A 72,089-nucleotide genomic window follows, 5' to 3' on the forward strand; every position below is an offset into this window, starting at 1 on the left:
TTCACTTGGCTTAAATTGGGACTTAAAAGCAAGAGACATTGTTTAATCTGCTAAACTCACACAGGCAAGTGCCTTCTATGGTTTTATGTACATAGTTACATGCAACCCTAGATAGATAAGATTAGATAGGACACTATCAGAGCCAGACTCGCTAATGCGTCACTAACAAATGAAGACAGAAGTTGGCTGTCTATTAAAGTAAAACAAAATTACTAAACAGGAAATGGATGAATGGCTGGAATAAATCAATATCTAATAAGGCTTTAAATCTAATCAGTTTTTTATTTATATCCCAGAGTTGAATAAACTAATCTCCGTCTCCTGAACATTTCCTAGAACTTGGTCCCTCTCCATGATGCTAGCACACGCACTGGTTCAAACTCAGCCCAGGTGTGAGCAGGAACAACCTTCACTGGCTTCAGTGAAGTTACAAAATATCCATGCCTGGGAGGAATTGGCATTCTGACTCTGCTGTGCCATTGCTGTCAGAAAGTGTTCTGTGACAGGTAGGAAATTTGCATTTCCATTAGTGAGGCCTTTGTCAAATGAGATTCCTAAAGGCAACAGAAGAATGTGGGAGAGGTGTGGGAGAGAAATGCATTGTATTACAAAAAAGGGGAATTTATTGTACAGTTCAGTGAAACATAAGAGTGGAGATAAAAACAGCAGGAAAAAATTTACGCTCCGGAGAGTCATACAATGAAGGGATGATTATTTATGCAAGCTCTTGTCACAGGCCAGCCTAGAAAAGAAAAGCCTTGACATAATTTTGCTGGCTGGTAATTCATCAAGGGCTCGATTCCGCCACCCTCGTCATGATGAGTACTTGCACAATCTCATTGAGACCAATGGGGCTGCTCATGAACTAAGGGCATCAGAATCAGACCCTGAGTTTGGGCTTGATCCATCCTCCTCCTCTCAACAGAGGACATTCTGAAGAATCAGATCACTTTATTTAGGTGCCTTAATACAGATACAATTTAAAACATATACCCATTTAAAAATGTTTGACCCAAATCATCTACATTAATGAAGGGATATTTTAAAAAGCATTAATCTGGTTCCTGTTGTTTTATAATCTGTCACCCTTACTCATGATGAGATCAATGAATTATCAAGAAAACCCTGAAGGGGATTACTCACCAAGTAAGATATTACTTGGTATGAGTAAGACATAAAGCTGGCCCTAAATGCAGTCTGATCAGCCCCTGAAGGTTGATAAAGTTTATCTGCTGTTTGTGACTGGCCTTGAGTTTTTAGGATGTCAGGTTACTTCTCTGTTTACGGTACTGGATTTTATTATGACCAAGAGTCAAGTCTAATTACTTTTCTGTGTACTATTTCAAGCTGTGCATACACTAGTTCAAATGATGAAAGAGACTGATAAATATATTAAATAAAATTAACATGTTTGACGTGGAGAGTGCCTTAAGAAATCTGTAAATAATTAAAGGTCTGGATGAATTTCCTGCTTTTATTTTATTTTTGCCTCTAGTAACCTCCCTGTTTCAAAAGAAGAATACATACTTTAAACCCATGGATTACATTGTTCTTTAACATCAAGTCATTCCAGCTGATGGTCTGTTCCCCCACCCTTTCCCAACATCTGCAGGTACCCTGTTTCTGTGGTGTTACCCACCTTCTCATATTTCTTCCTTTGGGTACTTGTAATAAATCAGTGCTTTAATTAGGGCTGCAGGCCAATCCCTATCCTGATTATTTGTTTTAGTTTGTATATACATTTATTTGTACACCACCAATAGTTTGCCAAGTTCTTTACATTTAGGTATGGAGACAAGGTCCTAGCCCAAAAGAGCTTGCAGTCCAAATGTGCCATCTATGGGCATTCACTATGAACTATAAAGACACACACAGTTCACCAATGGAGCCAATGCCAGCCAACACAAATAACTCTCATCTGAAAAAAATTGCATTCCCAGACCTCAGGCTGGTTTCTCAGGAAAAGTCCAAGGGTTGGAATTACGAGAGCACCTCACGCCTCGTCTATACACAAAAGGTGTACTGCTTTAACTACACTGGAATAATGAAAGCAGTACAACCTTCCTAGTGTGAATGCAGTTATACCAATACAGTTTATTCCTGTACAGGAAAGAGAAGCTATGCCAGTATAAAGCATCTCTATGCCAGCATAATTGCATCCACATTCGGGGTTGTACTGATCTAACTATTTCAGTTTAAAAAAAAAAATCACATCTTTATCCAAAGTAGTTATACTGCTACAAAAACTGGCATGTAGGCCAGCCCTTAGGAGTGCAAGTCCCACTGACTTTGGAGCACAAGACTTTCGTGAGACTAAGGCATTTATGTGCTTTTGCAAATCCCACCAAGTAAATACAAAAGCTTTGCAACTCATCCAGAAGTGCAGAAAACTCTGACTCTGTCAGACAAAATAGAGAATGAATTCCAGAAGGGAGGGTTTGAATGGTAAACAACTTGCTCTAGACATGCAAATCCAGGGCCTGTCACCTCAAACATTGAAAGAGATTTCAGTGGCTGGGGTTAAAGGTGGGGGAGGGGGAGAGAGAGAGCGAGCGCGAGCAGGAGAGCACACTGGGGTAGCCTCTTATTTAAAAATACCAGTTTCTTACCTTTCATGACACTTCAGTAAAGCAGTAGGATTTTTGAAGATTCACCAAAGTGTTTCCTTTCTGGGTTGGCTTTTTCTTCTTACTTTCTCCTGCCTCACTAACTTTATTGTTGGCAAAGTTTTGCAGCATTTCAGTCTCTCTTTCCCCCCTTTTCACAGAGCAATAAATATTATTCAATTCAACAAATGCATACAAATGGTTTCCATTAAAATTTTAATCTACTCTCAAATTGAAAGAAAAGCTTAATATAAATCTTTTTTAAATTACCAGAACATAAATTCAGACAGGGATATCTCCACCTAGGCTGAGCTGAAGAGTTCACAGTCTGCTGTCCTCGCTCATAAATTAATTGAGGTCTCCTGGTGCTGTAAATGAACAGTGCACCCAGGAAAAGATCATATCTGTCAAGATTGCAGATTGGTTCTATCAGAGTTTGCAAAAGTCACAGCTTACAATACCTTCATTATGTCGATGAGAATGGCTTCCCAACTGGAAAGAAATGCGTGTTTTGTTCAGTTGGGCCAAGATTTACAGAAAGCAATTTTCCTCCGTGCTTGAGATATGACAACCCTTCTAAAAAATGTCATTTCACAACTTCTTTCATTCGCTCACCTTTTTACTGACAAATGTATATTCTTTCAGCTCCATGTGTATGCAGCAACTGTGACATTTAATGGCCAAGTAAGGTTAATCATAGGTGAGTGCATATACCTTACGGATATTGCAGGCTACACTGCTTTCACTGCCATGTCCAACTTGAAATAAGAGCAGCTTTGGGCAATCTGAGCACATGCCTAGCAACCCAGGTTCCACTGCAAATTTAGAATTAAAAAGGGTTTTCCTAAGGTTTTCATCTCCGGCTGGAGCATTCACAAACTCCCCTCAGAAACTCAAAGCCAAGGAAGATATGTGGCCCTTAAATACTTTTGTTTCTGCCCCTTTGACTTTGCAGCACTACTGATTAGATGCAGAAGAAGCTAAGTGAATGACAGAGCATCAGGCTTAGCTTTTTCTTTTCTTATTAGGCATGTCTACACTGCAATTAGACACCTGTGGCTGGCCCATGCCAGCTGACTCAGGCTCTGTGGGGCTAGGCTGCTTCACTGTAGACCAGCAGTGTAGGGTAGTGTAGACTTCTGGGCCCCGGCTGAAGCCCTGGCTCTGTGACCCTGGGTCCTAGACATATACTGTAGGCAAAGCTACAGGTATCACCACTAGCCACCCCTAATCATTTGTGAAAGATTCAAGTCACAATTGAGTCTGAGCCGCTCCAAAGCCATTTTTTGAGGCTGGAATTGGGAGCAGCCTAACATCCATCATGGACTTATGCCTGAAACACTGAATGGGAAGCTCTGACTGGTAGAGTAGGCAAAAAAAAAAAAAAAAAAAGCTGGGGAATTCTGCCAGAAACTGTAACACCACCTGCAGAACCATTGTGGTGAGGTTTGCACATACAAGACTAGGGAGCGGTTAGAGGGGCAGATAACAGAAGTGGTACAATGTCATAGTTGTTTCATGTAAATGTGTGTACAGAGCTTTTAAGAATGTAGATTATTTACCTGCTAAACATTAATGAGCCTATTAATCCCTCTTTAAGTGCTTGTCTTTGGTACATTATCCTAACATTTACCATCCATGATACAGAGGTTGCTGCCAAGCATGAATGCCAGCATGCTCCAAATCTGTATGAAATGTATATTGGAAATTCATTATTTACTTGACATACTCAGCAATGCTATTGAAAAGTGATTTGAGTATTTTATAAAACAGTTAAAATGCATCAAAGCTCTGACCATCATGATGCTCCCTTGAGACATTTTTCATCACCACGTCATGATACTGCATTGTGACTCAGCAGCACCATGCTGTGAGACTCACAAAATTGCATTTTAACACAGGTCAGATATTTACAAATGTAAACCCTAGCACTGGTCCTAGTACTACATTTTAGAAAGAGTTTAAAAGGGTATTTTAAACATACAGTTGTTCAGTTCTGGGCTCATACTTAAAGCGCCTAACTTCAGCCAGCAGTAAGTTTTTAATACAGCAGAGTTACAAACCCTTGAAAATAGGGGAGTACAGTGGAAACACTGATAACATTAATTGTAGCAGTGATGAGGCACCATTGTATGAAACAAGATATTTTATGCAAATACCTCTGCAAACCTAACCAAAATTATACAGTTGCTTAGGCAAGTATTGTAGCAGTTTGTAGGAATCTATCTGTACCACTGCTCTCTGTTAGACACAAGGAGAAAACCCTCAAATGTTTGTTAATTTTAAGCATGTTGCCCTGTGATGAATCAGACTTTAAAGATGGAGAAAACTGACCTACATTGGGTCATCCAGACCATCTCTTTATCAATATGGGGTTGCTGCCTAACACTATATTTAAGGAAAAAAACAAAAACAATGGTCACAACTCCCTTTCATTTTAGTATCATCGTGAATTTCATTAACCTTCTATTTACTCTCTCTTACAGATAATTAATGAGCATGCTAAATAAGACTGGACCTCATACAGATCCTTGAGAAATCCAACCTTGTTTCAGGATGTAAATCAATCACTAGCTGCCTGCAGTTAGAGAAAAATGTTTCTGATAATTTTATTACATAATTATTCATTACACCTGCACCTGAAGCTGCCCACCACTGGAAACAGGACACTTGACTAGATAGATCATTAGTATGCTTAGCACACCTGATTAGGTGGGACAATTCTTGTTCCCAGAAAACTCACCTAAAGTAGACCTGGCCTATGGAGTGGATAAAAGTCCCAACAGTACGAATAGCTAGTGGCAATTCCCCTTTACTTCAAGCAATGCCTGTGTTTTTGGAGGAGAAAGTCACTGAGGCTTTGTCTACACTTCTGCTTTTGTCGGTAAGGGAACGTGGAAAAAAGAAAACCCCACACCCCTGAGCAACATAAGTTTAGCCGACAAAAGTGCTGGCGTGGACTCTGCTGTCAGCACGAGAAACTCTCCTGCTGGCAAAGAGCAGCAACACGGGAGACCTTTCAGCTGTACAGCTTGTGCCACTGTAAGATCCAGTGTAGACATAGCTTGAGTCTTCTTTTCCATGTTTTGAGCTGGTGGTTGAGCATCCAATGGGTCTCTCTCTAATCACAGCCATTTATTTTCTTGATCACCTTCCCATTATTTTTAAAGGTTTTTTTCCAGTTGAGACTGGTTATTAAATTTATTCTGATGAGAGAAATACCACTCTTAATAGGGTCTAGCTATAAATGTAACTGACAGCTTGGACCATGCACACATTACCAGGGGGATTATGCATTCCAAGGGTAGTTAGAAGGTAGCAGTGGAAGAGGTTCTCCAGGTTTCCAAAACGGTGAAGAAAGTTATAAAAATAAATGTATTCGGCATGGAATAAAATGTGTTCCAGATATGCCCTTTGTCAAGAGATGGGACTTGTAAATATACAGTGGGAATTTGCCATCTACAAGAGAGGCTGTAACAACCTATGCTTCCACTCAGGGTTACACTGACAATATATAAGCCAGAAATATCAGATAGGAAGCCCATCTGGAGCAATGAATCTTCAGTCTTGACTGAGCAGACATGAAAACTGAAATATCATCCCAGTTCAGTAGAGGGTGATGCTTTAAACTCTGCATTAAAATGTGCGGGCAAAAGGTCAGATAGCAAGTATTGTACCTGCCCATATCAATTCAGATTTATTCAGTAACTGGGAAATGCATTCACCTCTGATGTGCAGAGGGAGGTGACTTCACTTAGCACAATGATGGCTCAGAAGGCTAATTCTCTATTTAGTTTGATAAACTATTTTGCTGAGCAAGCAGTTTCCCCTCTTGCTGGTGGGTAATGAGCTTGCATGCATGGATCTGTGCTGACATTAGGTCTTTCAACTAGTCTTGAAAGCCGCTTCTGCTTTGAACAGGATGCAAACTACTGACATGTTGGGTGTGGGAGGGGTTACAGTACTAGTATAGCCAGTTAATCAGGGCTGTGCATTTAAATCATCAACACTGAAGTTAATGGGAATTACTCTATTGTACGTAACTGACACTTGTCTCAGCTGTGAGTACAATCCCCCTTCTCAAGTTGAGCCCCGAGAGAGAGATTTAGGACTGCAGTGTATTTACTGACTTGGCAGGGATGGAAGGCTTAGAAACAATGTGGCACATATTGCCTATGTCCAATCTTTGACAAACAACTCACCTGTCCCTGACTAGGAGCCGGATGGGGGAGGCCATGGAGCTCTGTGCACTGCCCCTGCCCCAAGCACCAGCTCCACACTCCCATTGGGCAGGAACGGGCCAATGGGAGCTGGTGAGGCAGTGCCTGTGGGCAAGAAAAGCGCACAGAGCCTACTAGCGCTGGACCTGCTGGCGTGCGTGCAAAGCAGTGTCAGGACAGGCAGGCAGCCTGTCTTAGCCCTGCTGCACCACTGACTGGGAGCCGTGCGAGGTAAGCCCGTGCCCCAACCCCCTACCTTGAGCCCCCCCCCAACCCAGAGCCCCCTCCTGCATCCCAAAGCCCTCATCCCTGTCCCAGAGCCCATACCCCCTCCAGCACCCTAACCCCTGTCTCAGCCCTGAGCCCCCCAAAACCTGGAGCCCCCTCCTGTACTCCAAAGACCTCATCCCTGGCTCCAGCCCAGAGCCCACAGCCCCATCCAGAGCCCTCACCCCCTCCCCATGCCCCAGCCCAGTGAAAGTGAGTGAGGGTAGCGGAGAATGAGCTATCAAGGGAGGGGAAATGTAGTGAATGGGGGGCAGGGCCTCGGGAATGAGGGCTTTGGGATGCAGGAGGGGGCTCTGGGTTGGGGGTGGGAGGGGACACAAGGTGTTCTGTTTTGTGTGATTAGGAAATTGGCAACCCTAGTATTGTTGGAAGGACCAGGCCTACTGAAGTCTCAGAAGACTGAGCTAAAGCTGTGATGAACTTGTAACCACAAGGAATCCCACTTAGGTAGGGTGTAACACGGTAGTCCACTCACTGCTTGGCGGCACTTCCTTGTGCCTCACCTAGGGAATTATCTCACCACTGTCCATGCCCTGTCCTTCTGTCAGTCAGTCCAGTTGTCTCAGTTACTCATTCTGCAGCCCTTCTCGCAGTAGTCAGAAGCTTCAGCACCTCTCCTTCATGGCCTAGCTCTCCAGCCAAGTTACGATCGTACTCCCCTTCTGGAGTCTCAGCAGCATCTCTTTCTACAAAATCTCAGGCAGTCTGCACATTCACTGCGCTGATTGTGCCACTCCTACAGTAGCTCTTAGGGGAACCTGAGTCCATCCCCCCCGGTTCCAGTCCAGGTATCCTCAAACCAGCAGTACAGGTCTGTATGCTCTCAGACTTTGCAGCTCCTTTCCTGGACTATTTCCTACACTCCTATTATAGGCTACTACTCTCCCCCACTTGTATCAGGGAGCATGGCTGTAGGCTTCCTCACTGCAGCCCTCTTCCCCTTCTCCGTTGTTAGCTCACTGGCTTTACAGAAGCCCTGCTTGTTTCTACCCAGGTGCGCTTCATCCCCAATTAAGCCTTGCTGCATCCTAGCTCCCCTCCAGGAATAGCCTTTGGCTAATTGGCCTCTCTTTGGCTATGTTAACCCTTCCAGGGCTAGCGTGAGGAATTTGAAGGACTGCTCCTGCCAAAATCCACGTGAGAGTTGGGATGAGCTCTGGGAACTTATTAACATGTGTGCAGGTTCTTTTATTGATTTTAATAGGTTTTCTCTGTAGAGTTTTTACTTTAAGAATAAAGTACGCTGCATAGGAAGAACTGAGGTAACTTAGCCTTGATCTCACTAGGAGTTGAGGTAGAATTTAGCAGCGTTAAATCGATTTAACCCTGCACCCGTCCACACGACGAAGCCCTTTTTTTGACTTAAAGGGCTCTTAAAATAGATTTCCTTACTCCACCCCCGACAAGGGGATTAGCACTGAAATCGGCCTTGCCGGGTCGAATTTGGGGTACTGTGGACGCAATTAGATGGTATTGGCCTCCGGGAGCTATCCCAGAGTGCTCCATTTTGACCGCTCTGGACAGCACTCTCAACTCAGATGCACTGGCCAGGTAGACAGGAAAAGGCCTGTGAATTTTTGAATTTCAATTTCTTGTTTGGCCAGCGTGGCAAGCTGCAGGTGACCATGCAGAGCTCATCAGCAGAGGTGACCATGATGGAGTCCCAGAATCTCAAAAGAGCTCCAGCATGGACCGAACGGGAGGTACAGGATCTGATCGCTGTATGGGGAGAGGAATCTGTGCTATCAGAACTCCGTTCCAGTTTTCAAAATGCCAAAACATTTGTCAAAATCTCCCAGGGCATGAAGGACAGAGGCCATAACAGGGACCGAAGCACTGCCGCGTGAAACTTAAGGAGCTGAGCAAGCCTACCAGAAAACCAGAGAGGCAAACGGCCGCTCCGGGTTGGAGCCCAAAACATGCTGCTTCTATGATGAGCTGCAGACCATTTTAGGGGGTTCAGCCACCACTACCCCAGCCGTGTTGTTTGACTCCTTCAATGGAGATAGAGGCAACACGGAAGCAGGTTTTGGGGATGAGGAAGATAGCTCACAGCAAGCAAGCAGAGAAACCGGTTTTCCCGACAGCCAGGAACTGTTTCTCACCCTGGACCTGGAGCCAGTACCCCCCGAACCCAGTCAAGGCTGCCTCCTGGACCCGGCAGGCGGAGAAGGGACCTCTGGTGAGTGTACCTTTTAAAATACTATACATGATTTAAAAGCAAGCATATTTAATGATTAATTTGCTCTGGCATTCGCGGCTCTCCTGGATGTACTCCCAAAGCCTTTGCAAAAGGTTTCTGGGGAGGGCAGCCTTATTCCATCCACCATGGTAGGACACTTTACCACTCCAGGCCAGTAGCACGTACTCGGGAATCATTGTAGAACAAAGCATTGCAGTGTATGTTTGCTGGCGTTGAAACAACATCCGTTCTTTATCTCTCTGTATTATCCTCAGGAGAGTGATATCATTCATGGTCACCTGGTTGAAATAGAGTCCTTTTCTTAAGGGGACATTCAGAGGTGCCTGTTCCTGCTGGGCTATTTGCCTGTAGCTGAACAGAAATGTTCCCTACTGTTAGCCACAGGGAGGGGGGAGGGATGAGGGGCTAGCCACGCGATGGGGGGAGGCAAAATGCGACCTTGGAATGAAAGCACATGTGCTATGTATGTAATGTTAACAGCAAGGTTTACTGTGAAAGAGTGTACCCATTGTTCTATAAAATGTGTCTTTTTAAATACCACTGTCCCTTTTTTTCCCCTCCACCAGCTGCACGTGTTTCAAGGATCACAGGATCTTCTCCTTCCCAGAGGCTAGCGAAGATTAGAAGGCGAAAAAAAGGCACTCACGATGAAATGTTCTCTGAGCTCACGCTGTCCTCCAGCACTGAGAGCACAGACGAATGTGTGGAGGCAGACAATGTCAGAGTGCAGGAACGCACAAAATGACCGGGAGGAGAGGTGGCAGGCTGAAGAGAGTAAGTGACGGGCTGAAGAGAGGGCTGAAGCTGAAAGGTGGCAGCAGCGTGATGAGAGGAGGCAGGATTCAATGCTGAGGCTGCTGGAGGATCAAACTAATATGCTCCAGCATATGGTTGAGCTGCAGGAAAGGCAGCTGGAGCACAGGCCACTGCTACAGCCCCTGTGTAACCAACCGCCCTCCTCCCCAAGTTCCATAGCCTCCTCACCATGACGCCCAAGAACGCGGTGGGGGGGCCTCCAGCCACTCCACCCCAGAGGATTGCCCAAGCAACAGAAGGCTGGCATTCAATAAATTTTAAAGTTTTAAAATTTTTTAAAGTACTGTGTGGCCTTGTCCTTCCCTCCTCCACCACCCCTCCTGTTGCTTCTCTCCTCCACCACCCCTCCTGGGCTACCTTGGTAGTTATCCCCCTATTTGTGTGATGAATTAATAAAGAATGCATGGATGTGAAGCAACAATTACTTTATTGCCTCTGCAAGCAGTGATCAAAGGGAGGAGGGGAGAGTGGTTAGCTTACAGGGAAGTAGAGTGAACCAAGGGGCTGGGGGGTTTCCATCAAGTAGAAACAAACAGAACTTTCACACCGTAGCCTGGCCAGTCATGAAACTGGTTTTCAAAGCTTCTCTGATGCGGACTGCGCCCTCCTGTGTTCTTCTAACCGCCCTGGTGTCTGGCTGTGTGTAACCAGTGGCCAGGTGATTTGCCTCAACCTCCCACCCCACCATAAACGTCTCCCCCTTACTCTCACAGATATTGTGGAGTGCACAGCAAGCAGTAATAAAAGTAGGAATATTGGTTTCGCGGAGGTCTAACTGAGTCAGTAAACTGCGCCAGCGCGGTTTTATACATCTAAATGCACATTCTACCACCATTCTGCACTTGCTCAGCCTGTAGCTGAACAGCTCCTGACTGTCCAGGCTGCCTGTATATGGCTTCATGAGCCATAGCATTAAGGGGTATGCTGGGTCCCCAAGGATAACTATAGGCATTTCAATATCCCCAATGGTTATTATCTGGTCTGGGAGTAAAGTCCCTTCCTGCAGCTTTTGAAACAGACCAGAGTTCCTGAAGATGCGTGCGTCATGTACCTTTCCCGGACATCCCACGTTGATGTTGGTGAAACGTCCCTTGTGATCCACCAGTGCTTGCAGCACTATTGAAAAGTGTGGTTGTGGTTTATGTACTCGCCGGCTTGGTGCTCCGGTGCCAAGATGGGGATATGGGTTCCGTCTATGGTCCCACGACAGTTAGGGAATCCCATTGCAGCAAAGCCATCCATTATGACCTGCACATTTCCCAGGGTCACTACCCTTGATATCAGCAGATCTTTGATTGCGTTGGCTACTTGCATCACAGCAGCACCCACAGTAGATTTGCCCACTCCAAATTGATTCCCGACTGACCGGTAGCTGTCTGGCGTTGCAAGCTTCCACAGGCTATTGCCACTCGCTTCTCAACTGTGAGGGCTGCTCTCGTCTTGGTATTCTTGCGCCTCAGGGCAGGGGAAAGCAAGGCACAAAGTTCCATGAAAGTGCCCCTATGCATGCGAAATTTTCGCAGCCACTGGGAATCGTCCCAGACCTGCAACACTATGCGGTCCCACCAGTCTGTGCTTGTTTCCCGAGCCCAGAATCGGCGTTCCACTGCATGAACCTGCCCCATTAGCACCATGATGCCCACATCACCAGGGTCCGTGCTTTGAGAGAAGTCTGTATCCATGTCTGGTCACTCTCGTCACCGCGCTGACGTCACCTACTCTCCCGGTTTCGCTTTGCCAGGTTCTGGTGCTGCATATACTGCTGGATAATGCGTGTGGTGTTTACTGTGCTCCTAATTGCCAAAGTGATCTGAGCGGGCTCCATGCTTGCCGTGGTATGGCGTCTGCACAGAAAAAAAGGCGCGGAACGACTGTCTGCCGTTGCTCTGACGGAGGGAGGGGCGACTGACGACATCGCTTACAGGGTTGGCTTACATTAGAAGAGAGAAAAATACACATCTCCACCCAAGCGAGGTGATAGCCAGGGGAAGCAGGAGCCTGACAGTGGGTGCCCTTGCTGGATAAACTGAGGGGAAATACATGTGTAGTGGCACTGAACTGTGACACACATGACTAGAGGAGGGGGAATAAGGGAGACAAAAGATCAACTAACTTCTTTATGACTGGTCGATCACGATCTCCGGCCGCTAAAAGTCCGGTGATGCAGCCACTAAGGCAGACTCTCTGCCTGCCCCAGTGTCACGCTGCTCCTGGAAGTGGCTTGGAATGGGGAACTGTGGCCAATGGGAGCTGCAGGAGTAGTGCTTGCAAACAGGAGCAGTGCACGGAGACCTCTGCCCCCTCCCCAGGGGCCGTAGGGGTGTGCTGGCTGCTTACAGGAGTGGCATGGGGCTGGGGCAGGCAGGGAGCCTACCTTAGCCCCGCTGCACTGCTGCCCGGGAGCTCTCCAAGGTAAGTGCCACCTGGTGGGAGCCTAAACCCCTCCCGCAACTCAACCCCCCAGCCCTGAGCCCCCTCCCAGAACCAGCACTGCATACCCGCTCCTGCACCCCAACATTCTGCCCCACCTGGAGCCCCCTCTTGTACCCAAACTCCCTCCCAGAACTTGCCCCCAACCCCTTACCCCAGGCTCAGCCTGGAGCCCCCTCCCACACTCCAAACCCCTCGGCCCCAGCCCAAAAGCCCGCACCCCCTCCAGAACCCCAAACCCCTGCCCTAGCCCGGTGAAAGTGAGTGGGGGGAGAGAAAGGGGGAAAGGGAGTGAACAAAGCGGGGCCTTTGGGAATTGGGAGGCAGATCCTGGGTTGCACTTAAATTCAAAAAGTGATCTTGGGAGTAAAAAGGTTGGAGACCACTGGTGTAAGCAAAGCCCAAAGCCTTACCTGGCAGATTGATCCCTCCCCCACACATTATTTACCCCATCCTCCTTCCCTCACAGCCCTAGTCATCTAAGATTCAATGCTTTTACTGCCCATGGTCTTTGAAATATCTTCCGCTCCTCAAGAGCGGAACTTGGTTTTAAAAGGTTGGTTGTTTTTGTTACCTTCTAAAGAGTATTAATTTGTTGTTTTTAAGCCTATCCCTATAGCTTGTTAATTTAGAGTCTTAAATGGTGGTTCTAATCATTTAAAATATATTCAATTTTTTCTCTTTAAGAAAAGCTCTCTTGTTCTTAGGTAAAGAGCCTAGCAGTGAAGAGAGACAGAATACAACTTCTCTAGTGAGGAAGAGGGAAATAATGGGTTTAGGATGATGCTAAAGTTAAAATGTTTGTACTTGGCACATTAATATCTGAGTGATTTATGCAATGTATGCACATAGCTAGAAGGGGATGGGCTATTTCCCTACCTCTTATGGACTTCAGCTCAGCACCTCTCTGAATGCTGCTACAACCCATCTCTTCTGAGGAAGAAGCTTAGCCTTGATTCAAAGACGTTTCTAACAAGCAAACTCTTGTGGGGGTGAGATTCACTTGGTTCTCAAATGTTGGGTATTTCCAAATATAACCTGTATAGGATCTCTCAGATGCTGCACAAGGGATATATCCCCTTTAGTAGTTACTCAGTGTTCTGTGGGTGCTCAAAACATTCTGCCCAGGTTGCTTCCACCTGCCTCTGGATATAACTATTCTGACCTCACTAGTGAAGCTGGCAGGAGGAACCACAGCCTCAGAGAATAGAGGAACCTTGATGTCGTTCCTAGACAAGCCTTAATGGATACAGTGGAACTTTGGGCATCCCACAGAGATTCAGGCTGACTCATAAATATGAAACCGACATAGTTCTACAGCCTTTTTCACAATACGATCTCAAAGGTGGGGAAGGATCCCTATTTTGCAGGGAAGAAAGCAAGTGCAGAGGTCAAGAAACTTGACCAGTCAGAGTCAATAGCAGAGTGGTGAAGAGAACCCCAGTCTTCAGAGTTCTAGTCTGGTATTCTAACCACTAGGCTACTCTGACTTCCCAACTGCTAAATGGACACAGTGAAGACATTTAAATCGGGGGCACTAGAAGCATCTCCTTCACTATGCTCCTTTCAGTCCTCTCAATTTAATTCTCTGAGCTTCTTCCATATTGCTCTGTGTAGTTGAAGACCCTCCGACTTCTGTCTGTCACCCCCTCCTTCAAATCCCCCACTCTTTCCGTGTTTGTGTTATAGCATGCTAGCTCTTCTGGTCTGATCATTTTGCAAAGTATGTGTAGAGCTACAGTGTTAGATAAATAATACATAATAATGAGCCCATACAAAATTATACTTTTACAAACATTTTAGCTTATTTTAAGCATTCAAGAAACAATCTTTCCCTCAATCATTATTCCCAAATCAGGATTCTGTGACTTAAGAATTAGTTTCAGGACTGCGTTTTTCACCCATAGGCGGCACTAGCAAATTCTACATTAACTATGATTAAACTTATTTGCCTAGTGCACATTACGCTGAAACATCTCTTCAATTACACTTGGTAACTGAAGTAACATTTGTCTGCCATCAACCAACAGGCTCATTAAGCTCAACATCATTCCCTCCCCCCTTGCTTTTACTCCTCCCTCACAGTGCTCAATACCATGGTAAAGGGTAGCCACATCAAAACCTAGCTATAACTTGCAGGCTCCTGCACTGTGATGAGATTCACTAGCTGAGGAGGGTTGGACACTATTAAAACAGCCAGAAGGGAAAGGGATTAAGTTTCCACACCCTCACTCATGGCATGGAAGACTCAGTGTGAATATCACGCTCGGATCCCACAAGTAGGAGCATGTTGTGCTGCTTATAGTCTGCAGCTCTGGGCCACAAGAATACTAAGAAATGTGGTGTAATTTTGTAATCTCCGCCTAGATGAATTTGAAAACCTGGATTTAGGTTCTGTGTATAGCTTTCCGCAGCTCCTCTCCTTTCCTCTATTCCTCAGTACACGTAACTTTATCTTTAGGGTAGATATAACCTGTATTTGTTAAAGATTTGAACTTCTTGAAGTCTGAGCATGCCCCCCCAAATAAAGTCTCAATCTGCTTTCCTTAAATATAGCTCTTGGCTCTTTTTAGAGGCTTCCTTTCCAGACACTAGGCTCTGCTGCAGCTTTCCAAGTTCCCCCCCCCCCAAATTGGAACAGACAACCCATATAGGTTGACATGCTTTTGTAATGCTTGCTGCTCACATCAGAACATAACTAGCCTAAATTGCCTAGATTCTGAGTCTATACAGCCACCGAGTGGAGGAAAAGGGAGGTGTCGGTGGTACAAGCATGCACCTTAGACAGGACCATTTTGACAGGCATCAGTAAAGTGTGTGGGGGGGGGGGGGGGGGGGTGGGTAGAAAACAGCAGGTTTACACGTTTATAGGCACCAAGACTGAAAGGTCTTAACACAGAAATACATGAGGAAACGTAAAATACTTCAGAATGTAATTTGCTTTAATATAAGGAAATGCAAAGACACATTTGTCTCTCTGTGTGTCCTGTTCTATCCCAATGAATAAGATTCCATCATTCACATTAATGGGAGTTAGGTCTGTCTTTTCTACACTGGGCTAAAACAAGTTAAATTTGCCAGGTATCTTTAAAAGGTAGTGTTTTGGGTTTAAAAAGAAAACAAAACGCTTTTCTAGACTAGGAGGTTAGTTTAAACAATAAAACCGACTACACTGGTAAGGTCTCGATGCTGAACACAGTCCCTCTGACTTTTCTGAGAATCTACATATGGGGGGCACGATCATGAGCTAAAACAACTGTGGCTTTTTCCCTTAGGTAAACAATGCCTTAGCCATGTTAGCCTGCGCTAATTTTTAGAGCACATTTAAAACCAGTTTAGGAAATACCCCCGCATGTGGACAGGGCCTTGAATCAGAACATGCTACAATATTGCTAAAACATCACTGCTTTGGAGTGAAGGTGGTTATAATTATTCTTTTCATAGCTAGTATCTTTTGGAGTCAAGAAGGAATTTAGCTTCCATCTCTGTATAGGCCCCAATTCAGGAATGCACTTGAACACTGCTTAATTTTAAGCATTTGCTTAAGTCCCATTGACTTCAATCAGACTTAGGCACATACTTAAGTGCTGTCCTGAATAGGGACATAAAATATTGCACAATCCCTCTGTTATAAGGTGCTTATTCACTTTGGTTTACAGGGAACTAACTTATTATGGAGGAAGGCTGGGACTGGTCTTCTACTAAGCAGTATACTACACACTACTGTCAAAGGCAGGAGACTGGACAAAAATGAATAACTGTAGCATAGAACATCCTACTTTATACTTTTTATAATCAACACACAAAAACCATTCTTTTGGTTAGCTTTAAGCCTTACAAGAGCCACCACAGATTCCAGTAATCTTTCTGTAAACAAAGAATCATATCCCATTATCAGTCAGATGTGATTTAAAGACCAGAAAGGACAAAGACATAAAGCCAGATTTTCAGGATTTATAGTAGAAACTCATTTTTCCCCACACTGGCATTCCAACTACTGGCCAACAGTCAGTTATGTAGTAAGAGCCAGTACTATAATATGCTATTATCCAAATGTAACTGTCTAAATGCAGTCTTTTTTAAAAGGAAATATGTGGATTAACCCTGGATTCTGACTATGGAGTTCTCTCTAGTCACATTTGACAGCTCTTCCAAGAAATATGAAAACACCTCATTATATAAGTTCACCATTATTAGGTTCTTTATTTCTTGTACTGTTATTAAAATGCCATAGCGTAAACACAGAATTACAATTGTAATCTTAATCAGTACTGGGTAGCCAACGGTCTGCTGATTAGTGGTAACAGCTGATTAAATATTTCAGGGAAAAGACCACGCTACAGAAAGGCTTTCACACAAGCTGACAGAAGAGCTACCTGAGTTATGACTGAGATCAGCTAAAACATGTGTCTGAGTCTTTTTGTCAAATAAGTTGTAATATATTAAAGTGGTGGCTTGAATATACTCTATTTCTCTTCCTTTGGTGTGCTGAGAGACCTTTTGAACCCATGGATGAAGGGAATGGAATACTCATTGTCTTAAAAAGGGGGGTGGGGTGGGACGAACATGAGTAAGATATCCCAGGAAGCAATATTTGGTAGTCTCTTTTTATTATCCATATTCTGCTGATTGGGCACATTATTCTTGTTCTGTTTAGGACTTTGTTTTATTCTAACTAAGGTGCAAAGAGCAGCATAGAGTAAACTATACAAACAACCAGGAAGCAGCTGCAGGCTTCCCATTTTGATTGTCTTGTGTCTCACTTTTGTGGGGAGTAGACAGTGGGAATACACTGGCTGAGACCAGGTTTTCTATGAGTCCTTAAGCATACACAAAATATTTGGCAGCTGTCCACTCACATCCCCACTCTTGCCTTCCCCCTGAAAATCTAGCACAAGCACAAAACAAGTCAGTGTAATTAAACTGCTCTCTTCCTTGTGTTTTCCTTTTCAGTGCTGCCCCACTGCTGAACAGTTCACAGAAAGATGGTGTCCTTATTGTTACTTATTGGTGATGACAGGCAGCAACAGTGCTCTCAGATATAGTCCCATTATGCCACAATTATCTAGTCATGCCTTAAAGGCACAAAGCTACTCAAGACTTCTTCCTTCTGGAATACTTCCCCTAAAGGCAACCAGTTCAAAGTATACCCCCTATTAACTGGAACACTGACATCTTCAAAACATTTCTGGACAGCATAATTCCACTCCTCCCGCAGATCAGTACCCTTAGGAACTAAGCTACTATGAATAAGCTCCTACCACAGCAAAAATCAAACATTTCGTTTTTACATATTTTGATTAAACCATATGCTTCATTAAAGCCTTCACCACCATTTAACAAAATAGCTGCAAATGCCAAGGAGATATTGTTTCTCTGAATAAAATTGTAATACATAGACAACTCACCACAAGCTCCTCTTACAACCCTTCTCCCCAATTCCCCTGAGCTTGATGAGTGGAAAAAAAAAAAAAACAACAAAAAACCCCTCAGCTCTTACAAAAGGACATATTAATTGAAACCATAACTGGGGTTACTATGGCAATGAGAATCTATCTTCCTCATGCCCCGTTGACACCCACCTTTCAGTAACTGAGTGTGAGATCTTAGAACAGATTTGGAGAAAAAAAATACTTGACCAAAAGCAGATTTTACCTCCATTCTGAGTTTGCAGGGGGGAGATTTGCATTACACCTGACTTTCAAAGGGAGTGGAATTCTAGAAACCCACCAGAATAGGCTCCTGTAAAATAACCCTTCTGGATCATCACCCCCAGAAAGAAAAACAAGACACTAATTGTGTAGAAGCCTGTTCCTACCTGTAAGATGATGGAAAGAGACTGTAACAAGCTAGAAGGTTCTCACCAGCTGTGGTAATCTTCCAGGCTTTATTCTTGAGTCTTATTATGGGTACCCATAACAGAAGAAAACAGAAAAACCCATTTGGGTTAACAAAACAACCTTCTAGCAACTGAGTACAGCACTCTACCTCTTCAGAGACCTCTGGGTGCTTGCCAGCCAGATGGGTTTTTTTCCTTAATTTCCTGTATTCTGGGTGTCTGCTTCAGTCCTCAGTCCCCACCCTGTACACCTGTGTGAGATCAAGTAGGGAATTAACCTGCTGTTTACTGGTGATCAGATAGGGACTCTGCACCTGGTCTCATTCCCCTTAAGAAAGACACCACCACACACTACTTTAAGGACTGAGTCCAACAGCTACAGCTCTTCTTTTCTGGGCTGTTCTTGTCACCTTAGAACCCTTAGCAAGATGCAGTTGATTAGTGGCTGTCACAGGGTTAGAGCATTCACTCTGAGCATTGTACCTGAGGACCCTCTAAAATAGGCCTTTCCAACCTTTTCCTGCAATGACAATGGTCATTTTGGTGCCAACAGCACTCTCAAGGGTGTTTATAAAGTCTTTCTAATATACAAAGCAATAAAGTGACATTATTGCACAACCAAAGCTACTTATATGAAGATTATTGCCGCTGTACAACAAGCCATATTATGAAAAACCACCACCCTCCCCCTTCTTGATGAGACTGAGAATAGGATATTGCTGGTTTCTTAGATTTTTTTTCCAGTTTCACAGTGTGCATGTCAGGGCAGTATCTAGAATGAAAACTTAAGTGGGGCAGGATTAAATTTAAGGTAGTTTTAATCTATATGCCCAAAATGCATTGAATCCTATTCACTTGAATGACTACCTCACTTTCCAGCCAACACTGTTGAAGCTACTATTAGCTAAGGCGGAGTGGCCAAACTGTGGCTCTTTTACAGTGAAAGTGCAGCTCACGGAGCCCCCCACCACCAACCATTCTCTCCCTCCCAGACCGTTTAGGGGAGCTCAGGGCTTCTGTCCTGTGGCAGGGTGGTGGGGCTAAGGGCTTTTGCCCAGCAGGGAGAGGTGTGGGGGGGTTAGGGGCTTCAGCCCCACCGGCAGCACCTGCTGGGGCTCAGGACTTCAGCCCTGCCCCTACTGAAGCCCTGAGACCCCCAGACCCTGCTGAGCAGAAGCCCCTAGCCCCAGCTCTTGGACTTCTGAAGATTGCCATATGCAGCACAGAGGGTCAGTAAGTTTAGCTATCTCTGAGCTAAGGTGCTCGAAGTAACAGCTCCCATGGCTTAGATAGGGAGGGGCTGGCAGAAGGGAGAGTCCGTGGCTTTGGAACTTGCTTGCTATTTTGGCTTCCTGAACCTAGATTTGGCAACCTTCATGATACACTACAGGACTTCATTACAGGGCATACTATTAGGACTTACTGGTTGCACCAGGTTTTTCCAGGGGGACTTGGTAGTAAGAGGAGGCAGGTTACAGAGTCTTGCTTGTGGTCAGGAAGGTATCTAACAAGTTGTATTTTTTTGGCATAATATGCACTGAAAGTTTTAGACAGGTGCAAATGGAAAAGTAAATAAATAAAATGATCAAGTGTGGGGTTGTAAAGTGCAGTCTGACTAAAGCTAGGGCTTGTGTAAAAAAGGAGCAATGAGACTGGGAAAAAAAACACTCAAAGGATTCACTGTTTTCTGAAAGAGAAATGTGTGATTCTCCTCAGCTGTGAAATGTTACACCTGTTGTAATAATTACCCACTCTAAAGCTGAAAAGTTCCTTTACTCGCATTTCATGTAACAGCCTCACAGTTCTACAGATGCTTGGACCAAGAATCAAGAACTCTGATTTCACATCTTCCAATGACTTGTTCTCTGGCTTAATTTAGGTCACTTTATGTAACTCTGCATTTCCACTGAATGCATCTGATGAAGTGAGCTGTAGCTCACAAAAGCTTATGCTCAAATAAATTTGTTAGTCTCTAAGGTGCCACAAGTACTCCTTTTCTTTTTGCGAATACAGACTAACACGGCTGCTACTCTGAAACCTGTCTTTATGTAATTCAGTTCCCCAACAGCAGAATAGGGATAATACTTCCTAACTCACAGGATTATTGTGAGAATTAAGTTTTATACAGCACTTTGAAGATGGAAAATTCTGCTATGGATTATGCCTTGTTGGAATATTAGTGCTAATGTGCTGCACCTGGAATAAAGATACTGATTTTAAGAAAGTTTCCACTGGTTCAGATCATAGCCATTCTATCTCACAACAGCCAAGTTTCTTTGAAACAAAGGAACTATCAACATCAGAGCAAGACTTGTTAAGCAGAGAGAGAGAACTTTAAGCTGCCTTTGCACCTCCACCCTCTGATCCTAGGCTACTCTGGGAGTTGGAGTGGCCCCTGGCATACTGCATACTGCCCTGGGGACATGTCTAAGCTACTGCACTTTCCCTGGGTTGCAGCACTGCATGAATCATAGAGTATCAGGGTTGAAAGGGACCTCAGGAGGTCATCTAGTCCAACCCTCAAAGCAGGACCAATCCCCAATTTTTGCCCCAGATCCCTAAATGGCTCCCTCAAGGACTGAACTCACAACCCTGGGTTTAGCAGGCCAATGCTCAAACCACTGAGCTATCCCTCCCCCCTGGGCCCTCCATGCCAGGCACACTGCAATAGCAAGTGAGAGGGACAGAATCTCAGACACACTCCCAGAACCACCCGCGTGCCCCCCCCCGGTGGTGATTTACATCTCTCCTACTGCTCCTGATGCCCAAAACTATGTGCCCATTCAGGACTGCTGCCAAGGAGGGGCACATGACCCCTCTCATGGCTTCCCCGTCAGAATCTATTATTCTGTGGGGAAACAAAAAATCTGCAGGGTACATGAATTCTGCACCTGCGCAGAATTCCCTCAGGAGTATATGATTTACAATAAGCACAACTATTGTTTATTTGGAAGTCAAAGTCATGTTGTGTTTACAAATGTATTTTCTTCTGGATTAAAGGACTGCAAGCAAGTATCCATCCTACTCTAAACAGGATACAAAAGCTTGATATGGTCTAAATGCCTCTTTAGGGTTTGCCTCTACTGTTGAACAGCACATTAACTTCTCAGACTAAGCTCTCTCTTCAGCTTGGCTTTGGTAGCATACCATATGTTACAATGTAAGACTTCCAATCTGCCCTTTGCTTTTTCTATCCCCTTTTATATGGAGCTGGCTTGGAGCTCATAGGACCTACCTATCAACATGAATAAGCTGAAAAAACTCTGCAAGCTTTACACAGGGTTCTAAGATCTTACATTACAGTGACTCAGCAGAAGAGGCCTATTCTCCTAAAGAGGTCCCAAGAACTTCCCATCCTATTACATGGTGATTCAGAGTCAAATGTTTTGAGAAATGCACTATGAAAAACTAATCTATTCCTAGACTAAAAATTTCTTCATGTCAAAATGTTCTGTTTTAAAAATGGAGGGATGAACTGATGTAACAGCAGATACTGTAAAAGATGTGCAAGAGAAAAGTCATTCTTCAGACCATTTATTCACTCTGAAATGGAGCTCAATTTTTTTTTTTAAGATCATGTTGTCAGTATTATGTCTTTTCTGTTTGACATGATCCAGACACTGTAGAACAATAAATATGTTGTTCATAAGATATAGAGAACTCCTTGTGATATTTGCAACAATTGCATTTTAAAATCCAAAAATTCATTGTTGAAGTAGCTATAAGAGATTTTCCCCCAGTGATCAACCCAGGATAATTTGACATACCTCTTTACATTTCATCTTACAGACATACTGAAATAAACATGGAGCTCCTAGTACAAGCCATTTGAGAACTGAGGTGGGGGTAGGAAAATTAGAAAGTAATTTTTAGATTCTCAAATAGTCAGTCCAATCCACCTCAAAATTAGCACATAAAAAAAAAAAATCTCTTGATTTCAGACCAAATTGCAGGTGAGAAACAATTATGGAAGTTGGAGGGAGTAAGGGAAAAGGTCACAAATAACTGACATCTTACCATTACACCATAATGTCCCTTTAGGAGCCAAGTGGTTTTTGAACATTACACTTTATGTAATGACATCACAAATGTACAAAATATGCTTTGCATATGATTGCAAAAACAGCAGCACTCTGGAGTCTAGCACATGTTGTAATATTATAGTAATGAGTCTACTTCAGCATAGCAGATTTTAATAATACTTAATAGTACTGGTAGGAAGCCAAATTACATAATGTCCCAAAATATGGAACAGAAAGCCTTTACAGAAAAAAATAAAAGCTTACTGAAATATAACCGTATTTAAAAAAAATATGATTACCTCTGGGATAAAAAAAAAATCTTCTAAACAAAGCCATTAGGCATATTTAATTTAAAAAAAATCAAATTAAAGAAAAGGCACTCAAATCTATTCCCAAACCTCAAAATAAAATTAAAAAGGACATTATTTTAGGCAACATTTGTGAAAATGAAGGCACTGTGCCAGCATTAAGAAACAAGTTAAACCACAATTACTACTTTTGGCATAGACAACCTCAACATGGGTTGAATATCTCGTTTCTCTCTGAGGACAAGAAATTATTCAGTTACCTTACAGGTTAATTCTGAGATTGAACTGTGTTGGATTGTCTAGTAGAAACTTAGACCAATAAACTAACTTCCTTTTAGGCAAGAAAATCAACTCCAAATAAGGTCCCATAGGTGAAAGTCCAATGATTTATTCACTTAGCCCCCATTAAGTTCTTGGGAAAAAGAATTTAAAGCCCCTCTAAACCGAATCCAACACAGAAAATTCTCCAAACATATCTAAAACACACACACACACACACACACACACCATATATTACAATGTAAGACAACAATTAAAAGAAAAATCACTATCACATCTGCAAATAAAAGTACATTGCAACACTATAGTTTGACACCACAATATTTTAATCTAATTGTTGTAACTTTTTAACAAGAATATTCTAGTAATTCTGTAGATTGAATATCAATATTTGCATGGACATCTCTTCTTACACTTCATGTGGATTAGCTATTTCGATCCCTGTATCCAATAAGGACAGATCCATATATGTAAGTGAGGTTTTCCAGCACGCTATTGCCTACAATAAATACTACTGTTAGACTGTCTTCAATGATTCTGACTCCATTTAATAGAGCAGATGATGGACACAGTAAGAATCAAAACCATTTTCTTGTAGTACATATGCAGTACTATGTTTCCTCTATAGAGTTCTAGATTTTAAAGCAGGCTTGAAAAAAATGCAGCAACCAAAAGTTTAGATGTAGATTCTGTACGACAAGGCTGACAGAGAAAAATTTCAGGCCTTACATTCTTCAGATGTCTACTTTGGCTGTAGTGGCTATTAAAAAGTTATGTGTGACTTCAAGATGAAAGGCATTAGCAGCTTCTCAGAAAAGGATAATCACAATCTTCTAGAGATTTAATGAGACGTAACTCACAGAGGCTTTTGACTCGGTCTGCCGTTAATTGAATCAAAGTCAATGATGATCTTATTGCACTTTGGTTTGAATTTCCTGAAAATAAGAAAAAATATGGATAGATATTAGCCAGTGAGTAGTTAAATATTTTGTTTGCTTTGGCGCCAACTAAATTTTTTTGAAGAAGAAAATTTCCTTAGCATTTTATCTTCACTTAGCATTTTATCTCTATAGGAGCCAATTATAGTGCACCATACAAAGAGAAACCCGGACAAGAAAGACTAAGACAAAAAGACACATGGGGTTGTTTAGTTTGTATGTTCTTCAGCTATTGGAGTTCATAAATTACCCAGGAGTCAAAGGATTTCTAACAACTTAGCTGCAGGAGGTGGCATCATGTTACAAGTTTTTCTGCAAAATTTTATCTCTTTTCTTTCCTGCCAAGTTTTCACAGCAAACTTTAAAAGTACACTTCAATAGTTTTTGAGCAAAGGGAATAGATTGCATTATGCATCATACAAGAAATAACTAAACTGGTTAAGAAGGAATCATTTAAAAATTATAACTTTAGAATTGTAAAATTAATATTGCAACAAAATGCATCCTTTTACACCATTAGAGCATCTGCTACTGCAATTAGCAAGGAAGGTATTTGGGGACTAAATATATAATTTACAATCTACGAATAAACAAAAGGATTATGCAAATGGTGTGAATTTAGTGTCTCATTAGGCTCCACAATTCAGTTCCAGAGATTCGTTAAGTACAACTTGTATCCTTAATAATCAATACAACAGGTGAAAACAGTAAACACAGTAAAGGATATGTTGTTGACTACAGAAACCTTGAAGGATTATGATACCCATTTTGTCCAGACCAGCAGTCTGAAAAGCAAGTAACAACACTCACCATGGGGAAACTGTGGTAAGATTTCACTTGTAAAGGAATGATTTATGCCTTACTTAGCCAAGTAGCTTTAGGGGAAGGAAATACACTGACTTTAAAAGTGAATTTCAAATACTGCTGCACTGGTTCATGGGTGTTTCTTAGCCCAGCAGGTAGCTTTCATCGTAAAATTTTCTCTGTCAGAATTGCTGTACTTGTAAAATTTAAGAAGGTTTTATATTAATATTGTAAAACTTTTTGGAATTTTAAAGTCTCCCCATGATTGCGTAATTAGTCTCACCCATAGCATGTTATTTGTATCAAACTAGCTGTCAGACAGATTGTCTTGAGATATCTCTGTCACTACTCTTAACAGATCATTCAGATCCTCATTACTTCAGGACAGATATTTCAGGTTTTATTCTTTTCTTTTAAGAAAGCACACTGCGGAAGACCAGATGGTGATAGGGACTGAAAAATGATTATACAGGAACGTCTTACCCTATGTGGCTGTGTGGTGGAGCAGCTGCCCCACAAAGCTAGACGGAAGGTTAAAGCAGTCCTCAGGGAGGCTGCGCAAAACCCAACCAATGGGAGGCGGGCATGTAGAGAGCCAATCAGCAGAAGATTTGTCGGAGCAGCCAATCAGGGCCAGGGAGGCCATATAAGAGCTGCTCAACAGAGCAGGGGTAGTCTCTCCCTGGAGTGCAAGAGAATGACTGGTTGCCTTAGAGGTGTACCTTAGCTAGAGAAGTGCTGGGCAGGGTCAGGGGAGCAACAGGGAGCTCCAGCCTGAGGACTGCCAGAGCGAGGCCCCTGATAAAAAGGGCTAGGGCTACGGGGAAGTGGCCCAGGGAAATAGGCGGTAGGAATTGGAGGAGCGGCAGCACGTGGTCGCCAGCTAAAGGGTCCCTGGTTCGGGGCCCGGAGTAGTGAGTGGACCCAGACCCCCCTCGCTCCCAGTACCCTCACTTGTCACAGAGGGGGTGGCCAGTATTCGGACTGCAGTTATCCCCTTGAGGTGAGGGACTAGACTGAAGGCTACAGTAGGTCGCAGCAGCAAGTGGATGGACTAGAGACAGCCAATTCCCCTGAAAGGGGGGAGAAAGTGGAGTGGGGCACAGCCTGAGGGCCAGGCCCAGAAGAGGATGCCACGGTCTGAGGAGCAATGCGCATCTTAGAGGTAGAGCAGAAGTGATGGTAATGAGACACCACTAGAGAAAGGCGCATTGGCAACCAAGAGTTAATTCCCAGCACAGTCAGCAGGATGTACCAAGGAGGTGAGTCCTGCCCTATCACAAGCTGGTTTAACTCCAGCTCAGACTGGTTGTGACTGAAGGTTATTACCCTTCCAACAGGGCTCCACGGTCTACATAAAACAAATTGGTGGTTCCAGTCCAGCTCCTATGAGTACACAAACGCCAGAAACCACCACCCCAATTGGCAATCTTGATGGCAGTCTCAGGAGAAAGGCCAAGGATTGAATGAATATTGGGGTGAGATGGTAGGTCACTCCCAAGTCCCACGAGATTGGACTTAAAGCACATTGGCAGGGCACAGTACAGAAACACCTGCTGCTGTTCTCCAGGGAGCAGACGGTCAAAGGCTATCAAAGGTGCTGAATTGACTGGTACTAAATCTGCATGAGAGTTTTTGTAAGAGAATTAACTGTACCACAGAAGTTACATAACATAAGGAGAAAATAAAGCTTTTGCCTAAAGGTTGTCTTCCTCATACAGCAATTTCTTCATCTTCACATTTAAAATCAACCACCACCACCAGTCAAGACTATGTCTTACCTGTATATAATTCCAGCTAAATCAAACAGGCGACGGGCAGCTGTCATTTCAGGGCTATCATGGTATTTGTCAGACATAAAAATAACTTCTTTTATACCTAGAAATATTTTATCAAGAGACATGCTAGAATTACAAGCAGAAATAAACATGGTAGGGAAAAAGAATTTAGATATATACAGGCTAAAAAGGGCACCTATCCATACACTCTAGGTGCCACATCACATGAAAATGTATTATAAATTGTACCCTAAGAGTGGAGCAGTACAATATAGAGCTGTTCAGAAAATAGCTTCCCCATGAAAAATTTTTGGTGAAAATAAAAAAATTGAAATTTTCCATGAAAAACTGAAAACCAAGAAATTTCAGCCAAAACCTGAAAAGTATGTTAAAAAAAACAAACAACAACAAAAAACAACAAAGAGCTGAAGTTTTCCATGGAAAGCGCACACTTTGTGAAAATGTTCATTTAGTTGAAAACACAATTTTCCAACACAAACAATTTTGATGGAAATTTTTCACTTAGCCTTTGTACAAACCAGTATGACTCATCATAGTTAAGCCAGGAAGCAATTCCCCATTTTTCAAATACAGGCCCTACATATGGGTAACTGACTGTGCCCCAGCTCTTAATTAACTACTCTTGTCTTAAATATGTCGGAGGAGAAATGAAGAGGCAGAACCAGGAGTGATATTTAAATATTTCAATGGCTACCACATTTTCTCTGTTAAAATGCTTTCCTAATTAGGATGACTATTAACACTTAACTATTTAACTACTGATCAAAGCACATAAGAAAGAAAATGAACAACTATATTGTGAAGAGCTGCGAACCTTTTATTTTTGTGTCACAAATGAGTACACCTTGGTCTGGATGCAAAACACCATTAGTTCTTTTTCACTCCAGTTTCAATCCCTGTAAAGTTCAGAACGCACTAACTATGGATTAAATTTCATTCTTGTAGAATCCTGGTCATCAATGTCACAGTTACTCTGCCCCCTCCTGGTCTCTCTGTGTGCCCCTCTACCCCTAGGTCTCAGAAATGAATCATGTGATTCTCCTGCTCTCAAACCAAGTACTGGAGTGCAGACTCCTGTGTCAACCATGATCACCTTAGAGGTCTAACACACCCTGCTGTTCTTTTTCCTCCAGGACAATGACAGTGGTAATCAACAATCAAAGCAGAGCATCATTTATTTAGAAGAAAAAGCACTACAGAAAAAAAAGTGTGTCTTAAAAACAATTAGCCAACCTAAATGCTATGCTTGCTTTTCCTTAATGCTTACCATTCCCTAGATCTGGAAAGGCCAATTCCTTTAGACTCCTCCCAGAGTCTGTCTCTATGTGTCAGCAGCTTCTGACAAGTACCCCGACCTTCACAGGAATCAGACTTTTTAACTTTGAAGTCCTTTTATCTGCTAGATCCCAGTATTACCAAACAACATTCACAGCATATAGGACACAAGTTATAGGATCTCTGAAACTAAAATTTGGGTCCTCTTGTCTGTCTAACGTATATCTAAATGCACTTATTTAGGAAGCCATTGTATTACTTCCTTGTTCGTTTTTCTAATAGCCCCAACAGAAATCAGATTAATGCATCTAGAATAACTTCTCCTCACTGACCTGGTCAAATGCAGGACTTTGGCTATATGAACACTGAGTTTGCGGAAAGCCTGGTTCTAAATATACTCCACACTAAGCCTGCCATGCACTAAGTATCTGAGGACTTTGCTACTGTGCACTAAAAGTTCCTTAGTGCACTCTGATCTACTCCGGTTTCAAAGCAGGACAGATTAAATCGTATTAGAGGATTTTTAGTGCATGGCAGCAGGATCCACATGAACATTTAGTGTCACTGGTACATGGGGTGTTCACTTCTCCCCAGGGCGAATCCACAAAATTTTCCCCAGAGCCAAATTCCATTCTCTGACCTGCCCCCAAGTGTGCCAGGGGTCCTAGTCCCCTTGGGCAATTCCTCACCATGGAATCCAGGGTGAGGCAGTGGACTGCATCCTTGCCCCCTGGGTTTGCACTCTATGATGACTGTGGAGTGCCTCTTTTCCCCGCATGTGTTGGGGTGAGGCAACCAGCACTTCCTCCCATCTGCCTCAGGTCCATTTACATTTTTATAAATCATTATGCAGTTATAGATGAAGGAACAAATGTCTTTCCCTCTCCCTCCTGCTCTGGTGGGTACCATATGGTTAGGAACATTCTTTACCAGTCAAAGTGTCCCTTCTCTCAGTGAAGTTTGGACGTACAGCACCTTTCACCCACTTCTACTTGTGATTGGCTACAGCAATGTTCAGCTCTGTCTCAGTTTCCTTGAGTAAGGATAGGCAGTGAGCTAGCTTCCCTAGTCACAGAGTCAGGCTTCAGAGAATTTACATGTGGGCCTGCGTGACTGTCATCTCCCATGCAGAAATGGATAGAGGTCCTTCTCCACCCTCCACTTTATACACTTGTTCATAGATGCTGCACATGTAGCTTTACTTTAAGAGCCTATCCCTATTGTCACAAGTAGGTGTAATTATACCCCCCCCATCCTAGCCTCTCCATTCAGATTTTGGATGACACCTTCACTCACTCTTATGGCCAACTGGCAGCACCCGATACCAGTCTTTTGTTTGTACAGGGAAAAGAGCAAGATTTTGGCTTAAGCATACAATATATCAGACCCAAGTAATACATCAAAACGTGTATCTTCTAGCATCCCAAATACCAACATTCCCTAACCTTCCTGGGTATGTATAGGAAGGTGGACCAAAGGCAGGACGAAGGGTTCTACCTTGGGTATCTTCATTCACCTTTTACATCCTCCCAGAATTTGATGAGATTTCACTACATGAGGTCTGACTATAGTTCAGTGAGTCCCGGAATCCCTATACCCGGTAAATGTCTCCCCATTAACTTTCACCTTTTGCTCTCTCAAGAGATAACTCCTTTATAAATACATTTTGCAAACTCAGAGTTTTAGGAACTTAGGAAGGGAGTTTTATGGAACCAAAGTCTACTGCAGTTACACCTAATAATCTGAAAAAAGGCAAAACATTCAGGCACTTGCTGCAGTGGTCTAGATTTATAACAATTGTAATGAAAGATATAATTAAAGTAGGATCATAGAAGTCTTATGACATTTATGAGCAAAGATATTTTAAAATCTTAAAAATATCTACCATGTATTACATTAAAATTAAAATTTCATGTATATACTCCCAACAGACCTGGTGTCAGGCAGAAGTTTATTTCTTTTCCCCATACTCTATTCTGTGTGTCAGAGCACAGTAAACTGACAGTAATGATATGCAGCTCCTGGTCTAAGAAGTTGTAAACCTAAATTAAAAACATGCTAAGAATCACAGAGGATGCAATTAGCACTGGAAAAACTTGGCATCACTCAAATGCAAAAACACAAGAAGTATCTTATGAAGCTGATAGTGCAATTAATTTAGATCTAAACAGCAGCAATTTAAAATCAAATAAATCTGTTATAAGGTACTGATGAGCAAGCAGTGCTGCAACTTTGACAAATCAAGCTGGTATCGTTGCTCCTTACCTGCCTGGATGATGAGCTTTGCACATTCATTACATGGAAACAAGGCAACATACATGCTGCAGCCTTTCACATCAGCTGAGTTTTTGTTCATAATGGCATTCAATTCAGCATGGCACACTGGATTTTAAAAAAGTAGAAGAAAAATATTCATAATACTGTTCATTAAAATGAGTCAATCTAAAATTAACTAAGTGTTAAAAGGTAACTGCTTGTATTCTTTCAAAGTCAAAAAACCTGACTTATTCATTATAGAGGGAAAAGAAAAAAAATTAAACCAGAAATACCAAGATTAATGAAGGTCAATTGTTCTGACCAGGCTGCTGATTAGGAATGAAATCATTAAGCACATTAGCATTGCCATTTCCTAGCACCTATAGTAGGCAACGAAGCTCTAGGGCTGAAACTACTTAGTCTTCAACCACCTTAAGTACGGCAATATCTCACAGCTTCACAACTCTCTAGAGTATCTAATTGCCAATATAAAACAGCTCATTTATTGTTTACATGCACAGATAGGAACATTCTTATGGCCATACACATGCCATGTACACTCTTAAGGGCAGGAGAATCATGAAGTAAAACTGAGCAGTTTTGTCCTCAGGGTGTCAGAACTGCTCAGCTTTGCTGCATGATTCTCTCACCCTGAGAATACACAAGAGACACTCATAACCATAAGAATGTTCTTATCTTTAATGTTAAGTGAGCATACTGATCATGAAAAGATGCCAGACTTCCTGAATGAAAAAACAAAGTCCTCTATTTCTCTACAGCACAAATATAGCAAAGGCAGCAGTTTCACTGTACGATTCCACCATCGTGCCTCAGCTCTTAAGAACAAGCCACATCTATAGGTCTAAATTCTCATACTGGACACACCAAGATGGTATTTAATGTCTTGCAAACTGGAGTATATTTCAGTCTCCCTAGACATTCAATCATTCAAGGCCCCTGGGCAGTGCAGTGATGTGTGCAATATAAAATACTGGATAGATGAATTAGATGGCAGTTCTAGCAGAGTACCCTCTGCTAAGTAATTTCAAGAACAATAGTGGATTTTGTGATTCGGATACCTGATGACTAGGAAAAGGACAGAGACCACCAACTTATTATAGAGATAGAATTCCAGGAATGCCACTCTGTGGGTCTGAAGCCTATTATGACTGTAGAGTCAGCATGAAGTGATGGAAACAGCTATAAGCAGGGTTAAGAGATCCTTTTGTTCAGAATGTCACCAGGCTCAATCATCTCTGGGTTCTGCAGTCTGTTACTGTCCAGTTTTAAGTCCTCAGCCATTTTGATGTTCCAAAATTACACTGGATAGCGTACAGCTACAGTAATGAGGCATTTATTTATGCCATGCCAAGAATCTCAGGCCTGGTCTACGCTACACAGTTAGGTTGATATAAAGCATCTTAAATCAACCTAATTAGGTCAGTGTACACACTACAGCTAATGATGTAAGTGCCTCACTATATTGACATAACTCCATCTCCGCAAGAGGCATAGGGCTTATGTTGGTGTGGTTAGGGCAACGCAATGTGTATGTGGACATTGCATTCCTTACATTGGTTGTTGTCTGTCTTATCAATTTCATGGCACTGTTTCTCAAACTATTGGGAGGTGCGAGCTGTATTTTTCTTTTCTTTTCTTTCTTTTTTTTTTTTTTTAAGGGCTCCAGCTGTCAGCCCTGGGTGATTGAGGCTAGTGCAGAAGGGTTGTGTACATCTGAGAGGCAGGGGGGAAGAGGATAAAAGGGACAGCCAGACCCCACCACCCACCATGGCTGATAGTCTGAGCCCCACCACCCTGGCTTGGACTCTCCTCCTCCGCTCCCAGTCACTCACGGGGAGGCAGCCCGTCCTCTCCTTCTGCTCCTCCCTCAATCCCTCAGCCGGAGGTGGCAGTGGGGCTCCGACTGAGAGCCTTAAGGCTACAGCAGCAGCACAAAAGTAAGTGTGGCAAAGTGGTGCTAAGTTTGTGTAAAAAGTGATATTGACACTTTTTAACATGGGCATAGTTTGAGGGGACAGGGGATAGCGGTTCCCCCCCATAACTGCAAGTTTTGGGCAGGGGTGCCGCCGCTCCATGCCTGCCAAGGCTTGAAGTATGTGGGCTGAGGGGCGCAGGGAAAGAATGCTGCCACAAAGCTCATCCCCTGCCGGTGCCTCGCTGCTCATCCCCCAAACTACACCCACATTAAAAAGTGGGGGGCATAGCCCCTAGGCCCCTAGTTCTGGCACCAGTGGACCCCCACACACACACTTCTACAATGGTTTCGGCACCCTTGCCTCCATGCCATGATAAGACACTGGAAGGTGAACAGTCTGGTTAATGTGAAATTCAGAAGGCACCTTAGGGATGAATTTGAGATGCAGGTGCAAAAACACTTTGTCCTTGTGAAAAACTGTGCATGTCAGGTCTGCCACAAAGGCCCCAAGCTCCCCCACTCTCCTAGTGGAGGTAATTGGCTGTCAGGAAGGGAACATTCATGGATAGGTGAAGAAGGGAACAGGAGGCCAAAGGCTCAAATGGTGCTCTTATAAGCACAGAGGTAGAACCCTACAAATCCGTGGATACCTGCTTTATAGGATCTCAGAGGTAGGAAAGCAGCTGTCTGCAGCTCAAAGCCTATAAGGCTGCTTCCCCACCTTCCAGATCCTATATTCCCTCTCCCCATACTTACTTACTTTGCAGAAGCAGCTGCCTCCTTCTCCAACTGACCTGATATGGCAATGACATCAGGAGAGGTTTCCTAAATTGCTTGGCTGCTTAAACCACCAGGATCGGAGCATGGGGGATTTTGTTCCCTGTCTTGACCTGTGATCACCTCTTTCTCTCTATACAGGGGAGAAAGAATACAGGATCTCAAAGGTGGGGAAGCAGCTTCTTAGGCTATGAGCTGCAGACAGCTGCTTCCCCACCTTTGAGATCCTATATACAGTACACACGCATGCACACAGATGCTCCTCCTGAGAGGCACTGAGAGATAGTGTGCTGCTGCAGATGCAGTGCACATGTAGATACAGATAAAAGACGGGGTGTGGATCCCAGGTTGAATACAAGCTGATTCTTGCAGATGTGGATTGGATGCGGAGCCACATTTTTGTATCTGTGAAGGGCTCTACAGAGAGGACAAGGTTCAGATGCCATGTAGGGACTGGTTTAGAACTGGAAGGAATGTCCTTATGATATCTTCAGGAACCTTGCAGTAGTGGGGTGTCTAAAGACTAAGCATCCCTCCACACATGGCCTTCTAACATTCCCCCAACCTCACCAAGCTCTTCATCAGAGGCAAGGTCCCCACAGACCAGAGCACAAACTCAAATCAGCACCAGACCCTACCAGAACAACAGATGCAAAACCTGCATACATATCTCCACTACTATAATGATCAATACCCCCCCGCCCCAACACACCTTTCAAGATTCATGGGTTCTAGAGATGCCTATAATAGCATGTGGTGTACAACATCCAATGTAGCAAATGCCTCAACAACTGAAATCAGATAATCATTATGCTCTCGAATGAACGTGCACAGGAAAATTATAAGAGACAAAAACACTATCACCCATGGGCAAACAATCACTCCTTATCTGACCTCTCAGTACTCATCCTCAAAAGGAAACCTGCATAAACCCTGCATAACAAGTGATCCCGGGAACTTAAATCATAACTCTGCTGGACACTAGAAACCATGGACTCAGAGACCATGGTTTTATGACTCCTGACATCAGTTTGTAAACAAATCCCACTGCTTGCTAACCCCTAGTTGCCCGCTTCATTTTAAGTGATCCCCCCTACAAAATGTGTTAACTCTTTATGCTTAACAATCTGTCCCAAATTGTATTTAGTTCAGACACACTGATTTCATTCTTGAAACCTGAGGAAGAACTCTGTGATGCTCGCAAGCTTGTACTTTCCAACAGAAGTTGGGCCAAGAGATATTACCTCACCTGCCTTATCTCACTTATATAATAGATGGTAGACATATTGTCTGATTTGACCTGAATGTGCGTAGACCAGACAGTAAGTAGAAATGTTTTGAATGCCTCGTGGACTGCTCAAAGCTCAAGCAGGTTGACACGCAGCCTGGATTCCTGCGGGAACCAGGAACCCTGGGCTCTCTGGTCATCCAGACGCGCTCCCAGTCCTAGAGATATATTTGTGATGAGTGTCTTTGTAGGTAGTGAAGGAATAAAGAGAACTCTCCCAAATACTTTGAATTCCCACGTGAAGGATGTCAGCATGTTCTATGGAAGTGAGACCTTGCTGTTCAAGGAGCCCCTGCTCAAAGTGAATGCCGCGCTGAACCAGATCTGGAGGCACCATAAATGCAGACGTAGGTGACGTGCATGTCGTGGTCATGTGACTGACATTCAGCTCACAACACCCAGAACTGTAAGCCACTGTGTTACCCCAGAGCCTCATCAAAAGTGAGCTTTGCTGGAGATTACACTGTGTGTCAGCCACACCTGTCTGTCTGATTCACCAGCAAACTCCTTGAGATTCTTCCGGGCCAACACTTGCTTTGCAAGTAACAATCAGTGAACCCCAGTTCCCAAGTTCCCCAGATGTCTCCCTGTGGCATCCACTCCCTCTCACTGGACACTTACAGAAGTTAAGTTTGCTGCCTCCAAAGAGACAGTGCACACACCAGCTTGTTAGTTTAGTTGAGGACTCACACTTATATTGAAAAGTAACAGCACTAAGATAGTTTTCCTGGAGACTAAGAATAAGTTTATTAACAAAGAACAGAGATTTCAGTAACACTAAGCAAGAAGAAAGAAAGGTATGGTTACAAACAAAACAAATACAAAAAACATTTTCTAGTGATAAACTTAATTTTAGCAAAATTACAATCTTTGTCTAATCTTTCTTACATCAAGTTAACAGCATCTCTAGCCCACAAGGCTAAGGGATCCAACTTTCACAGGCTCAGAAAGTGCTGTCCCCTAAGTGACAAATATTTAAAAATTTGTATTTGGTCCCCTTGTGTTGCCCAAAGTCCATAGTCTCGGCCTCAAGAGCCAGGAAGACTTCCTAGGATGCAGTCTGTGTCTTGCTTTGTTTACTTTATATGTAAATGCACTTTCATTGTCCTCTGGCTTCACCTTGTTAATTTACACTGGAGACACAGGAACAAAACATTTTTTTGTTTAGCACAGGCTGGGTTTATGCACTGCCTCCCAAACATATTTCCAGAATGCATATGTAAGTTTTTGTACACAACTCATACACACATCACACAAAGAATGACAAAGGTGTAATGTGCAGGTAGTTGCGGCTTGCACCTCCTGGTATAATTGACCTGTGAGCAGTCAATCATCCAAGTAGGGAAATATCAGATTGCCCTGTCTGCAAAGGTACAAAGACGCCACCACCACAAGCGTCTTCGTAAAGGCCCTTGGGGCCATCAAAAGGCCAAAGGGGTGCACTTAGTAGTGAAAGAGCTCTGGGCCCATGGTGAAATGCAGGAATCCCCTGTGAATGTCCATATGAAAATGTGTCCTTCAAAAGGAGGGCCTCAAATCAGTCACCTTCGCTGAGGAAGGGTATTATTGAGCCAAGGGTAGTCATCCTGAACTTCGAGTGACATATAGAGATTTAGCTGTCTGAGGTCCAGGATTGGTCTCCAGCCTCCCTTTCTTCTTGGGGGAGAGGAAGTACCTTGAGTAAAAGTCATTTCCCTCATGACAAAGTAGGACAGGCTCTATTGCCCCCACCTGGAGAAAGGAATCCATCTCTGCTTGAGAATCCTCTAATGCAGGGGTCATCAACCTTTCAGAAGTGGTGTGGCGAGTCTTCATCTATTCACTCTAATTTACGGTTTCGCATGCCAGTAATACATTTTAACGTTTTTAGAAGATCTTTCTATAAGTCTAAAATATATAACTGAACTATTGTTGTATGTAAAGTAAATAAGGTTTTAAAAATGTTTAAGAAGCTTAATTTAAAATTAAATAAAAATGCAGAGCCCCCCGGGACCCGGGCAGTGTGAGTGCCACTGAAAATCAGCTCGCGTGCCGCCTCTGGCATGCATGCCATAGGTTGCCTACCCCTGCTCTAATGAGAGGGATTCCTGGAAAGGGACAGGGAGGGGGCAAAGAGTAACTCTCACATAAACCCATTTGATATATTTCAGAGTAACAGCCGTGTTAGTCTGTATTCGCAAAAAGAAAAGGAGTACTTGTGGCACCTTAGAGACTAACCAATTTATTTGAGCATGAGCTTTCGTGAGCTACAGTTCACTTCATCGGATGCATACTGTGGAAACTGCAGAAGACATTATATACACAGAGACCATGAAACAATACCTCCTCCCACCCCACTCTCCTGCTGGTAATAGCTTATCTAAAGTGATCATCAAGTTTGACCACTCTCCCCACAATGTGCATGACAATCAAGGTGGGCCATTTCCAGCATAAATCCAAGTTTAACCAGAACGTCGGGGGGGTTGGGGGGGGTAGGAAAAAACAAGGGGAAATAGGCTACCTTGCATAATGACTTAGCCACTCCCAGTCTCTATTTAAGCCTAAATTAATAGTATCAAATTTGCAAATGAATTCCAATTCAGCAGTTTCTCGCTGGAGTCTGGATTTGAAGTTTTTTTGTTGTAAGATAGCGACCTTCATGTCTGTGATTGCGTGACCAGAGAGATTGAAGTGTTCTCCGACTGGTTTATGAATGTTATAATTCTTGATATCTGATTTGTGTCCATTTATTCTTTTACGTAGAGACTGTCCAGTCTGACCAATGTACATGGCAGAGGGGCATTGCTGGCACATGATGGCATATATCACATTGGTGGATGTGCAGGTGAACGAGCCTCTGATAGTGTGGCTGATGTTATTAGGCCCTGTGATGGTGTCCCCTGAATAGATATGTGGGCACAGTTGGCAACGGGCTTTGTTGCAAGGATAGGTTCCTGGATTAGTGGTTCTGTTGTGTGGTATGTGGTTGTTGGTGAGTAGTTGCTTCAGGTTGGGGGGCTGTCTATAGGCAAGGACTGGCCTGTCTCCCCAGATTTGAGAGAGTGTTGGGTCATCCTTCAGGATAGGTTATAGATCCTTAATAATGCGTTGGAGGGGTTTTAGTTGGGGGCTGAAGGTGACGGCTAGTGGTGTTCTGTTATTTTCTTTGTTAGGCCTGTCCTGTAGTAGGTGACTTCTGGGAACTCTTCTGGCTCTATCAATCTGTTTCTTCACTTCCGCAGGTGGGTATTGTAGTTGTAAGAATGCTTGATAGAGATCTTGTAGGTGTTTGTCTGAGGGGCTGGAGCAAATGCGGTTGTATCGCAGAGCTTGGCTGTAGACGATGGATCGTGTGGTGTGGTCAGGGTGAAAGCTGGAGGCAAGTAGGTAGGAATAGCGGTCAGTAGGTTTCCGGTATAGGGTGGTGTTTATGTGACCATTGTTTATTAGCACTGTAGTGTCCAGGAAGTGGATCTCTTGTGTGGACTGGACCAGGCTGAGGTTGATGGTGGGATGGAAATTGTTGAAATCATGGTGGAATTCCTCAAGGGTTTCTTTTCCATGGGTCCAAATGATGAAGATGTCATCAATATAGCACAAGTAGAGTAGGGGCGTTAGGGGACGAGAGCTGAGGAAGCGTTGTTCTAAATCAGCCATAAAAATGTTGGCATACTATGGGGCCATGCGGGTACCCATAGCAGTGCCGCTGATCTGAAGGTATACATTGTCCCCAAATGTAAAATAGTTACGGGTAAGGACAAAGTCACAAAGTTCAGCCACCAGGTTAGCCGTGACATTATCAGGGATAGTGTTCTTGACGGCTTGTAGTCCATCTTTGTGTGGAATGTTGGTGTAGAGGGCTTCTACATCCATAGTGGCCAGGATGGTGTTATCAGGAAGATCACCGATGGATTGTAGTTTCCTCAGGAAGTCAGTGGTGTCTCAAAGGTAGCTGGGAGTGCTGGTAGCGTAGGGCCTGAGGAGGGAGTCTACATAGCCAGACAATCCTGCTGTCAGGGTGCCAATGCCTGAGATGATGGGGCGCCCAGGATTTCCTGGTTTATGGATCTTGGGTAGTAGATAGAATATCCCACGTCGGGGTTCCAGGGGTGTGTCTGTGCGGATTTGATCTTGTGCTTTTTCAGGAAGTTTCTTGAGCAAATGCTGTAATTGCTTTTGGTAACTCTCAGTGGGATCATAGGGTAATGGCTTGTAAAAAGTGGTGTTGGAGAGCTGCCGAGCAGCCTCTTGTTCATATTCCGACCTATTCATGATGACAACAGCACCTCCTTTGTCAGCTCACGAAAGCTCATGCTCAAATAAACTGGTTAGTCTCTAAGGTGCCACAAGTACTCCTTTTCCATTTGATATAATATCCAGGATCCATCTGTCCAGTATGATAAGGTGCCTCATTGGCAGAAAATGTGCCAGGCAGCCACTGAATGGGATGGCAATAAGCAATAAGACTGGTTGGCGGTTCTGATGCATCTCATCAAAATGACTTTCTGGGACTGAAGAGAAGGGACCAGTTGGGCTGGGTGCCTATCACACAGGAGTCCTTTTCTGGAAAAATTGATAGAGGTGCTGGGAGGAATCTCAGAGGAGGCCTAGAATATTTTCTCCAGGGTACAGAGCGAGTGAGTGAGTGTGTATATATTATGTATATCCCCAGAGAGCGGAGGGTAGAGCAAGAGTCCTTAAGCGTAGGCAGGGAGTCATCTGTTTTCTCACTGAAAAGGGGAGGGCCTTTACAGTTGTTTGAACCTCTTTGGGGAACACAGGCCTGGAGTCAATCTCATGACAAGGGAGTCATGGAGCATGATGCCATGTCCACCATAACAAGGGACACTTTGAGGGAAAGATCTGGTGACTAGCTTGTTATGAGGAGTAGGCTTGAGCTGGTGCAAACAACCTAGATCACTAAGGAGTTGGGGTGGGAAAACAAATATTCTGCCCCTCTGGAAGGAACAAAGTACCTCTTCTCAGCCCTCTTAGGGGATAGGGTGCAAGTGGCAGATGTATGCCAGATTGCTTTAGTAGGCTCCACTATGGCTTTGTTAAATCATAAGTGCCACTCAAGAGAAAACCACAGCCTACAGAATGTCCAGGAGCTTATGTTTGAGATCCTGAACCACCTCAGATGGTATCTGAAGAGATTCTGTAATCCTTCTGAGAAGGTCCTCGTACTGCTTATAATCACCCAGCAGCAAGGGAGAGGCTCATGACACTGCCTCATCTGTTTTTACAGACAGAAAGAGACTCAAGGGATTGAACTGATTTTACAAAAACTGTCAAAATAAAAATATTCAGTTAGGTGAAGCTCAAGCAAGAAAGCTTTCATTTCAAAAGCAATGTGTTTGAGAAAGTCTTGAGCAACTGAAAAAGTGAGGAAAGAGCTAGAGCAAAGTATTTTGCTTTGGATGATCTGAAATTGCATTGATTTAAAGGATCTGCATCCCTCTCAGGTGGTATCAATTTACCCCCTTTATACACAGTGAGCCTATCTGTGCCTTAATTTACCTATGTGACTCGTTTAATTTCACGCGACATGTCAGTGGAAGAGCCAGAAATTGAACCCAGGAGTCCTGACTACCCTACGTTAATAGGTAAGTAGTTCTCCCTAGTTTTCTAACATCTTGATACCAACAGGCTGGGAACGTCCACCATTATTAACAATACATATTGGATTACAAATCCCAGTTTCAAGCAGTAAGAGATCAACTCCTCTATTCATATGAATTCTGCACAGGTATATAATACAACATAAGGTTTCCAAAACTGAGACTGTTAGAGCTACCAATTTTACAATATCCTGTGGGGAAAATTCCACCCCCCTTTCCCTCCCTCCGTACACGACAGCAGGGTCAGAAAAACATGTTAAGTTCTCATTACATGGTTATTTCTACTGCTAACGAAGTCTTCGGAGAATATTTTCCAAGCCACTTTTTCAGAATGGAAGCCAACATTGGAACCTTATCTACAGTGTTGACTATTTGTGAATGCTTTAATAAAAAAAAGTGGGGGGGGGGGGGACTAACCTCACTATTCTTTAGTAGTAAGAAATATATTCTTGCTATCTTATTGCCCACCATATCACATTTCTACTTCCTTTCACCTTGCACCATATTGTCCCATGTTGAAGGTCTGATCTAGTGTTATGATCTAATATTTAACCCAAAGTCTTTCCTACAGTACATCAAACAAAAGAGGCCTTTCTTCACACTATTCCTGTTGCTTTCTGCATATCCTCTATCCTGCCATGAAAATGACCTCAGTGTATTGTAATGTCAAAACTACTCTTTCCACCTAATAAAAAAGTGTTTGGCCCAAACAACACTAATAAAAAGAACCATATGAGCATGAATATGTTATGTTTACTTGCTTGACCAAGAAGTTTGATAACAGATCACTATAAAATTTCACGTAGTAAGTAGCAGTCACAAAGGAAATCTGTTGCAAAGTTTGACTTTTCTATGTTACCATGCATTAACAATTACCTTTTGAAAACAGACACTAAAGTGTTTTGAAATATTATGCACTAGAGATGGAACTGTATATACATAAAATGCATTATGTTATAAACTTTCGATTTACTATAAAATAGAGTTAAATAGTAACACTTGCTTTATTAACAACAAAAAGAAAAAAGGAGTACTTGTGGCACCTTAGAGACTAACCAATTTATTTGAGCATAAGCTTTCGTGAGCTACAGCTCACTTCATCGGATGCATTCAGTCAGACTAACACGGCTGCTACTCTGAAACCTTTTATTAACAACATGGTTAGTTGGGCAGTATGAGAGTTTATGAACTGTGCGATCCTTATATGTACCTTAAGTGAATGTATTGCCAACTTTTGTGGTTTTAAAGCAAGTGTCATATTTGATGCGCTTCCTGAAAGTCCCAGCTCCTGGAGTTGTGAATGTGACAATCTCAACTCTCATTAAAATAAAGTAAGTTTCTAGCTCTCCTGGTTCTGTAGAAAAGCTTGAAAATGTAACTTGAGTGTACCCTAGAAGTTCAAAAAAATCAGAAGGCAAATAAATCCTTAATAATTCATTACTGGGGGGGGGGCACAGCAAAGAGAGGGAGGTGGTGCTAACAGTTTTTGAATGCTTACAGTTGTCAATACAGAAATGTAATTAACAACATCAAATCAGGTTTTACCTTGTCAGCTTGTTAGGGGATCTGGGGGTCATAGTGGATCACAAGCTAAATATTAGTCAACAGTGTTACACTGTTGCAAAAAAAAAAAAAAAAAAAAAAACGCAAACATCATTCTGGGATGTTGTCAAGGTTCCTTCCCCACTCTGAACTCTAGGGTACAGATGTGGGGACCTGCATGAAAACCTCCTAAGCTTACTTTTACCAGCTTAGGTTAAAATTTCCCCAAGGCACAAACTATTTTACCCTTTGCCCTTGGACTTCCACTGCCACCACCAAACTTTATCTGGGTTCCTGAGAAAACGTAGTTTGGAAACGTCTTTCCCCCCCAAAATCCTCCCAACCCTTGCACCCCACTTCCTGGGGAAGGTTTGGTAAAAATCCTCACCAATTTGCATAGGTGACCACAGACCCAAACCCTTGATCTTAGAACAATGAAAAAGCATCCAGTTTTCTTACAAGAAGACTTTTAATAGAAGTAAATAAGAATCACCTCTGTAAAATCAGGATGGTAAATACCTTACAGGGTAATTAGATTCAAAACATAGAGAATCCCTCTAGGCAAAACCTTAAGTTACAAAAAAGACACACAGACAGGAATATTCATTCTATTCAGCACAGCTATTTTCTCAGCCATTTAAAGAGATCATAATTTAACGCATATCTAGCTAGATTACTTACTAAATTCTAAGACTCCATTCCTGTTCTGTCCCCGGCAAAAGCATCACACAGACCCTTTGTTTTTCTCCCTCCTCCTTTAGCTTCTTCATCCTTTACAGGTGAAAGGATTTTTCCTCTGGCCAGGAGGGATTTTAAAGGGGATTACCCTTTCCTTTATATTTATGACAGATGTATTAGCAGGAGCGTTGAGAAGCAATTCATCGAACTCTACTCCACAATAATTAGGCCTAAAGTGGAGTATTGTGTCTAATGCAGGGCGCCAAAATTGAGGAAAGATGTGGACAAATTAGAGAAAGTCCAGAGAAGAGTAACAAAAATTATTATAGCTCTAGAAAACATGACCTATGAGGAATATTGAAAAAATTGGGCTTGTTTAGTCTATAGAAAAGAAGGCTAAGGGGGGACATAACAGTTTTCAAGTACATAAAAGGTTGTTACAAGCAGGAGCGAGAAAAATTGTTTTCTTTAACCTCTGAGATCGGACAAGAAGCAACGGTCTTAAATTGCAGCAAGGGTGGTTTAGGTTGGACATTAGGAAAAACTTCCTAACAAACTGTCAGGGTAGTTAATCATGGGGAAAAATTGCCTACGGAGGTTTTAAAATCTCCGTCATTGGAAATTTTTAAGAGCAGGTTAGACAAATACCTGTCAGGGATGGTCTAGACAATACTTAGTCCTGCCCTGAGTGCAGGGGACTGGACTAGAAGACCTCTTGAGGTCCCTTCAAGTCCTATGATTCTATGAAAATAATGAACCCTTAACTATATATTTTTAAAACACTTGCTTAAAAAATATTTTTCAGAGGTAAGCATCTGAGGTTATTTACAAAGAGCCCATGCGCCCTAACAAAATTATAATGCCGATACTTCAAACATAAAGACAGTTTGTTTCATTTTACAAAGCACATACAGTGGAATGAATGTATATTTGTGTTTTATACCATGCACATTTTATTAAAACTGAATCTGTAAATATTTGAAAATAGGTTTGCTCAATTTATTCTTTATATAATGGCTCAAAGGTTTCCTATATTTGCAAGTCTTTTTGTCTCTAATTAAATTGTTTGTCACACAAATATTCCTAGATTACTGTGGAGACAGAGGACTTTAAGGGAATGAATCAACAAGCATTAGTATAAAGACATATGCTGATGTGAGAAAAATGGAGTACTTTAGGTTTGAAGTGAGAGGACATAGTAAGTCATCAAATTCATAGATTTGTTTTAAAAAAAAAAAAAAAAAACCCAGAGGGCATTCAGTTTCAACTCCAATTAAAAGCAAAAGTTTGATCTAATTATGAAGAAGCTTCTGCATGTTGTACTGAACATATAGCTTTAGGTTCAGCTTTCAGCAAGCTCTTAATAAATCAGCCATTCAAGACTAACCACTCACACACACACACACACACACAAAAGCATTCACTGGCTGAGAGCCTCAAACACCTGAATTGGCAAGAGACCGAAGGCTTGGAACCAGCAAAGGGTAAAGTGCCTCCCTGTGGGATACTGAACACCCTCCTCTGGAAGAGTGGAGGGCACCCAACAGCTTGCAGTCCCAGGCCCTACTAAACCACTAAATGTTTATCTGTTTAAAGACATGGCTACTGAAAGGAGATTCATAGTATCCAACTTCAAGAATCACTGCAACACATTATCCAGGTACTATGGTGCTCCACCACAATCACTATCGTATCCGAGTGCCTCGCAACCTTTAACATATTTATCCACACACCACCCGCCAGGTAAAGCAACTACAAATTATCCCAATTTTACCATCTCTCATTGTACAGATTGTACCACTATACAACCCAGTTCATTTAGTGACACTATAATATAGTGCTTGTGACATGGAGATAAGCACCTCCACAATGATGAATTGTAATGTAGCAGCAAGCACTGGGATTTTATCATATTTGAACAAATGAGTCAGGAGAAGCAGCAAGCAGCCAAGGATGAAAGGAGAAAGTTTAAATTTACACACAAACACTGTCGTGATCACCAAAAATAAAAAAAAGGGGGGGGGGATTTCAGGCATACTAGTTCAGCTGTTTCAAACAAAGTTAGGGGGGAAAACACTGTTTTGCCTAAGTTACAAAATTCTGGTGAAACTTTTCTTTGAGAAATTCTAATGCCCCCTTACTTAGAGCAGGGCCCTGACATTTGGCAGGGTGTGGCCTTTGTGCTTTTTGCTGTCCTTCTGAAAGTTCTCCCAAGTTGTAAGCTTGTGGGGGAAAAACATGCAGTGGAAAAAGTAGTATGTGATGAGGTAATTAAACACTGTAAAGACGAACATGTGAAAAATAGCACCACTTACACCTACTGTAACCATGTGCTATAATAATGGAAGTTTAGTTGACCTGTTTACTTTACTAAGTCAAAATTAGTAATGTGGAAAATTGTTAAGAATCTTAAGTGTTTATTAAAAAAAACCCCACCATCAGTGCATTACTAGGAAGTTGTAAAATACAAGATGATGCTGTTTGCCCCTCCTACCAGCTCCGCAGAAAGAGAGCTAATAAACACTATTTCTAGAGCTGTGATTTCATAGTGGTATACTACCTGCATATCTGTTAAAGTCAGCCAGGCTGAGGGGAAGTGGATCAATATTTACCATGCTGGGACATCATTTGGACTCTCATATTTAAATGCTGAATGCTCTAATTTGCAACACATAGAAATCCTTGCTTAGAAAGTGTTCCTTACCATAAGGATATTTTGTGTCTAGCTTACTCTGTGCTGTTCTCGTCCAGGGCAACAAATCATCACTGCAACCATTAGGCATCCCATTATATCCAATTCCAACAATCTTGTTTTCTGAATTCACAATGCAAGCACCAACCTATATAAAACAGAGATTTACTATCATTTATGGCTGTCACACAATTTAAAAAAAAAAATAATAATAATAGCAATTATTCACGAGATTTAAAAAATAGTCATGATTAATCACAGTTTTAATTGCACTGTTGAACAATAATAGAATACCAATTGTAAAATATTTTTGGAGGTTTTTCTATATTTTCAAATATATTTATTTCAATTCCAGCACAGAATACAATATTATTTTTTATTACAAATATTTACACTGTAAAAAAGATAAATACTATTTTTCCAATTCACTTCATACAAGCACTGTAGTGCAATCTTTTTATTGTGAAAGTGCAACTTACAAATGTAGATTTTTTTTTAACATAACTGCACTCAAAAACAAAACAATGTAAAACTTCAGCGCCTATGTTGAAGAATGAAAGGGCATATAAATGTTTAGCACATCTGGCATGTAAATACCTTGCAATGCTGGCTACAACAGTGCCATGCTAATGCCTGTTCTCACTTTCAGGTGACAGTGTAAATAAGAAGTGGGCAACATTATCTCCCACAAATATAAACAAACTTGTTAGTCTTAGCGATTGGCTGAATGAGAAATAGGACTGAATGGGCTTGTAGGCGCTAAAGTTTTACATGGTTTTGTTTTTGAGTGCAGTTATGTTAAAAAAAATTTAAATCTACATTTGTAAGTTGCAGTTGCATGATAGAGCTTGCACTACAGTACCTGTATGAGGAACTGAAAAATAGTATTTCTTTTGTTTATCTTTTTTACAATGCAAATATTTGTAATAAAATATAAAGTGAGCACCAGACACTTTGTATGTATTCTGTGTTGTAATCAAAATCAATATTTTAAATTGTAGAAAAACATCCGAAATATTTATAATTTAAATTGGTATTCTATGATTGTTTAACAGTGTGATTAAAACCACAATTAATTGGTTTTTTAATCTAGTTAATCTGTTTTGAGTTAAATCGCTTGCCTTAACTGCAATTAATTGACAGCTCTACTATTATTTAATATATGCACCAGGAGTATGCAAGCCAGTTTACAGACAACAAGAGAAACTCCATAAAACTTACAATTGAAGGGCCCGGTCCTGCAAACCCTTAATCATGTAAGATTGCAGGCAGAGAGCCTAAGAGACCGATCCTAATCTGTTATAAATCGGTTTAGTTGGTCAAAGTTTGACTCAGACTCACAATTTATCAGACCACTCTGTTTTATTAGCAAAGCTGCTCTGCTAATACATTTAGAAGTGAGCCTCCCGAGTGGGGCTTGTGTCTCTTAATTTATACAGTTTTTTGGAGAACAAGTTACAGAGAAGTTACAGACAAAAGAAGAAAAAGATTTTAGTCACCACCCTTCGAGATCCCTGAGACCAGCCACGTATCTTCAATTACCTGCCACCCTTAACAATCTCCTTTAACAGCTTCCAGTTAACTTAACTAATTGCCCTTCACACCTTCCATTCTGATGCCTGCTTCTTAGACGTGCTGGCTCTATCTTAATTGCTTCTCCATTCAAAAGCTAACTGTCCCTACGTGTGCTCCCTCAGATACTTTGTAACATGTTTTGGCATGCCCTCTCATATACAATGTATCCAGCATGTCCCCTTATACAACGTTATACTTATACAATGTTATACTTCCACAAGTTCTAGCGATTTAGGTCTGTTCTACACACAAATTTGCACCAAAATACTAGACACCTGTTTTAATTCTCATCTTTTATTATATCACTCCAACTGTGCGCGCTGGACTTATTTTGGCATAAAAAAATGTCCTATTTCGATTAAGCCCAAGTCTCTAAACGTACAAATTAAAAGCAATTTTGTTATTTTTATGCAAGTTAAACACAGATGAGCTCTTAGATAAGACCAGTTGAGGATTTGGGGCTAAAAAGAACATTAAGCAGAGTAAGGAGGTCCAGGATACAAACAAAAAAAAGTAACTGAGTAGTGATGGTTATTGGGCATCTTCTCATCTCTGTATTTTTGTTGGGATTTCACTCTCCCATCTTCCCCCTTTTCTCTCAGCTGTTCTGTTAACAGCAGGTTGCAGGGAGGACTATAGAAGAAGGCAAAGGGTGGGAATACTAGTCAGGAGTCCTGTGCAGAGCAAAAAAACCACCAAACCCATGCAACCCAAGAGTAAAATAAGTTGCAGTGCCTCGAAGAGGAGGAGAAGAAACTTCAGTTAGATATGGAAACAAATTTGAGCTAGCCATCTGTCATAAATATAAAGGGAAGGGTAACCACCTTTCTGTATACAGTGCTATAAAATCCCTCCTGGCCAGAGGCAAAACCCTTTCACCTGTAAAGGGTTAAGAAGCTACGGTAACCTCGCTGGCACCTGACCCAAAATGACTGATGAGGGGACAAGATACTTTCAAATCTGGAGGGGGCGGGGGAAACAAAGGGTTCTGTCTGTGTGTGTGATGCTTTTGCCAGGAACAGATCAGGAATGCAGCCTTACAACTCCTGTTAAGTTAGTAAGTAATCTAGCTAGAAATATGTTAGATTTCCTTTTGTTTAATGGCTGGTAGAATAAGCTGTGCTGGATGGAATGTATATTCCTGGTTGTGTGTCTTTTTGTAACTTAAGGTTTTTGCCTAGAGGGATTCTCTATGTTTTGAATCTGATTACCCTGTAAGGTATTTACCATCCTGATTTTACAGAGGTGATTCTTTTACATTTTCTTTAATTAAAATTCTTCTTTTCAGAACCTGATTGATTTGTCATTGTTCTTAAAATCCAAAGGTTTGGGTCTGTGTTCACCTATGCAAATTGGTGAGGATTCTTATCAAGCCTTCCCCAGGAAAGGGGGTGTAGGGCTTGGGGGGATATTTTGGAGGAAGACGTCCCCAAGTGGGCTCTTTCCCTGTTCTTTGTTTAAAATGCTTGGTGGTGGCAGCATACGGTTCAAGGATAAGGCAAAGTTTGTACCTTGGGGAAGTTTTAACCTAAGCTGGTAAGAATAAGCTTAGGGGGGTCTTTCATGCAGGTCCCCACATCTGTACCCTAGAGTTCAGAGTGGGGAAGGAACCTTGAAACCATCTAACATCAAATTTTGTCAAATTATCTCAAAACTGTCTACACTTATTCCCATTTTCCCCCTGCCCCTCTTTCCTTAACATGTACATACCCTATAAGGAAGACCTTGCAATGGGAGAAAAAAAATGTGTGTTGCCAATACCACTGTTAGCTCTTACTCTGCTTGCACCTGTGAGAGCCCTGGCAGACAGGCATCCTGATCCTCAAGGCTTCCGCCCAAGCCCTAGTCTTGACTTGCTGGATATGTGACTTGCATGTGCCTGCTATCGAAACCAAGGCTCAGGAACGACACAGTGTGAGAGGTCGCTGTTGATGGAATCTCCCAGGAAGAAGGTAAGAGAGCTGAACGAGGGGCTGGCTCTTCTGCCTAGCATCTGGGAGTACGATGACTTCATTGACAGGATAAAAGTGGAAACATATGGGACGAAGGATGCTAGTCGACTATAGTGGCACCAGAATAGGAAGGAGAACAGGCTATTCTACAGGAAAGAGATTGGCTGCTGGCCACCTCAGACAGTAGACAGTGCTCCATCCCCACCCAGGTCCCCAATCCATTCTGGTCAAGAACTTGTATGCAATACCTGAAACAGGCGGTGAGGACCAGACCCAAATGGCTGAGGAGGAAACGTCACCTGTCCCCCAGGCAGGGAGGCTCACAGACACCAGACCCAAGAGGAGGCAGCTTAGAATGTTGGTTGTCAGGGACTCCCTTCTGAGGGGAATGGGAGAAAACCATCTGCAAACCTGACATGATGTCCCAGGACCTGTGCTGTCTGCCTGGAGACCGCATCCGAGAAATATAGAAAGGTTTCCGAAGTTCTTCTGACCATTACCACATGCGGATGATTCACGTGGGCACTAATGATACTACCAGTTCCGACCTGAGCAGATCAGCAGTGACGACTACTGTGGGCTCTGGGAGTGAGGGTGAAGGAGTTGGGGGCACATGTGTTCTCATCCATGCTCTCAGTTGAGAGAAAGGATCCAGGCAGGGACATGTACATTCTGGAGGTTAATGCATGGCTGTGTCGATGGTATCAACAGGAGGGCTTCAGCTTCTTCAATCATGATGATAAAGTTCATAGTAACGTAAGTAACGACAGAGCTATATCTGAGGTCAAACTCATGAACAAAATTCCTGTAGCAAAAGCGCCCACTGTGCTGTAACTTGGGTAGCCCTATACTGAAATAAGTTCTAATGAAAATCCACTGTATATAAACTGGGTGTGTGACATATAGTGCAATACAACCTATACTACATTACTCCTGCATGCTGCTTTCTTACCTGAGAATTTGGATCCTTGCTTCTTTGTGCTGATAAGAAAGCTACTGCCATAAAATATTCAGGCCATTCCAAATAGTCCTCCCGTTTTTTACAGAGCATTTCACTGCCAAACCTACAAAAATCAAATAAAACAGGCAGTCAATAAAGAGGCTATAGCTGCATTTACTGATTTTTTTTTTTTTTTTTTTTAAAGAGAAAGTAAAGCCCTTTTATTGCTTGCTTTCAAAACACACTGGGGGACCAGATTCTGTTCCTGGTTACATGGATATAAAATTCAGTGGAGTTACCCTGGATTTACACCACTGTAGCCAACAGCAGAATCTGTCCCTGAATGTTATGGATTCACATCAGAAGTTTAATGGTAAAGCATATCAGTGTTTTGCTCTGAACCTATAAGCAACACTTCCCTTCAAACAAAAGGCGATCATAAATTACAGCTTTGGATGAAATAATTCAGTCTCTGAATAGTTCAATGCCAGGTATTATCTATCCCTCAAAGATAACTGCCTGCAAATTTCTCAGAAAAGGTATGTTCCCTATTCCTGTATTACCAAAACTCTTTCCACTCAGGCAATGTAATCTCTCATGTCCATTGTTCTAATTGCAAACAGCTGATTCAGGCTATTTGTTATGGCCAATAATAAAGACTTAAGCAGACCTGTGTTTGGAATCGCTCTTTGTGGTTAAACACCTCTCTTGCTGCCACTACAGCCATAAGTTGCCTTCACTTACAACACCTACAAGCAATATTCCTTGTGTGTACAATTAGGCTACAAGTGGTTCAAATGACCTTATCATGCACTCACTGCAGAACAAATCTGCCACACACAGAAGCAGCTACAAAATGCCAATTCCCCCTCCCATCTTGTTCCCTAACATATCAGTCAACAGATCTCATCAAGCGTAACAGGTAAATAGGGCTTTAAACAATGCATTTAGGATGGTGGGAGCATGTGTCCAGCTTTAAAGTAAGCCTTCCACCCTCTTCCCTGAACTGGAAAAAAAAGTTTCCATGCATCAAGTTATGTTGAGATTAAAGAACTAAAAACACAGAAAGAGAACTGATCTGCATAACCCAATCCACCCCATCCCACCACACAGAGACTATTATCTATCAAAAGGATGACCATAATCAGTCATAAGGATTGTTCTGGTCAGACAATGAAGATAGAGGAAAAAACTACAAATATGAATAAGGTGGCCAGGGACCTAGGGCCCAATTTTCCTCAGACTGTACTTTGCAACTCCATTGACCTCAGTTTACTCTGGTCTGAGAGCAGAGCCAGGGTCATAGTCTATTTCAGGATTCTCCACTAAATCTTTCATAATTTCTTTCGTAAATTCTTCTGCAAAAAAGTGAAAGGAGCAAAATGGATTTGTGCTCCTTTCTCCACACCCTTTTTATATATATATACACACACACACATATATAGGCAGCTGAAAAGTAGTAGTTTTTTCCCCTGCTTGCTTTTTAATTTAATATATAAAAATCTTATCTTCCCAACAGTCCTTCAGCCAAAAATAGGGAAGACTGGAGAACTGTACTGAGTACTTCCATATCCCACAATAGAAGGAGTGGGTGCAAGGAATCTCTCACAAAAACATTTTCTCTCAGCTGTAACGTATTTGAGTTAAGCAGACATGTCAAAACAGAAAAAGAGCTTGAAACTACAAACTGACCATAAACTCTTCCTTTCCCAACTGCACTTAAAAAACCCAAAAAACAAAAACAAAAAAACCCCACTTGTTATCTCATAATCCCATCAGTTCTCCAATCATCCACAGAGTATTCTATATAAAACATGGTAGATAACCTGTAAAAACATAAAGAAACAAAGTTCTTTTCTTTTTTAATCTAGAGTTGCTCTTACTAAGGATCCCAGTTAAAAATATCAGAAAGATACGAAGAGAAGAAAGTTGTGAATCTAGTTAAGAGCACCAAGACAATGGAGAATGCCCTGCAAGAGAGGACATCAGAGGCACTTTTCAGCAACTGATGGCCTCCCATCAGACAGCAGGACACCTCACAGCAATGCAGAGTCAGGAGCCCTCTGCATACAAAAGTACATTAGGAAGGAGATTTAACAGCAAGGCAGGAAGAATTTACGAAAGAAATTATGAAAGATTTAGTGGAGAATCCTGAAATAGACTATGACCCTGGCTCTGCTCTCAAACCAGAGTAAACTGAGGTCAATGGAGTTGTGAAGTACAGTCAGAGGAAAAAACTACAAATATGAATAAGGCAGCCAGGGACCTAGGGCCCAATTTTCCTCAATCTTCATTGTCTGACCAGAACAAACCTTATGACTGATTATGGTCATCCTTTTGTTTTAGGACAAGTTATAATGTCTACTATGATTTCCTATATGTATTACAAATTAGGCACTCTAGTTAAATATACATTTCTTTGTTTTAAGATTTAGTGAGTAAAAGAGAGGATCTTGTATTGTGTCAATGTTAATTAAAGGAATGTTAAAGGCCTGAGCCACAATGTAAACTGTTTTGACCACAAGATTTAGTGAAGTTTAATTTACAATGTATTCTGCTGAATATAAAATACTGCTGTCTTCTCTGTGAGAGATTGTTTGTGTGAATGAGGAATGCATGCATCAGGAAAAGACAAGGTGTAAAAGCCATCTCAAGTGTCCAGATGGTCAAGAAAAAGTGAGAGACTTGGAAACACCGGGAGACAATCAGAACATATCCATTGTGTCTGAGGCTAAACATGTTAGCAGCATTGATGACCTCAGAGGTGAGGCAGGCACCCCGCGAGACAACAAATAGGAGTTAACAATGGGAAGCCTGACAATAACCATCAAATGACAACAGCAGAAAACTCCAAGATTAACACCACTTAAGGACTAATGATTACAGGATGACATTTCAAAATGCATGGACTCAAATGGGAATTTACAACTATAAAGATGGGGTGTTTTGCCATGGAACTCTGGGTTCAGTCCTGCAAAACCTCGGAGGATCCGACTGCGACCGACAGAACCCAGCTCCTCACTTGTGTTCAATCTAACTGCCCATTAGATTGACTCGAGCTACAACAGACTGGTAACTATAAAAACCAACTGGCAAGACTCTCTGCATGATGTGTATCTGTGTGTGACTGAAAAACCATATGCTAACTGTTGTATTTTCAATAAATATGGCGGATTTGCCTTCACTCTTATAAAAGATCCCCTGTGCTTTGTACAGCATAACACTTGGGTGATGCTCCACCTCCCAGATTTCAGAGTAACAGACATGTTAGCCTGTATTCGCAAAAAGAAAAGGAGTACTTGTGGCACCTTAGAGACTAACCAATTTATTTGAGCATAAGCTTTCGTGAGCTACAGCTCACTTCATCGGATGCATATTGTGGAAAGTGTAGAAGATCTTTTTATATACACACAAAGCATGAAAAAATACCTCCTCCCACCCCACCCCTCCTGCTGGTAATAGCTTATCTAAAGTGACCACTCTCCTTACAATGTGTATGATAATCAAGGTGGGCCATTTCCAGCACAAATCCAGGGTTTAACAAGAACGTCGGGGGGGGGGGGGGGGGGACGACAAGGGGAAATAGGTTACCTTGCATAATGACTTAGCCACTCCCAGTCTCTACTCAAGCCTAAGTTAATTGTACCCAATCTGCAAATGAATTCCAATGAACACCTCCCAGAGAGGCACAAGGAACATGTGGACTTGACCTTTGGCTATTAACTTTCCTCCCCATACCCCTAATTGTTTTATTTATAGCCTCTAGTCAAGAAAATTAGTTGATTCCTTTATTTTAATTAGATTTTCTTCCCTCCCCCATATGGTTATTGAGGGGTGATACTTAAATATATATAAATATCTATTTTCCAGCAAAGAATAAAAAGAGTATTCCTTAAAATTGAATGTTACCCCCCACATAGAAGATTGGCTATAATCAAAATCTTTACAGAAGATAATACTGTTTATGTTTACAATTTCCAGGCCTTTTGGCAATAATCAGTCCCTCTTGAATACTCTGTAAGAGTGAATAATGTTTCCACAAGTCACACAGTATTTTGCATTCACAGATGTCTGAAGAAGTGAGGTTTTTACCCACAAAAGGAAGAAGTGAGGTTTTTACCCACGAAAGCTTATGCTCAAATAAATCTGTTAGTCTTTAAGGTGCCACCGGACTCCTTGTTTTTGTGGATACAGACTAACACGGCTACCCCCTGATAATTACAGGACAAGGGCTTAAGTCCATAAGAGAGCCAATATACAATCACAGTGGTAAATTTGTGACAGTTTTCAAAATGATTACTTGTGATAAGTAACCCCAGAATCCTCCAATCTTTGCCTGACACTTGGAATTGTTGTCATAATAAAGCAATACAGCTGGCACAGAGGGACAAGACTATATATACATTATGCCACAACCTACCCCAGTTAGAGTGTGCAACCATTTTAAAAAACAAAACTCCAAACAATTATTATATCAAGATATATTAAAACCCATTTTTCAATGGGGTTTGAAGTTTTTAGAGTGTCTAGAGGATAACCAGTGATGGTAAAGTTACTTTTACATTACACATTTAATCTCAACGACCTTGCAAATTATGTACTATTTTCATACAAACAGCTACACTGATTTACTGCCGTACCTTGGGTTGGGGAGCAGCAATTAATTAGCACAGTGCAGGAAGGGTCTGTGCATGGAAATTCTGGCCAAGGGCACAGGGGCAAATACCAACTATCAGGAAACATGAGAACAGCCATAATGGGTCATGCCAAAGGTCCATCCAGTCCAGTATCCTGTCTGCCATCCAGTACCCATCCTGCTATTATGGCTATAGTTATTTATGGACTTAACCTCCATGAATTTATCTAGTTCTCTTTTAAACCCTGTTAAAGTCCTAGCCTTCACAACATCCTTAGGCAAGGAATTCCACAAGTTGACTGTGAGCTGTGTGAAGAACTTCCTTTTATTTGTTTTAAACCTGCTGCCCATTACGATGCCCACCATTCATTTGGTGGCCCCTAGTTCTTATATTATGGGACCAAGTACATAACTTTTCCTTTTTCACTTTCTTCATACCACTCATGATTTTATAAACCTATCATATCCCCCCTTAGTCTCCTCTTTTTCAAGATGAAAAGCCCTAGTCTCTTTAATCTCTCCTCATATGGGACCTATTCCAAACCCCTGCCAAGAGGAGTGCAGTATCCATGAATGGTAAAGGCCTTTTTTAAGATATTTTCAGAAAGATATAGCTGAAGGATGTAAACATCAAAGAGACAGATTATTTAGTGGAACAAAGTAGCATATAACCAGAAATAACTAGATATAAGTGACAGGGGAAATTTGGACTAAATAACAGAAAAAGCTTCCAGACAGTAAAATCTAACAGGTTGTGGAACAGACTCAAGGGAAGAAGCAGAAGCCCTCTCATGGGGAAAGATTTTAAATCAGATTTGGCAAAGCAAGTCTAATAAATGTGAACTTGGGAACACTCTCACACTGGCAATAAACTACAATTGGACTCAATTTATTTAATTCGGAAGGGATCCACTGACACTGAGGATTTGAACTTGAGGCCTAAGATGCTAAACCGGGCCCCCGCCTGCTGGTGCGTACCACTTACCTAGACCCTAGCGCGATGGGCACATTACTAACCCGGCCTCACCCCTAATGCACAGGGCGGCTGCTATCTGAAGGGGCCTGCGGCACAGCTTTCACATCATCAGCCCGTGGTACCGTGCGCGGCCCCATCCACGATGCCAGCCCCAATCCCCCACTCACTGTCCTCCTTTCCATACCATCCATCCACCCTTGGCCCAGGGGGCATCCAGCAGCTGCCTGAGCCCCCCCCCGGCCCCCCTTCTGTGGATTCCCTCCCTGCACCGTGGATGAGCAGCAATGAACCCCGCGCCGCGCCGAGCACCCCACCCCCGCGCTGCTGTCACCCCGCCGGGGCCGCTCCACAGCGTGCGCCTCAGCCGGGGCGGCAAAGCACGGGCAACGCGGGAGCGCACCCGGGGCGGGGAGGGTGGAGGCGGCCACGGGAACCAGGGTGACACGCGGCCGGGGCCGAATCCCCCCCCGCCTCCGGGAGGGAGCCCGGGGGCGCCCGCGGGCTGTACCCGTTGAGCTGGCCGCAGGAGCTGGGCTGATCCCCGTTCATCTCGCTCACGCCAACTCCGCAGCTGCCCGCGCTGCGCCCGGGCTCTGTGGCGCCAAAGCAGGAGAGGGCGGAGCCGCTGTGCCCCGCCCCCGCCGCGTGAGCGCGCCCCGCCGGTCGCGTGGGGGCGCGCGCGGGCTCCGGCTGGGGCGCCGGTGGCCGGGCGGGGAGCGCACGGCAGAGGCTGGGGCTGCAGCTCCCAGCATGCCACGCCCCAGCTCGGCGGGGCGGCCCGCGCAGCATGGCACGCTGGGAGCCGTATGCCCACGGAGGTGAGGCGGCGCAGACCCGGCCCCGGTTCATGGCTGTTCAGCGCGGGAGGCTGCGAAGGAGGAACTGGTCCCCGGGCCTCCGCTGCTGGCAGGATGTCCGCGTGGTCCCCTGCCCCGGACTAAGTGCCGGCAGCCCCCTGGGGGTACCCGCATGTGAAGTCACCGAAAAGGCAGCCCCGCACGTCCGCTTAATAGTAGCGTATGATTAAAATATCTTGTCTGCCCTCCAGTGCCCATAGCTCTGCTCACCACAAAAGCCGTGGGAGCGGAGAGCGGACTTTGGACACCCATGCGGAGCTTGCAGGTGTCCCTCGTTCCCAGGGACATCTCGGATTCTCACCCTCGGTGGCTGGAAATTATTTACATCAGGAGTAAGGAACCATGGATGGAGCCCTGCGGGGATACAAAATTTGGCTCCGCATCCTGTGATCCGCAGACATGGTCCAGCGATATAAAGCAGATATCCGCGAGTTTGCAGGGCTCTAACCATGGCACTGGGGTTATAGTTTAAATGAAGGGTTTCAGAGTAGCAGCCATGTTAGTCTGTATCCACAAAAAGAAAAGGAGGACTTGTGGCACCTTAGAGACTAACCAATTTATTTGAGCATAAGCTTTCGTGAGCTACAGTTGCATCCGATGAAGTGAGCTGTAGCTCACGAAAGCTTATGCTCAAATAAATTGGTTAGTCTCTAAGGTGCCACAAGTACTCCTTCTCTTTTAACCAATTTAAGGAGATTAAACCAACAGCATTTTAAGTTTCTTGCATGAATAATTTTTGTGTGTTCCTCATTGAGGGTCTGCCACACATTGCATCTTACTCTTGGGTCTTTGCATAGACACACACACACCATGTGCATTCCACGCAGATGTTTTACAAGTAAATCTTATATAGTCAAACCCCAATTATCAAAATATTAGGTTATATAAAATTCATTTTTGTCCCCAGAATATGAAATTAATATAGAAAGTGAACTGCATTTATCCACCACCTAGTCAAAAGTTTTGGCTGTCTCAAAAGATATTCAGACAACTGGAGTATACCTACATATACAGTGTCTAATACAGTGCAAGTTTAAAGATTCAAGATCCAGTGCATAATATACTACTAGTTTTGTGCTCCCTTCTGTGGCTGGCCAGCTCTCCGTGGTCTAATTTCCTGTCTATCCTGTTAGGGTAGCTAGCAGCACTTGTTCTGCAGTCGTGGCACTCAAATGAGTGCAAGAACGAATTGCACTTATGGCTGTCTGCTACACAGGACTGCGAGGAGGCAGTAGAGAGTGTACAAAAGAACTGGCAAAAATCCAACCCTAAGTGTTTGATACTGCTCCCATTGAAGTCAACGGGAGCAGAAGTGGACACTAATAGTAGGCTCAAAACAGAGGTCCTTATCTCTTAAATGTAAAGAGCTTCTTTAGAGTTCTGAATCAGCAACTTATCATTTTTGAGCATGGGAAACTACACGATGGAAGATGTTTCATTTCAGATATATATTCCTGTTCATTTGTAAACCTGAAAAGTCCATCAATGCAGTAGCCAGGCATACAAGAGATCAGTTCTGCAGCCTATACTCATGCAGAATTTCCATTTATTTTAATGTCTGAGCAAGGACTACATAATCATGTCTCTAACTCTGTTAATTTCATCTGTACAGAAAATGTTTTTGCAAAGTTATAGTTAACTGAAACAAAAAAAATGTAAAAGGAAAAGAAAATTAATGAAATAATTATCTGCAGGGAAAACAGGAGCCTGAAGGTGAAATGAAAGACATGATTATGGTTGGTCATGGAAAGTTAAAGAACACTTACTGAATAAATCTTATTCTCCAGAGAATAATTTAGCAGTTAAACAAGTTTCTGGTATCTGTATGCATATATGTGCCTTCCCTAAGTGTAAAACAGAGAATTAATGCTACAATTATCCATTCTAAATTAGATTTTTTTTCCGACTTATTTTTCTTATTTGCAAAGTTTATGGTTCTGAAGATAAACCATAATAAATATTTAACATTTAAAAAGTAGTTTATTTCTTTATGCTACGCACATACAACAAATTATTTTTTCTCTTCTGTGCCCTGAAGAAATAATATATTTCAGTAAAATTATTAGCAATTGTTTCTTGCAGTATTTTTTTGTTTAGCCAGAATGTGGTAGTGCTCCCTCCAGTGAATTTTTCATAATCTAAAATGATTAGGTACCTTTGCAAACAATTCCCTCTGTCTACATCCACTACATTTTCCAGCTGATATTTTAGGACAAAAATTATAATAAAATATATTTGAAAATATAATAGTGAAATTTCTCTGGCATTGTTATCAAAAGAAGTTTGAGTCCTTCAGCAGAACAGGGACATTCAGCCCTCATTGACAGCGTCATGGGAATATGGTATTTTAAAGTTACCTTTAAAGTAGGCGTGAGATCTGGAAGAAACGGGTTCAAGCAAAACCTCTCTCATGTAAGTACTTCACCCACTCTTTTTGTTGCCTACGTATCTGACATTTTAGCTGTTTCACCATTCATTTCTCTTTTGTTCCAGAGAAGGAGAAAGCGAAGAAAAGTGTAGTATTTCAGAAAACCTATCATATAAAGACGGAGGTTAAGTTCCTCCTGAGTTTTCTTTTCTTTTTTCTTAAGAGTTTTTAGCAATGCCTACTGCAAGCACATTTGTATAGATGTCAATACATAATATTACATTTAGCCACTTAATCTATCAAGTGGATTACAAACGTTTGAGATGTCCTTACAATGGAGAAGCCAGTTAGCTGCAAAAAAGACTCATATGCTAAATATTTAACCACTTGGCAACTGTTCATCAATTACTCAGGAAAAGAATCAGTGTAGAGAAATTCCAAGAGTATGGCTAATTTTTCGCCATATTCTTGGGATTTTCTACATTGATATGGGACTATTTTTGCTAATTTATTTCTTGTAAAGGTGATCTCTTTCCCATACTCAGACTGCTGCCAGCTTGCATAAACTGCTTCCTTATGTTCCCAAGATGTTGTTTCTTTGAACAGCTTGGGTAAAGATGGTGGTACTGAAGGTATGACCAACACTGAATTCAAGTTTTCTACTCTCTCCTCCAAGATCTCTTCTCTTTTTGAACATCTTATTCTCTGTCTTCCAGTCTCAAAATCTCTGTGGTATATCAGCCTCCTAAATCCAACTTCCTCCTTGGGGGAAGGAGAAAACTCTTTAATATCTTCTCCCTGATTGTTGTCTCTTTTGCAGACTGCACCATCACTGGGGACTTGAATGAGCATATCGATAACATCTTTTTATATTTCTTCTAATTTACTTTCCATTTTTGACGGTCACCGCTTTGTCTCGTTTATCATCTCATTTAAGAATATCCATAGACATACAATATTTCTCCTCATCCCCCATAATTTGTTTATTTTACTCATGCCATCATAAGAACAGCCAATGGGCCATACTGGATCAGACCAAAGGTCCATGTAGCCCAATATCCTGTCTTTCAACAGCGACCAATGCCAGGTCTTCGGAGGGAATGAACAGAACTGGTAATCATCAAGTGATCCATCCCCTGTCGCCCATTCCCATCAACACTGACCACTCTGGTTACAGTTGAACATGCTCTCCTTTGCCTTGCTCCTCAGAAAATTACCCTGTCTCACTACTCATTGCTTTGATACCAGTAGATTCTCCAGCTGGATTTGCTCGTTCCTTCCTTCTGGCTCATATGTTAATATTTACAGCCCTGACCAGTTTCTGCTTTTAATCACTTGTCTCCATGAAAACCCACACTATTCCTTGCACTTCAAGTCCCCCCGTTACACAGACCAGCTGCACTGAAGGGCACAGACCAGTACCTCAAAAGACAACAGCACAGGTTCCATCTCCTTGCCCACCACAGGAACTGGAAGTTCTCATCAGACACTTAACCAGGATGCCCATTTGTGATGGGGTGGACTAGGCCGTAAGGCCCCTGCTAGAGGCCTGGGGGTTCTGTCACACCCATACCAAGGAAGGAGCAGTGGAGAGGTCCTCCAAGCAGGATACAGTGGTTGCAGGGGAAGCAGCCAATCAGTGCCCAGGAGGGCCATATAAAAGGAGCTGCAGAACAGTACAGTAGTCATTTGCTGCTTAGAGCAGGAGAAGAAAGGACTGTAGGACTGGCTGTCTTGAAGAGCAGCAGGGCCTGGGGAGCACTGAGGGAGCCCCTAGCTGGTTGCTAGAGCTGTGTAGGGACTGAGCCCGAGGAGGGCTTCAGGAAGATAGTGTCTCCAGGAAGGAAGCTCTGGGGATACAGCCCCATACCAGGGCTTGACTACTTAAAGACCACAGCTCAGGGAGGGCTAGAAAGAGACACCACCAGAGGGGTACTGAAATAGGCCCCGGTGGACCATATACCCCAAAAGGGGTTTGTGCTGGTTAACATGGAAACAGTGTGGCCAGAGTGCTGTGTTACTGACAAACCTGCCTGAGAACCACCAAAAGGGGTTACCAGAACTAAAGAATGCAGACATGCCCAACCAGAAGGGGGCACTCGTGAGAGGTGGGTGCCAACCCTTTTACACCATTGGATTGCAAAGTAAATCTTCGATTCTTATTTCCAATGGTTCTGGTAATACTTGCCCCCCCTCTTCCAGAACATTATCTTCTCCACCCACTCGCACCACACACCAATCCCGGTAATCTCCCAGGAATTTTTTTTCTGTTTTCAGTATAAAGTTGCCTGTTTCATGAGAATATCTCCTCCACCTGCAATACCTGCCCATGCTTTTATAAGCTTCTTTTTCCTCTCCTTACCCTTCCTTATTCTTTGTGGACGTTTGACATCATCCAGCCTTTATGAAAATTACCTACTCTCTTGACTCTTTATCTTTTATCGTTAATTCGTGTCTCTTTTCCTTGCTTTCCTATCTTACTCCCATTGTCTGGTACTGTACCTGTTCCCAATGCTTTAAAATCTGCTACTGTTCATAAACTTCCCAAAAACCCTTCTTTAACCATGCAGTGTTGTAGCCATGTTGATCTCAGGATATTAGAGAGACAAGGTGGGTGAGATAATATCTTTTATTGGACCAACTTCTGTTGGGGAAAGAGATAAGCTTTTGAACTTACACAGAGCTCTTCTTCAGGTCTGACCATGACATTCTCTCTTACCACCACTTCAGTTTTAACCTTGCCTTTCTCGGCAAAATTCTTTATAGCCTTTTCTTGTCTCTTCCAGCACATATCAATAGCCTTGAGCATTAGCAATTTGGGGTTTACTTTGGCCATATCAGGGAAACTGTTTTCCTTTTATAGTTATTGACCTTTCTCTACAGATGTAACTTCCTTCTATCTACTTATTCTCCTTGACCTCAGAAAAGCATTCCATCCTGTGGGACAGCTTCCATTGCTATTGCAAACAATTCTCCTGGCAGTTTCATTCTTAGTATACCTATCAAACCTCTGTGTTTGCAGTGATGCCTCCTTATCTGTGCTAAGCCTAAAATTTCTCCTGTATGGAGTCCCACAAGGCTTAATTCTTAGTCTCCTGCTATTTTCTATCTACCTCTCCCTTTCAGTCATCTTAACTCTACCTTTAATCTTAGATATCACGCTGATGATACTCAACTCTCTATATAAAAGAAGCTATACAAAATAGTTGTGTTGTATCTGTATGTAAGCCTTAGAGCTAGAAAGCTTAAAGTAGGGGTATCAAAATGTTTCTGTGGTGAGGGCTGAATTACCCTTTCAGCTATAGTCTGTGGACCGAAGTAAAAAACACTGTTAGGAGGCCAATTCTGGAGTCTTCTATGACTTCAGAATACTCCTCTTTAGTTAGCAAAGTTAAACAATGATTTCTTTCCTTTTTTTTTTTTTAAAGGAAATACACTCATACAATCTCCCTTCCTCTGTTCATTAAGTTACCCCTCCGTACACTCCTCCCATGACCAGTATCCCTCTTGCCTTCCAACACTTTGTGAATTTTCCATCTTTCCCATCTTCCCAGCCCCACCTCAGATGTTTTCCTTTCCCCATAATAATTTGGACATTTTTCTTTCTCCCCACCAACCCACTTACATTTTGGGATTTCCTCCCTTCTTTATCTCTTCCCCACTACTCCCTTTGAGATTCTCCCCATCGCCTTTGGGATTCTTTTCACCCTCTTGTCTTCTCCTTCCCTTCCCACCACGCTGTGTCTCTAGTCCTTTCACGCTTGGGGCATTTTTATCTTGGATCCTGTTTTCTTGTGATGGCAGGAACTGGGGGAAGAAGACGGGTGGGAAGTAAGTGCTCACCTGAGCCTACTGTGGTAGGGGTCCACGGGGTAAGTGCTCCCCTGAGCCCAGTGCTACAAGGTTGGTGGCAGAGACATAGCAGGAGAGGCTAAAAAGGAGCCCCCATTTTGAGCCATGGCTGTTGTGCTTGGAGCAGATACCTGTGCCCTATCAGGTATGAGCTCTTTTCTCTGTTTCTCCCACTCATGCTCTGTCCCTGTCTCTCTCAGCTTCTTTGAACTAGCTACAGAGGAACAGCTGAAAGCTGCTTTGATGTGTCAAAGGTGCACACTGGGCTGGATCTGGTCCATGAGCAATATATTTAACACGCTAGCTTAGAGGGAACAGGAATTGTCTGCTCACCCTATAGATGTAAGGAGAAAATGTAGCTGTTGGTAGGCTTAATTTATATCATAGGTAGAGCTGGTATCATACTTAAGATTGCCTCACACTTTTGTATTGTAAGACCCTATTTTCAGTTGCTTCTAGCTGCCAGTCTTTAATCATCTGGGCTGAAATTTTCCATGTGGTGTGTCTTCCTCTGTAATTATGTTATTCTTTATTTTCCAGTTTGTGTCGATATTGAGTTAATGATATTACAGTTCTAAAATCATTATAAATTAAAGCAGCATTTATTCAGCAGGGAAGGGCAACTTTTAGACAGGACAGGTGGAGAATCCTTGCATGGAGCCCAGAGCAGCTCTGTGCTAAGGAGCTGGAGGGGTGATGAAGGCAGTAAGCAGGATGCTGCTCTCAGGGGGGAACTTTAGGTACTTTTGAAAAGTACTTAGGTGAGGTAGGCCTATGGGCAGTGTTGAAGGAGAGGTATGAGCTGGTTATTCTCTGCTCTTATCCCTCCAATACTAGAGAGGAATATTAGGGTTGTAAGGGTTGAAGTTAATAGAAGTTACTTTTGCTTTGAGGTTACCCTCAGTTTAGAGCTGCAGGGGAAAATAAAGCAATCAAAATAACATAAAATATTAATTTATTTTTCAATATTGATGAAGCAGAGGGAAGTTGAAATGTGACATTAGTCATTTACTGGCAAGTCCACCAAGAAATTCCTTATAGTTGCAACAACAGTCCTGAAGAATCTGTAGAGGCAGCTAACAAGGAAATCTCCAAAGGTCTTCACTGTACATTTGTCTTTGCAGATACATATTTTTCTCCACACAAGCTAAACATTTTATACAAGCACAGTAAGAAATAGTCTAGAAAACATAAAAGCTTTATGGCTTTTTTTGAAAACTTGCTGGTTTTGCTGATACAACTCCCTATGATATGGTTCAATTTTAATAACAATAGAAAGTGTTTCAATTCATAGGGTCTTTTTAATGGATTTTAAGAATCTTTCAAAGGATTTAAGAACTGCTCTTTTGTACAAAGGCTTTCAGCCTTTGGAAAACATTGAGCAGTGCTTCAGATGAACTACAGTGTGAGAACCTGAAATTATCTAGTGCACTGGAATCAATATCAAGCAATATTTTTTTTCTGAAAGAAATTCAGTCTGACAGAAAAGAGTAAGAGCAATGTAAGGAAACCGAGACTCTGGCTAAAGAGCTGGATATAGAAATTCCCTGTAAACCAGTACAAATTAGTTGATGTCACCAGAGCAAGAAAACTGGAGTGACAGAATAAAATGTTATCCAGGTTCCAGAATACTTTATTATTACCACCTTGGGTCACTAAGCTTCACAAGCTATATCCATCAACTTTGATAGCAATTTATAAACTAACAATGGAGGCTAGATGGTGCAGTGCTTTAATGTCCTAACAATTTACACTGAAACACCTGGGTTCAAAATTGGCTAAGACACAAATAAAAAGGGTTTGTTGGTCTCAGCCTGCTCTCTAGTGGACAATTGCACATTCACCAATCCTCTGACAATTTTATCTGAGAAGGAGAATCTAAAGAATGAGATGCATTAAGATACACTTAAGAATAGAGGGGGTGGTGTTCTGTATTTCCTAGCTTACTTTGAAACCCCATGAGAGGTATTTGTGACATTGGCAGACCAGGTGCCAGGTTATGCTAAGGCCCCTGGGCCTCACTGAACACTGATAAATGCATAGTTGGAAACCAGTCTGGCTTGCTTGTGTGTTAGTATTGTTAAAATAGACATTAGAGTTATAAGAATGTGTTTAGACTTCATGAAATGCTTGTAGGATGCTGCATGTACTACTTTTACTTATAATATCTGTCCCCATGTTATAAGGTAATATTTAAGTATTTGCTTTGTAACTATAAAAGTGTTTGCTGAACCCATAAAATCCCACAGTTAGGAGAGAAGCATTACCAAGTGTGGAATACTAGTTTACCACAAGAGGTGGTATATAGACACTAGACAAACCATTGTGCAACATCAGTGGGCAAAAGACTATGTTTATTGCTTGCCCCACATCGGTGAAGAGGGTACCTGCACAAGCCCTTGTCCCATCACAGCTTGAGTGCTGGGGGAAGGGAATAAAAATCCCCGTTAAAGAGAAATTATCATCACTATTCTGCTTAGAATTCAGAGAATGCAATATTTCTGAGCATAAGTAAGGGATCCCCAAGCTGCTTAATTTGGGTTAGCCCTAAAGGACATGTAGCGCTTGCACATATAGTAGCTACTATCATCTTTTGGAATTTAAGATTGTAACTCATTTGTGTGTGTATGTTACCTGCTTTAACCTTGTAAATAACTCTCATTTCTTTTCTTAGCAAATAAACCTTTAGTTAGGTTATTAGAGGATTGGCTACAAGCGTTGTCTTTGGTAAGAGATTTAAGGTACAATTAACTTGGCATAAGTCCTTTGGAACTAAATATTGTTATGATTTTTGGTGTAAGGGACCATCTCTTACAAAGGCAAGCTTGCCTGGGTGGCAAGATAGACCAGCATGTCCAAGGGCATGTGACTCCAAGTTAAAGCTGTTATAGTGCTTGAGGATTTCACACTTGATACTTGGTTGGGGAAATCTAATTATAGAGCACACAATGCATGGGGTCCTGGTTGCTGGCCCCACGCCCGGGGGCTCTGCTGTCAGCATCGTGCCTGGCTGCCGGCCCCAGTCTCAGGGTCCCGGCTGCCAGCCCCGCACTAATTGTGGCCCCAGCCTCAGCCCCCTTATCCATGCCCCTGCACTGGCCCCAGATCTAGGGGATGGTGAGCGGTGCAGACAGGGGTAAGGGGGAGTGCAGCTGCAGCACTCTAAAAACTTCCAGCGCCACTGCAACCAGCTTGGGGTTTGTACCCTGGTTAATAACAGTCTGCCCTGAAGTTGGCACCCACATTTGTGAACGACTCCAGACAGCCTGACAGTACTGATGGAACATTATCCTCATAAATACTGCATTCCTTTCTTGGCCATCCCAGCTCAAAAAGTACACAGTAGAATTGGAAAAAGCCCAAAGAAGGACAACAAAGGTGATCAGAAGCTTCCATATGAGGGGAGATTCTAAAAGATAAGAACTATTTACTTTAGAGAGAAGATAAATAAGTAATGCCATAATAGAGGTATGTAAAATAATAAATGATACAGAGAAAGTAAATTGGGTGCACCTACTTACCCTCTCTCCTAATGCAAGGACAAGAGATACCTACTGAAATTAAAAGGAGACAAATTTAATACTGACAAAAGGAAGTCATTTCAGAAGTCATAATTAACCTGTGACGTTCATTCCTAGAAGACAACATGCAGATGAAGAGTTTAGCAGGACTTATATGTAAGTTCCTAATACCTTTTTATTTGGGCATCTAAATCCAGTCTTAGGTACCTTAGTCCCAGCTGTAGGGCCCACTTTGGTCCACAAAACTCCCACCAAAGCCTGTAAATGCCTAAACTCATTCAAAGCCTAAGTTTTCAGAGTAAAAGTTCCCTTGGTGCCTATGTTTCTGCCTCTGGGCATGCACACTGTTGCCTCACTCTGGGTGTCTGGATACCAATCTCACATCCAAAAACTGGGGAAGATGGATGTTTGCTCGCTTATCTTGCATGCAGGGTCTGATCTGGTTAGTAAGAATGACTGAGAATGTAGTCTGGTGGTAAGGCTGCCCACCAGGGAAATATGAGACCCAGGGTCCAAGGTCCTTGCTCCAGTCACTGTTTCATTATTTAGCCACTTTAGAACAACTTCAACAGGAGAGCCTAAGGCACGTCTCGCTCTCTCTCTCTCCATTCATTGTATAGGGAGTCTAGGCACCCAGCTCAGGCTTTGTGGATCACAGTGATTTTTTAGGCACCTAACGGTTAAGTGTTGTGATGCTGAGCATTGCAACACTTTGTGGATCTGGGCCTAAGTGGCTGGGGCATAGGGAAAAACTTCTCCCATAGACGTCTTATTGCATGACTGTCCACGACAGAGATTTTACTCCATCTTCTGAAACAGTCAGAACTGGACACTCTTGGAGACAGGTGCTGGACTAGAAGTCATTCTGGAATGACTATGAATTAAGTTCCTTAAAGAGCCATTGCAAAAATCATCAGTAAAAAGTTCTGTGAAGAACTCTGTAACCTAACTTCAATACAGCTTTACATTATTTAATCTTCTGTAAGTGAGGGGAGAATTTTGCTCAGGGGTAGCTGACTGTTTATGATTACAATCATATACTAACTGCAGTTGCAGGGTGCAAACTTTATCGACTTAAAGTCTTTTGTTAAATGTTTTCAGTTTTTAAAAATATAGTATCAGTCAGCATTACCTTGTAATCTACCATTCATTTATTAACATAGGAGGTTGTGAAGGCTAGAACTGTAACAGGGTTTAAAAGAGAACTAGATAAATTCATGGAGGTTAAGTCCATGTTTGTCAGTCTCTGTTTGTCAGAGGGTGGAGATGGATGGCAGGAGAGAGATCACTTGATCCTTACCTGTTCGGTTCACTCCCTCTGGGGCACCTGGCATTGGCCGCTGTTGGTAGACAGGATACTGGGCTGGATGGACCTTTGGTCTGACCCAGTATGGCCATTCTTAACTTGTTAACATCCATTGTAAATAACTGACATGGTTTGTCCTGGTGTAGAATGACCACTAAATCATGGTGAGCATCATGTCATCTAATTCATTTGTTCACAATCACAATTGTGTTCAGCCAGATAATTTTATCTTAACATTGCCTCCTGGAATAGGTACTTTCCATGCCATCCTTGGAATGCTAGTTTTATGGATTGTATTAAGTTTAAAAGAAGAGTCCCCTGGGATGAATGAAATAGTAGTGTTAATCCTAGTAAACAGGAATCTCACTTTCCACCAGCAAATATTTTTGTCATCATTTTTGGTAGGGTGGTAGAAGGACGCTCAAACATTAATTTAATCTTTTTAAAATGTACTCCATTCTCTCTTAATCACTATTTATACCTGCAGGTAGAACTGACCACAGTCCTCCTTCCCAGTTCTTCCCAGTATGCTTCCACAGCGTGACCAACTGTCATGACCTGCCCTTTCTTGGACACACCTTATTCAACACTGGTGTTTCTAGGTCACAGCCTTTTGACCCCTCTAATCTCCTGCTCAGGATCACCTGCCTGTAAATATCAAGAAAGCCTTTTCCAAACTCTGTTTCAAAACCTCTGCAGATCTCTTCAAAACCCACCAACTGATGACACCTCTAAACTCCTGGATTTGAGAAAACACTACACTTTTATTCAACCCAAGTAAGCAGAACATAAAACAAAACAACACCATTCAGTGACCTTCCTACTTCTTACTTATAGGGACAGCCTAATCTCATAAGAGCCTAGCAGTGCTTCCCCTCCTGCCACACTCTAGCTCTCTAACCCCTTTTTTGAGCCTGGTCCATCTCTCCAGGAGCTGACAGACAATTCTTCAAATTCAACCCCTGCAAAAGTCCAAACATGCAGTCTGTGTGGAGCTCTTGTCCAGGTGTCCATGCCTCTGTGTCTCAGTGCACTGAGTGGGATGTGTTCTTTTTTTGATCTTCATCCCACAACATACCATCAGACAGTTTAATTTCATGCTTATCCTATGCCAGCATCTCATATCAAACAATTTTCAAATCAACACAGCTCCTTCTCCACTTTTATGAGTATCACAATATTTGATGTTTTATTTAAAGGCTGACAATTACTTATGTGAGAACCTCAGCTATCATTTATTTAACATTGCCCCTTCCCCCCAAAAAATTTCTAGCCCTTGTGGTTGTAGAATAAACCTTGAAAATGTGACCCAAGTGCATCATGAAGGCTCAAAAATCAGAACCCAAATAAAAACAACCCCCAGTTTATTTTATTTTTTAAAAGCTCATGATTTGGATGGTCCTGGCTCATGACTTTTGAACATTTGAGGATGACAGTACTGCTTCCATGGGCAAAATATTGCAGCAAAAATATGTATTTATTGGGGAAATTTGAGCTGTACTATTCCTTATGCATGAGGGAAAATGTAATTATTAATGTTAAATAGGAGCTAATTTTATCAAACATGATGCAGAGGGATGAGGGAGCCAAGAGTCCTACAACTTCAAAAGAATGTGAATTATACATTTAAATTCAGATATGTGGACTGAGATAATTACTAAGAAAGTATCAGCTTGTGCAGTCTATAACAGACATTGCACAGAGTTTGTCAATTTCTGAGCTGACAAATGAAAGATGATATCCGCTGAAATGAGTTACAGATTATATGTGAACTGCTATGGCTCATGTGAGCTCATACTTTTAGTCTCAAAGCCAGAAGCCGTAAAGAATATTAATAAAGCTATATACGTTTTTTTGCTAGTTGCAATATAACAGGTGTCCTCTGACGTAAGAAGCTTTTTGATAGATGTACTGTTCTGTTTCCAATTGGCACCAAACATAGCTCTTTAAAAATATTTGTCCTCACTATTCTCCTGATAGTTTTACAGTAGTAGTAAGAAAATTCTATTGGAGATATAAACTGCTTGTGCAGAATTTCTCTTGTAGATTGTGTGCTGGCAACTACTAACTTATATAACTAAAATGAAGAAAAAATAAGTGGCAGCTAGAAAAGGTGTACTGTATATCTCAAAATGAATGGTGCTGGCGGAAAGGAATATAACAATGGCAAAGAAGTAAATCCTGCTTCTCCTAGCATTGCCACACAGGTAGGGGACAAATGATCAAAACCAGTATGTTTATGCTGTACAAGGGCTTGGATCTAGATCTGTGATCCTGTACAAGGGCTACAGATCCCTTGCACTGTGCAGAGCAGAGCTTCATTCATGCCAGGGGAAGAGCAGACTGGAACCATCACTGTGCAGATACCACAGACAAGGAACCCCACAGAGTGACAGCTAAGGAGCAGTAATGATTATCGAAGATTCAAGAGCGCTTCTCCCTAGCTCGTGTGAGCCCCCCATGTGAGAAGCTTGTCTCTTTAGACTTGGCATATGGATGTGTGTGGGAGTTAGTGTTTATTTTTACAACACATAGTGGGTTTTGTTTTGTACTAAAATAGTCCCCAATACCATAGCTCTGAATTTTCCTAAAGATTTCCATCTCTCATGATTTTATTGCAAGCATCACTATATTTGGTGTTTTTCTTAAAGCTCCAAGCTCCTAGACTCATGTGATTCCATGAGAATTTCAGCTTTTGTTTTTTAAAAAAATGCTACTTTCTCCTGGTGCAGTGAAACATGAACCTAAAGACTCTGACCAGAAGGCAAATAAAAAGAACACCAAATATATTATTATTTTAAAATCACATGATTTTTAAAACCAAACTGGTGATTTTGGGGAGTCTGAATCATAATAGTTGAACACATAGGGTTGGCAGTACTGTCAATTCAAGAAAATGGTAATAGGGATGATGAAGCCTTTCACCTGCAGTTAATTGGTTCAAGTCCAGTCTAGGTTAGTAGTGTCCAAAACTGATACTGTTAGAAGGCTCTTTGGTGACCTGTGTGAAATTATTTGATGGTGTCATTATCAGGGCTGGATTACCCAATAGGCAGACTAAGCACGTGCTTAGGGCACCAGCAAAGAAGGGGGCACCAAAAAAAAGGAGATTTTCTTTTGAAAAGATTTGATATTTGATATTTCAAAAAAAGCATCAAAGTAGTCATCAGAAAAATCAGAACTTTGTTAGACTTCCTTACACTCCACTACATACTCTTCCCCCGTTTTTCTGTTCTCTTTTTATTACTTATCCGCACCTAAACCAGGGGGGGTGTCCTACGTAGGATGAAATAATGCGTGGAAATCAGATCCTGTCATGTATTGCAATAAATTTATGTTTTATTATTGATATATTCTTCTGAGTTATACGTACTTGATTCTTTTTTTCTTTCTTATATATATATATTATATATATACACAAAAATAGTGTACGTTGTGTAATTTGTTTTTTTTTAAGTTCAGATAACTGAGATAAGGGGCAGGATGAAACGTAAACTGGAGGAAGAAAAGAAACAAAAAACTAGTGAAATTTTCCAAAATCTTCCAAAGCTGACATCACTTTTCAAAGCGAATCCATCAGAAGCAACATCTTCTCTCAGTAGCACAGACATCGTTCCAAAACCTGTAGGTGTTTCAGAGACTGACCCTTCTTCTACTGCTGAAACAAACACCATTCCAGAACATGTGGATGTGTCAGAGACTGTAACTGATCATCCTACTCCTGGTGGTAAAACAGACATTGTTCTAGAAGGTGTGGATGTGTCAGAGACTGAACCTGCTCATACTGTAAATAATAGGAGAAAAGATCCTGGTATGTGGGTTGATTTCAGTATCGATGATGTAGCTTACTGGATAGATCATGGACCAAATGACTGTCAACACCACACTGGGCCATTTGAGAAATCACGTTGGACTTTTACCAATGGCAAACAAACAAGATATTGTCCACAAAAAATATTTTTCGGCATGAAAGCGAACGGTGAGAAATACACTTGAGAATGGCTACTGTATTCACCATCAACAGTGTCTGTGTACTCTTTTGTTTGCAAACTTTTTGAATATAAACCTTTAACATCCCGGTTTGCTGCAGATGGATTTAGTGACTAGTGGAATATTGTTTTAATTGAACAACATGAAAATAGCACTACTCACAGAGATTCAATGTTGACATATTTAAATTCAAGACAGGGCTTTGGATTGACACAAAAATTGGAAGAACAAATTAAAGGGAGCGTGAATACTGGCAACATGTCTTGCAGTATGTTATAGCTAAGAGACTAACCAATTTATTTGAGCATAAGCTTTCGTGAGCTACAGCTCACTTCATCGGATGCATACTGTGGAAAGTGTAGAAGATCTTTTTATACACACAAAGCATGAAAAAATACCTCCCCCCACCCCACTCTCCTGCTGGCAATAGCTTATCTAAAGTGATCACTCTCCTTACAATGTGTATGATAATCAAGTTGGGCCATTTCCAGCACAAATCCAGGTTTTCTTCCCCCCCGCCCCACAAACCCACTCTCCTGTTATCATACACATTGTAAGGAGAGTGATCACTTTAGATAAGCTATTACCAGCAGGAGAGTGGGGTGGGAGGAGGTATTTTTTCATGCTTTGTGTGTATAAAAAGATCTTCTACACTTTCCACAGTATGCATCCGATGAAGTGAGCTGTAGCTCACGAAAGCTTATGCTCAAATAAATTGGTTAGTCTCTAAGGTGCCACAAGTACTCCTTTTCTTTTTGTGAATACACACTAACACAGCTGTTACTCTGAAACCTGTGTTATAGCTGTTATTCAAACATTAGCTGAAAGTGGTCTGCCTTTCCGGGGATCAAATGACACATTTGGATCATTGCAAAATGGAAATTTCTTGGGATTGTTGGACTTGTGGCTCAGTTTTACCCATTTTTAGCAGGCCATATCTCAAAATATGGGAATGCTGGCAAAGGTAACCCATTATACTTATCCAAGACCATATGTGATGAACTCATTGGTCTAATGAGTGACAAAGTTTGTTCAGCTATTGTGGATGAAATAAGTACTGCTGGGTACTTCAGTTTATCGGTCGACTCTACACCTGATCTTTCACATATTGATCAATTGAGTATTGTACTAAGATATGTGTCTCCCACAGATGGAACCAGTTGAACGATTTATAACATTCCTCAATTTGAAAAGCCACACTTATGAAGAAATGTGCAAATCAAATACTGCATTATCTGTGCCAAGTGTGCAAAATAGATTTCTCAAAGTGCAGAGGTCAATCTTATGACAATGCTGCCAACATGTCAGGGCATTATCAAGGAACGCAGAAGAAGCTTTTAGAACAGAACAAATATGCCATATTCAGACCATGTGCTGCACACTCTCTCAATCTTGTTGGCCGCAGTGCAGTTGATTGTTGTCCGGTGGCAGTAAGTTTTTTCTCAACAGTCCAGTTACTTTATACATTTTCTCTGCCTCAACACACCAATGGGCAGTTCTTAAAATATATTTGGGCAATG

At 42.2% G+C, this 72,089-nt stretch overlaps 1 protein-coding gene across 1 annotated transcript; it reads right to left on the bottom strand.

Annotated features, from left to right (window-relative positions):
* Window positions 1-21,923: 21,923 nt before the first annotated feature.
* DCTD (dCMP deaminase) lies at window positions 21,924-55,436 on the bottom strand. The gene is made up of 6 exons (XM_037897580.2): window positions 55,184-55,436; window positions 49,076-49,187; window positions 44,609-44,744; window positions 30,093-30,209; window positions 26,535-26,631; window positions 21,924-23,946 (listed from the first exon to the last, which is right to left on the bottom strand). The coding sequence occupies exons 1-6, from the start codon at window positions 55,222-55,224 to the stop codon at window positions 23,868-23,870; spliced, it is 582 nt and encodes a 193-aa protein (XP_037753508.1). The 5' UTR covers window positions 55,225-55,436; the 3' UTR covers window positions 21,924-23,867.
* Window positions 55,437-72,089: the final 16,653 nt, after the last annotated feature.

The sequence above is a fragment of the Chelonia mydas genome, chromosome 4, assembly GCF_015237465.2.
Source record: "Chelonia mydas isolate rCheMyd1 chromosome 4, rCheMyd1.pri.v2, whole genome shotgun sequence".
NCBI classification, from domain to species: Eukaryota; Metazoa; Chordata; order Testudines; family Cheloniidae; genus Chelonia; species Chelonia mydas.

Excerpts from the sequence above, each read along its gene's own strand:
- DCTD (XM_037897580.2), bottom strand. The coding sequence starts at position 55,224 with ATGAACGGGGATCAGCCCAGCTCCTGCGGCCAGCTCAACGG. Across the intron at positions 49,188-55,183 it reads TCCTGCGGCCAGCTCAACGG|GTTTGGCAGTGAAATGCTCT; the intron begins GTACAGCCCGCG and ends TGATTTTTGTAG. Across the intron at positions 26,632-30,092 it reads AAAGCTCATCATCCAGGCAG|GTATAAAAGAAGTTATTTTT; the intron begins GTAAGGAGCAAC and ends AAATATTTCTAG.